The sequence below is a fragment of the Vombatus ursinus genome, unplaced genomic scaffold, assembly GCF_900497805.2.
Source record: "Vombatus ursinus unplaced genomic scaffold, bare-nosed wombat genome assembly UNPS02014830.1, whole genome shotgun sequence".
Lineage (NCBI taxonomy): Eukaryota > Metazoa > Chordata > Mammalia > Diprotodontia > Vombatidae > Vombatus > Vombatus ursinus.
In genome coordinates, this window is record NW_020954608.1 from 45,735,526 (window position 1) to 45,796,473 (window position 60,948).

A 60,948-nucleotide genomic window follows, 5' to 3' on the forward strand; every position below is an offset into this window, starting at 1 on the left:
TTGTCATCTTCCTATGTATATCTCTTCTGCCCTCTGCGGCAAAACTCCTTGAGAAGGCCATTTCACAATAGAATCCTCCAATTCCTCTCTTCTCACTGTCTTCTTCAGCTCCTACAATCTGGATTCCAACTTCATCATTCTAGAAAATTGCTTTCTCCAAAGTTACCAATGGTGTCTTAGTTGCCAAACCCAATAGCCTTTTCTCAATCCCCATTCTTGACACTATTGACCATTCCTCTTTGATACTCTTTATGTCTACATTTTTCAGGCACCACTGTCTGATTCTATCTGACCACTTCTCATTTTCCTTTACTAGAACCTTATCCAGGTCCCAACTACTAAATATTGGGGGGGTGGGAGTGCCAATATGGCTTTTTGCCCTAGAGTCACTTTCTTTCTCCCTCTTTATTGTTCCATTTAATGGACCAGCTCCTATGTATTTTAATTACCATTTCTATGATGAATTTTCCAATCTATTTATCTCTCTGACCTCTGGTTTCACATTTCCAACTGCCTTTAAGACTGAATGTCCAGTAGACATCTTGAACTTAATATGTCCAAAACTGACATATTGCCTAAACCCTTTCCCACCTCCAATTGCTTTCCAAAATCAAAGACAAAAATCCTGTTTGGCATTCAAAGCCCTTCATAATCAATCCTTCCCCTCATCTTCCAAGTCTTCTAACACTGTATACCCACAATCAACCACAAACACATACTCTTCCATCTAATAACACTAGTCTCCTTGCCCTTCCATGAACACTCACAGAACATGGGCTCCATGAACCCATCTCTCAGCTCTGGGCATTTTGCCTGGCTGTGTCCTATGGATGGAAAGCTCTCCCTCCTAGCTTCCCTCAAGGCCCAACTAAAATCCCATCTTCTATGCTATAGGAGTACTTCCCAATTACTGTTAATTTCAGAGGTTTCCTTCTGTTAATCATTTTCTATTTACATATTTGTACATATTTGTTTGCTTGTTAATTCCCCCATTAGATTGTAAGCTCCTTGAGGGCAAGGATTATCTTTTGCTTTACTTTGTATCTCCAGCACTTAGCATGTGGTAGATGCTTAATGACTGACAACCTAGCCCCATACTATCTTCACAACTTTATACACATTCCCCACTCTAGATTCTATATAATCCACTCATTCTGATCCTTTTATTCCTCACGCAACACACCATCTCCTATCAATGTGCCTTTGAATTGAGGGTCCATCATATGTTCTCCTTCCCTAAGTCTTTTGGGATGCTTGTTTTTGCATAAAACCTTTTCCTGATCACTATAAATCAGTGTTTTGTATTGCTTCATGTTTTCTACATGCCTTCCATTGCACATATATATAATATTTATATTTATATTATCTACTTATTAGTAAATAAATTCCTTGAGTAAAGTGCCTGATTGTTTGTCTTTGTATCCATAGCCCCAAGCATGTTGACTGAAACAATGTTGTATCTGCTTAGTAAATGCGTGACTGTTGCTGAACATTATTTAAGGCTAAAGCACATACCTAACAGATATGACACTGTGATACTAGGATGAACTGTTTTATACACTAATAACATTTCATACTGATAGGTGACAATGGTCTGACAAAACTCCCAACCTGAACTGTTTAAAATATTAGTGGATACGTGAGTCACCTGCATTTTTTTTTTAAACACCAATTCCAAATACAAAACTTCAAACTCTGGTAACAATGAAATGACCATTTTTCAGAACACTGATTGCAGAATCTTTAAAAAAAAAATATTCCAAGCTGGATACTTTTTTAAATGAGCTATGAATACCTGATATCAAAAGTAAACATTATTCAAACCTGAAAGCCCAGAAGTTAACACTTATTTTACTTAATCTCAACTGGGCCCTTTAATAATTGGGCAATCCTACACTTAATTCTCTAACTCTCCACAGGTCCCAAAACATACTCAAACTTCCCAAGGTGCCACAACTCACCTCATTCTTTACCCCCTGTCCCAAATTCACTATTTATTGAAAATTTACTGAAAGTTCCCTCATCCCCTTTTATCTCATAACATTCTCCACTATGTATTCCTTTACTCATCTCTAATGGAGATGTACTCCGGACAAAGGAAACTCCCTTTCAGTAGAATGACAGCACCCTACAATACTTTAATAAATCTTGCTCCATGGATCCCCAGCAGCTAATTCCTTATGTTTCCTCCCTTTTCTGGAGAAATTCCTTGAGAAAGCTGTCTCCAATCAGTGCCTCAATCTCCTTTCCTCTCACTCTTAACAACAATTTGATTTTCAACCTCATTATTCAGTTGAAAGTGCTTTATCCAAAATTACCAATGACCTCTTTATTTCCAAATTCAGCCTTTTCTCAATCCTCATGCTCAAAGACCTCTTGTAACATTGACATACTTCCACTGGACACCTTCCCCTACGTTTTTGTGACAATGATGTCATCTTCTCTTGTAGCCTTTTACCTTGTCTGGCCATTTCTCAGTCTCAGATCACTGGATCACAATCCTTGTCAAATCCAAAGAATTAGAGATTCCTAAGCCAAAACATATCTCCTTTAGTGATCTCATTAGCTTTCATTAATTAGTTCGATTTTCATCCCTATGCTGAAGCTAAGATCCTATATACCCAAATTAGTCTCTTGACCTCTAATCCTTGACCTACTGATATCTAAAGTATGGTCCATAGCCATCTCAACCCAATTCTCTTTTCTCCAATCTTCCTTCTTTCACATTTCCATTATGAATTTGGGGGGCAACACCTCCCTCCTTCTTTCCCAGGTTCAAAACCTTGGCATCAACATCTCACTCTCACTCTGATCACAGTTTATTTTGTAATTTTAGTAACCTTCTGGCCTCTCCTATATCATTGCTTCCCTTCTATTCACAGTCACCACCTAGTTCTGACTTAGGTCTTGATTGTACTGCTATAGCAGTATTGTAACAGGTCAACTGAATTGGTCTCCTTGACTTTTTCCCCCCACTCCCATCTATCCACCACAAAGCTTCATACACTATAGGTATGTACCTAGCACCCATCATGAATAAACTCCAATAGTTCAACAATGTATTGATAGGCATTTAAAGTTTTTCACAAAATAGATGACTGTTTATACTTTTTCAATCTTCTCATAGAAGAGATCTCCAATCTCCTCATCATTAAAGTCCTGCAATATATCAGACAACTTGTAGTTTCTTGCAAATGGTATCTCATCTCCTATTGCTTTATCTTTACAATGGCTACCCCCAAGGCTAGAATACTGTCCCTATCCAGCTGTGCTTTCATTAAGATTGACTTCAATTATCACTTCCTGCAAGAGACTGTTTCAGATCACTCCAGCTATTCTGTGACTATTTATTTATATGTCTCCTTCAATAGAGGCTATTAAGTGGAAAGGAGGAATGTTGAATGAGGAAATGAGGAAAGTCAGAAAGACCTGAGTATAAATCTAGCCTCTGACACTTAACTAATTAGCTGTAACTCTGGGTTACCTCAGAGTAACCCAGCTCTGCCTCAGTTTCCTTATCTGTAAAATGGGGAATAGCACCTATTTTTCTCAGGTCTGTGTCTTGAGTAAGACAAGATATTTGTTATGCACTTTGCAAGCCTTAAAGCTCTATATAAATGCTAGTTAACAGTAGTAGTGTATTTATCATTCTAAGTATACATAAAACTTGATTCTTAATGCCTAATATTTATCAACTGATTTTTCCTGACTTCTCTGATGATCAAAACTCATCTATGTGAAAACTCCTGTCAGTATCTGTCACTAGGGGTCACGCAAAAATTGTTCCTGTAGATCTCTTGATACTGATCAGGTGCATACAAGGTATTCTTCAGTTACACCCCCTACCTTTACACTGTGACTAGTCTACCTTTTGGTTCAGTCACATGACACAGACATCCTTTACGCCAGGTCTGCTGTGTAATAATTCACTGATGACACTGTTGACTGCTGATACACCACCGCCTTTTGCATAACCAACTACATTTAAGTATTCAGAAACCGGTATTTTTCTTCCATGGAGTCATAAATGGTACTTTGGGTCATAAAAAGTACTGCAAAACAATCTGTCAGAGGCCATGCAGTCTACTCTCTTCCTGGGCCCAGATCACTACTATCCATTTGCACCATCAGTCCAAACTTTATGCTATGCAAGACTAATTCTAAGAGTTGTTTATCTAACTACATGTAATCAGTTTGAACAACAGGCATTTTTCCTCCACTTGGCTCTTCCTTTTTGGATAATTATGCCAGACCCTTGAGTCACTTCGGAGCTTACTTAGAAGGTTCTGCAACATTACAGGGCTAGATGCAATTTATATACAGTATCTTTAACTTTATCCAAATTCTATTTTAACTTTTTATGAAGAAAATATTGGACAAATATTGATACATCTGAGGTACAGAATGATAAGCCATTCTTTTTATTGACCCAAATACAGATGCAAAAAAAAAAAATGGATGCTATTGGCTACATAATAAGTAGGGTAGAGCAAAATGGGGGTGGCAATATTTTGAAGTCAACATTAGAAATAACACACGAACTTGTTGATAGATATTAAAGTCAAAATAGCAATACTGAAGAATGTTAGAAATATTACACTTCATATGCCTAATTATTCGTATTTCTATTAAGTCTCTATGGTGAATTACTATTGCCAACTGGAGTAACATAAAAAAATAGATAAATCAAACACTGATTTTGATGTCTGAAATCTCTACCAATGTGCTATTCCACGTGCACTATTAGGAAGCAATAACACTTTCTTTTTGCTACTAATATTCTTTCCCTGCTTTATCTTCCAATAATGTCTTTCAGATACAGTATGAATAGGTAATAATGTGAATCAAGATCCAGCTAACACCAACAGGAGGTATGGAAATGAGGAAAAATTAAGGGAAAAGGTACATATGATTCAAATTAATCAACCTGAGAATCTTAAATGACAAATGAGATGCATCAAAAAGGATATGTACTTTAAATCTGCAATTGCCACTTTAAAATTAAATTGAAAGGTAACAACTTTCAAGCTAGATGTGATTTGCTTTGTTTTATTAGAAAAAATACTTAGGCAAGGGCTACAATCATCTGTCAATTATGAATGACTTACAAGGACATGAAGCAATAAAATAAAATACAGATACAAATTATATATCCGATTATTGGCAATTTCATAACAAATTTAAGATAACAATGGAGATTGTAGGTTACTTTATAGGTACAGAATAAAGCAGTAGATGAAGTGCTCCAGCAAAAGAACAGAAACCAAAAGAAAAATATCCAAAAAAAAAGAAAAAGGAAAAAAAAAATCACATTGCTACAGAGCTTATGTATAATATTCTTATTAAACAACCTTTCCAGAATGTCTTAACATTAGTGCTGTAATTGCACTTCTTTTAATTTCATGACTCATTATTTCTAGAGCTTTTTAACCCATTGGAACCAAGAAGGCCTCTCATGTTTATTTTTTTTTTTTAATTTTTTTAAAAAAATTATGTAAATGCAAAATGCACTGTGTTATCATGAAAATTCTCATCTTGGAACCAAAGGGTTAATTCTAAACTTTTGTCTCTTCTTTAAAAAAATTTAGTGTAAAAACTGCTGGTTTTTATATTTACTGTAGTAAAGTGAAGACTCCTCAATTAGGAGGATTTTGTGCAGTTTGACTGCACATTACAACATACTTTACAATAGGTCCTTCCAACAGTAAGGAAATAATTGATTTCACGGTCACTGTCGGAAATGAGTGCCATAATTCTATTATGGTTACTGTTCATCCCTCAAAGACTTCTGGAAGGATGTTCAATGTATTTCATTCTTACAACAGATATTAACAGTAGTACATAGTCCCTTAAGTCTCCAAAAGACATTTATTGTTAAGGAAGGTGCTTTATTAACAATTCTTCTGGCAGCACTAGTGAATTACAATATCCTTCAATATTATTTCTACCATAATATATACATTTTAACTTTCATGCCTCTAGAAAAACATCTACAGTACATTTCATAATATAAAAATATATTACAAATCTGCTGAATTATTTACAAGCAACGTTCTATTATCTCTATGCAACATTTTTGTCTCCATACAAGACTAACAAGTTACACAATTTTCTATTTCTTTAAGTTTAAAAAAAATCCATATGGCTTCTTGCTTAATAAGCAAGAAAGTGATTTATTTTATTTTCCCAAACCAACTTTGGTGCATAAAGAATTCAATTTCCAGATATGTAAAAAAAAAAAAACAATTTTTTTTCTTACATCAAAAGAAAAAAATCAATTGCTTTTCTCATGAAAAAAAATCGGTCTTAAATTGAAAACATCAAGAGTATTCAAAAATTCTGAAATATAGGTTTTTCAAAAACCGTAACAGATTCATTATGTAAGCAAATATTAACATACTGTACTCCATGAGAAAGCCCTAATCCTGAAAAGGGAGTCACCAGACATACTGCAACACTCTTAACAGTTTAAGTTTCAGCCCTAATTCGATAGATGAAATTTTTGGTTGATTGCAAATGACGTTCACTGTTTGCTTAAATACAAATTGAATACTTTTCTTATCAGAGTTCTGCAAAAGAACACAAATGGCAACCAATCACATCTATTAATCATAATTGAAAATTAAAATTATCTCCTGATAATTTTCATTGTCTTAATATCTTAATCGAGTTTAAATCAATGAACACTGTAGAAACAAACATTCTTAGAGTGCTTTTGAAATTTGTTAAGGGCACAAATTGAATAATGTTTTTCAAATATAAACTACTGGAATCACTAAAGAAAAGCAGCTTAAAGCAGCAAGCATGCAAAGCTTTTAAGAAGTTGTTCCACTAAGTTGCCAGAAGAGTGGTTGCTCAGTCTCCCACTGTACCATTCCATGAAAATGTGGATATACAGTAATATATTAATACATTCCACAGAAGCATCTACTTCATTCACAGAATGTTTACACTAAGCATAAATATTATCTAAATACTGGGGGAGGGAGGAGAAAAAAGGAAGGGGTTGACTCTAATGTGCAACTTTATTCCTAAACCCATTGTCAGTGACTAAGACTGTAGGATAGTATCCCCCGTTTGTTTGCTTTATTTATTTATTATTATTTTTACCTCTTCAACCTCTTCTGTGGCATTGTTCTAGAAAAAAGAAAAAATATGTATTTTATTATAAAGGTTTTTTAAAAACTACAAACAAGACAACTATTCATGATAAATTCTTTTATAGCAAAATATATACATGTAATATTTGTTATTTGACACTTTTCTGTGGAATTTATTTATTCAAGTTTTTAGGTTCTACTATTTACTATTAACCCTCTGCTAAAATTTCCTTGTCAGAACTTACTAGCTCACCCTATATCTGAAATTGATTCTTAAGAAGTATTAATATTTGTATTTTTTCCCAACAGGACGTTTGTCTATGAGATGACAGATGAGGAAAAGAAAAATTTAGAAGGAATTGCTTTAATGTACTTATCAATGCTAAGGCTTGTTTCATTAAACTAGTTTATCAGTTCCACTATATTCTTATCACAAGAAATTTTCTATCTAACATAAATTAGATAACTTTAAAAAAAGTTTTCCTCAATCCCTTAAAAAGGCATTCAGCTCCCTAATGTAAAACCAAAAATCAAAAAATTTTAGAGTTGGATGGAAATTTAGAAATATTTCAGTCTAACCCCTAAACACATACAGATATTGAGGCCTACACAAACTACAAAGACGGCCCACAATCCCCAACTATAACAGCCTTCCCAATCCTAATTGGAAACCCTGTGTGAAAGTAGTACTATAACTTTTCTATGGTCAAACGGCCAACCTCAGAGGAGGGCTTCCTCTTGGGAAGGGTCAAAAAGAGATGGGGTTTGGGGCTTATCAGTATGGGAAATTCCCAGTGTAGAACTCCTGTGTGCAAACTCCCTCCAAAAACGCAGATCAGGAAGTAATCTATAACTTATAATTTTTAAAGAGTTGCCTGGGGCACTTAGAGGTTATGGGACTTTCCTATAGTCATCACTTTATACATTACTGAAAGATCTTCCTGACTCAAAGGCTGGAGATCTATGATTATTCAATGCTGAACATCTCTAGGAAGATTTCAAGAGACTAAGGAAGCACCACAATTTAATTGTCACAATACATTTACAGTATCAAAACAAAGTTAATATCAGCAACTAAAGACTTTTTTCTAACCACCACATAATAATCTTGAGAAAAACCTAAATATGGGTAAAGTGATGGTCAATTTTTTCTTAAATACAGGAAATTCATGGAAGGAAGGTATCAAAAGGAGAATCAATCCAAACACAGGATACGCAGACTCTATGCTCACAGCTTTTACTTATACCTTGAGGAATATCTGTTGAATCTGAAATGCATATTTCCCCACTCTGAACTCCAAAGGTGAAAAACAAAATGCGAAATTCAGAGCAATTACTTTGTTGTATTAGGATTCAGTTGTTTTGAATAATGCTCAAAAAAATGAACAAGCAAATTGTGCTTCAAAATGCCTAAAATGAAAGTATTTCGATTTATTAAAAGCTCCACTCCTCAATTTGATCAGGAGTGAAATAGAAAATAATTCCCAATACCCATTGGCCATTATAGATTACAAATCAACTTAACAAAAACTTACGAAATTTCTAATGTACGTATGCAATGCATTATGCATTGTACTATGAACATTATTTTAGTCCTGTAGTTGTCTGCCAAAGATTAACTGGTGACATGAATAAAACTATAATTTGTTCCAAGAATTTAATTTCTTTATCAATATATCCTAAACTTCTTGCAGTATTTGAGCATTTTTTAAAAGTCTTTATTTTCATTCTGTTATTTGTATTATGGTACACCAATAGTACACCAATGCCAAAGCAGGCCAGATTGGAGGGAAAAAAAATCTATTATAAATGTGACCATTTTAATCTAATAAACTTAACCCTGTGTCACCAAAGAAACATTTTTTGAAAATCAAATTGTTTAAACTACCTAGAACACTTAATATGTACTTTCTTTCCCTCCCCCACAAAGTCTTACCAAAAAAACTGGCAGTACTTACATGAAAAGTACTGGTTTCAAAGTAATACTACATTGTATTACAAGTGAACAGTAAATACTTAAGATAAATTTGGACTTGAAAAAAATTAGCATACAAACCAGTATGTGATCTTAACAGAAGTGATCTTTCAGGATTCCACTGTATGTACTTCTTTTACTAGAATTTCTGTATACCAAGCACAAAAAAGTAAAATACACTTGGTAAATAAACACATTCCCTCTTTCTCAGTAACTAGATTTCAGTTCATGAAGGTAGATTATTTAAGAATTTCTTAAAACTTCAGAACTTGCTGGGCACTAACCAAGACTGACATTCCTGCCCTAACAATCCCTTGCATTAATTTCAACATACAATATTTTTTAAAAAGCTTAGTGAGTCTTAATGGTTATGCTCTATAAAAGTTCAAAATGAAATTACCTGTATATGTTTGGGTCCAAAAGCAAGGCAGTGTCTTTGGGTAGCTTTGATAAATGAACTACTTTAGTTTTTAGTTGATGTCGTTCACTTTCATTTACCCACACATCAGGCAAACTATGGGGAAAAATATAAAACATTTTTAAAGATCACTTCTTTCTCACCCCTAAGTTAAATGGTAAATGTACAATTAAAAACCTTCTGGCTTTAAAATATTATTACTAGAAATTATAAAAGGTGGTGCTTCTTAAGGGCATGTCTTTAATAATAAACATTCCATAGCTGTTAATGTTCTTAAGCTACTGATGCCAAGTAAATATTTCCTTTTTGAACTGAAAGATCTTAATAGTTTTGAAATTATAAGTATAAAAGCTCCATAAAAGGCCTAAAGAAGAGTAGACTAGTTTTGGATTCTTAAAGATAAGATGGCATATTCCTGCATTAAAATGTTTCAAACAATTACACAAACCAACTCAAATTCCATTACTATTGAAAAAATAGAATAAACTAAAAGTTTAATTCCACAATGATTTAACATATTTCGATTTAGCATATTTCGTCCCTGATCTTTTCAAAGCCAGCCTTCATTGGGTGCCCCTATCTCACTGTCATACTGCCTAGCCCCACCCCACCCCACCCCACAAATAATCAACTTTCTTGTCTTTCACTTTCTGACATTTACTGCTTTCCTGTGATTCATCTCACCTATACCTCTCTGCCTAGTTAAACAGGAGCCACAGAAGCCACCAAACAATGTAATATCCCATGTAGCTCAAAATCTTAGTAGAATTCTGCCTCTAAGTTTTAATTATGTCAGATGTCTTCAACTGCTCAAAATCTACTTTAGGGCTTATGTGGCCTGCTTTCTGAAGCTACAGATATTGGCCAGGCAGTCAAATATGAACATGAAGAAACAGCACCAGCTCAAGAAAACAACTACTTGTGTAATTAAAAAGTACTTGTTTGAGAAAATGAAGGTAGGAACATTTAAATCTATAACAATTATGTAGGCAAGCTATTAAAGTAAAATCATAAAATTTTAGAACTAGAAGCAATCTTCTATTCCATCTCATTCATTCTACACATGAAGAAATTAAGGGCAAAAAAAAAAAAAAAAAAGTACTAACTTCCCCCTAGTCAAAGTGTTTGCAAGTGGCAGAGTCCAAACTAGAAATCAAAAGCCTCCAGAATATAATATACTGTCTCCTCTATAATATACTGATACCATTACTTATATATCCAAGAATCTCACCTTCCTCTAGCCCCCAAAAAGGTAAAAATAATGAACACCTTAGCACATGTAAAAGAAAATTGTACAGAGGCAGCTAAGTGGCACCCTGAAGTCAGAAGAACCTGAGTTCAAAAGTGGCCTCAGACACTTGACACTTACTAGCTGTGACCCTGGGCAAGTCACAGAAGAAGAAAGAAAATTGGTATAAAAAAAAAATTTGGAGCTCTTGTATTGTTTATTGTTAACAACTGGTTAAAAGAAAACTATTTAGGAAATTGTTTACCATTATAATTCTCTAATTAAAGACCTAGATACTAACCCAACAGTAGTTCACTTCTAAAATTTCTAATACTTACATATCTTCTGGCATCCAATGAAGCAGCAGTTTTATTTTTCCAGAATCTTCTTTTCTCTTGGCTATTACCTATTAATGGTATTAAAAATGACAAAGAAATGTGGAAAATGTACATTTTAAAACAAGGAAAATTGCATGTGTTTCTCCCACTTCCTCCAGTACCAATCATTCAATATGCCACAAAGTCAATTGAATCATTTTTTTAAAATGACCTCCATATTGAATTAAAGAGGAAAAATTAAATGTAAAAACTTGAAATTATGATGTACCAAAACACTAAATACACCTCTTCCCGAAAATGCTATTAAAAGGTACTGTGAAATGTAGAATCTTTTTCAAAGTCTGTTTCAGTTTTATATCTAAAATACTATTTGAAAAGCATTTTTCAATTGACAAGTTAAAAGGCTAGTTGGTTAACTCAAAAAGGCAATTTCTTTGTTTAAGAGCTTAACTTTCATATTAATTATGTAAGTCAATGATAAACGGCCTATAAAGAATAAGAAAGTCACGATATGAAAAGCTAAGATGTCAGTACTAAAAGTCCTATGCTAATAGATGGATCAACATATGTTCTATAATTGTTGTCCTTTTTCATATTAGATTGACCAATGGTGTCTTGAATTTAATAAGATCCATACTTGAATCACATAAGAGCCAATTATTCCAAATGAAAATTGAATTATATCTAAAGAATAAAATACTTTGATTTTTTAAGAACATCCCTGGTAGACAATGTAATTTTGCACATTAGAGATTTAATATGCATAAATGTTCCCTTTAACTTTAAACTTTTAAATTACTGTAAGTCTAGTCTATCCCAAATGAAAGATTTTAACACTGGAAAAATTTAAAGGATTCTAGAAGATAAGTTAATCTTAGCCTAGTATACTAAAAATTAAAGCAAATCAAATAATAACTAACATTCTGCTGACCTCTTCTGGAGAAGACAGAAAAGCAAGTTCAAAAAGAGAAAGAGAATCAATTATTTATCATTCTTTAAAAAAAGATACCTAAAAGGCAGATGACTGAAAAGGATAGGTATTTTTGATGAAAGATCTATTCTTAAAGATTTCAAAGTTTGTAATGGCTAAAGACATTTTCAAAAAAAATTTTTTTAATTTTTCTTTGGAAATTTTTAATAAATTCACAATCACTAGAGTGATTTTTTTAAAAAAAAAAAAAATTTTTTCACCTCCTATTGGCTTCACTTGCACAATTTTTTCATCAAGAATCACAGGCCTTAGACTACCATTAGGACTGTGTTCCCACTTGCCCAGGGTCACCCAGCTATTAAGTGTCAAGTGTCTGAGGCCAGATTTGAACTCGGGTCCTCCTGACTCCAGGGCTGGTGCTCTATCCACCGCGCCACCAAGCTGCCCCAGGAACAGAATTCTTTAAAACATTATTATAAAGCAGTTCTTCCATTTGCTTGCCTTAGACTCTAAAACCAATCTCAATTCTGCTTCCCACAACAATACTTTGTTCTTAATCTTTCTATCTCCATCCCTCTGACCACTATTCTTAATCATGTACCTGAAAGAATTAAACCCCATTTAACTGGGAAGCTCCTTCAGCACACCTTTTTGGACTTTTTACTATTACTTTTCCATTGGAAACAAATTTATCTTTATTCAAAATCAACCTTCTCTCTCCTATGATGATGTCAGATTTTCTGCAGTGGTAATCTTATGGGGAACTCAATTCCCTCTTCCCTAAACTCCTTAAGAAAATGTGTATGAGGGTAGAATTAGGATAGAGAATTGCAGAAATAGTCTTTCACTATCCAATGACAAATTCCACTTTCAGTTTCCTTATCCTTTGAAACCTTTCTCCTCCCCACCCAAATAAGTTAATCTCTATTGCTTTCATGAATGGTTTTAGCGTGGTGAACACTTCTCTCTGTAATATCAATTGGGCAAATAGGATTAAGTGACTTGCCTAGGGTCACACAGCTAGTTAAGTGTCAAGTGTTTGGTCTGAGACCAGATTTGAACTGAGGTCCTCCTGATTCCAGGGCCTGTGCTCTACCCACAGTGCCAACTAGCTGCCACCTTCTATTTACTTTTTATATAAATTGCCTATACTTCTATTTCCATATAAGGTTTCCAAGAAGAATTCAGTGTCCTTGTGAATACAGAGAACTTCACTCATAAAATGCCTACCACACAACAGATATTTGATAAATCCATATTGATGGGAGATAATTTAAGGGAAAAGTTATGGCAAAATAAAATAATATACACCTTTTCTTTGTATTTAAAATTCAGGGGCATATGTATGTTTACATATATATGCAAGCAAAAAAAAAAATCTAGAATACTTACAGTACTATGAAAAACAACACTGTGTCCCTTTCCTAAACTTTCTATATGGGCTGAGAGATTAAAGCATATGGCTCGGTGTCGTATTGCATCCAGTGTCTGTGCATCAAAGAAGTCATGGGGTCGTGCTAAAAAACAGAAAAACACAAAACGGTATTTTAAAAAAATTCAACCTGTCAAACAATGTGCTCTATGCAGTTACCTTGCCCAAGAAACTTTCCCAAGAAACTTTCCCTAACAAAATGTCATGGAGAGTTTCAGTCCCTCAAATCACTTATGTCCTACTGGACATTTTACATAAAATGTCCTAGAGACATCTCAAAATCAAGATATCTAAAACTTAGTTTCATCCCCTAAAGCTTTCCCTCTTCAAAATTTCTGTCAAAGGTTAATAATAATCCCAGCATAAATCTGAACTCCTTACTCATCCTTACTTCCACTACATACAATTTGTTGTATAATTTTAACTATTTCTACCTATAAAATGTCTTGACTCTAACCCCTTTTCTCCTCTTACAGAGCTACTACCATGTTATTTTCTCTCAAGAGATTAATACAACAGGTTAATTGACTTCCTTTCCTAATGTCTCTTGCCACTCCTATCCATCCTATTATACTGATAACAAATAATTTTCATTAAGCACAGATGTGGCATTCCCCATCCCCTATGCCTAGAATTCACTCCCTCTTCACCTTTACCTCAGTGAGTCCCTTTTTTTCCCCTCCTTTTTAGGCAACTGGAGTTAAGTGACTTGCCCAGGGTCACACCACTAGTAAGTGTCAAGTGATTGGCTGAATTTGAACTCAGGTCCTCCTGACTTCAGGGACAGTGCTTTGTCCACTGCACCACCTAGCTGCCCCCTGTGAGTCCCTTTCTTAAAGATGAATTTCTGCAAGAAGATTTTGCTAACACCCCACACACATACACACAGGACCTACAATTGTTTGTGTTTATTTTGCAAGTAGATATATAAACACATCTGTCCTCTGCATTAGAATGTAAGCTCCTTAAGAGGGATCATGTTATTCATGTCCTTTGCAATTGATAGTGCTTAACACATAGAAGGAACTTAAATGCTTGACTGATTTTAAACTGTAATAATATTCTGAGATTACTGTTAATGCCTGAAGATGAAAATTAGAAATTTCTAAGTTAGATAGTTTTCATTTAAAACTATTTGAAATTGTTCAATGGATTACAAGAACATGAATATCTTTTCAGATTTCAATAAATCAACATAATAAACCATAATCCTAAAAAAAATATAAACTTTATCAAATGCCTCTCCAACAGGGCTCTTCTCAAATAGCAAATAAAGTATATGTTTAGTTACCACAGAGCTCAGATAAAACAATGTTAATTTTTTTTTTTAACCAATACTGCACTATATCAGGCAACTTTAGGAACTTATCTGAAGACAATGCAGTCAGGAAAAAGAATGCCTTAATTCATTAGTCTGACATGCCTAATGCTTAATGACATTATAGATTTATCAGCTCCCAGGACATAGCTGCTGCTATGACTATGACTAAAGGAGTTCAACAGAATCGACACTAAAAGCCTTCACGTGAACTCCAGGCCCCGTCCTTCAAAATTTGAGAGATTTCAATATTCACATTGTCATTTTTAATCCAGTTCAGCAACCTCTTCAACTTTCATGAATTTCCTCTCCAATCTGCAGTATGTGTAGAATAGTTGAATTTGGAATTATGACCAAGGTTCAAATACTAGATCTGTCACTTAATGATAACCATGTGAATCTAAGTAAGTCACTAAACTTCTCTTGGTTTCAGTTTTATTATATGTAAAATTAGAGTGTGAGACTAGATGATATCCAAGTCATTCCATGTATCATCCTGTCATTTACCAGCATCACTCTTCCCTAAAACTGTGACATTGAAGCTTCTCCCTCACTACGTCCCCACTCCCTCCCAATACTCCTCCTTATTTCCAATTTCCTAGGCATTATCAGCACAAAATAAAATCTGTACAAAACTGAATTCACCTTCTATCTTAAACCCTTCTTCCAAATTTCTATTTCTGTTGAGGGTACAACCATTCACAGTCACCCAAGTTCCTTTCTCTCATTCCTTCACGCGAACTCAAAATTCACTTCAGATCAATTCCCTTCTCTTTACTCACATAGTCATCTCTCTGCAGTTCCCTATTCCCAGTCTCTCCCTTCTCCACTTAATCCTTCAGGTACAGCTGCCAAAATTATCTTCCTAAAGCAACAAGTCTTACCAAGTCACCCATTACATCAAAAAACTGAAGTGACTCCCTACTATCTGTAGGATAAAACATGAATTCCTCCTCTATTACAGGCCCTCCACAATTTAGCACCAACATACCTTGTTGGTAAACAATCTTCATGTTGTTCTCCAAACAACATGCCTCTGTTCAAAATACATTCTACGCATTTTCAGAACCCTTCCTTCAAAGCTGAGCTCAGGTACTACCTTCTCCTTCAGGACTTCACTGACCTGCCCAATTGTTATAATATCTCCTTCTCCTCCAATTACCTTTCAATACATTTGTCTACATACATGTTGAAGCCAACCTCAAAAAAATACACAGAACAGTTGTTGTATCGACAGCATAAAGGAAAATATCTGTTGAATGAACAAAGGCTGATTTATGTTCTGTAATTGTGCATTAAGTGATGGAAAGTTCACTCTTACTAGTTGTGCAAGTACTTCGGAGCCTCTCTACAACAACTTGACAAGAAGTCAATCATTGTTAAAAGCTCTTTTCTTTGAAATACAAAACTTTTTAAAAATCTTTTTAATGCATTGTCTCTATTATTTTCCTTCCTCTCTTCTCTCCACCAAAACCTTGCCAACACTCAGATTCCTTCTCCCATTCATTTCAAAGCAACTTCCGCATCTATGTTCACCCTATTTCCTCCATTCTTAGAATGATCCTACCCAAACGCTCCTACCTATAATCAAAAAACTATCTTCTTCCTCTGTAGCAATTTGCCTTCATGTCTCCCTTCCTCACCAAGACTACAAACTCCTTGAGAGTAGGGATCATATCCTTTTCACTTGTATTCTGTTCAACTCACTGCCTTAATACTGCATAAATGACATGCTTATGACATTACTTTTATTGGTAAAAAAACAAAAGCATACTCGTTCCAGAATAAAAAAAAATTCATTATGTATGAAATTTTCCTCATAGTGTGAGGAAAAGAGCTCAGGACTCCTTAATAAGGACTTTAAATTTGAATAGAAAACACCTATAATTCCACTCAAATCAACAAATATTAACTATGAGCCTACCAGATGCATAACATGGTTCTAGTGTAATCAATTAGTTTACATTTTACCTACAACAAAATAATGCATTCTCTCATAATAGGTCTCTTATCTTTATCTATAATTTGATGGATTTTATTAAATCCCTTATTGCATTAACTAGGAACCATTCAGCCTCTCATGATAACAGGCACTAAATTGCACTGACTCTTAAAATCTGTATTTTCCTGCTACATGTACTTTATACAAGTATTAAATACTCAAATTTATTTGGGACATTTTTTATCTTTCCTTTTTTAATTTGTAAGAGAATCAAAAGATGTTATTTTAAGATCTGGTTACATAAAAAAACTTAACTTTCACATGTCGTGCAAAGTATTAACATGCTTATTTTCCATAATTTTTAAGAATATTAAAATTTCTACATTAATTCTTTCCTAGGTAAAACCCAAAAAGTAGAAATTCAAATTCTACTTGTCCAGTACTTTGAAGTAGTACAAATGAACAACGTTCTCCATAGTTACACATTTGGTTTAATTCTCATAATGAAAAAAAAAAATGTAAGAAAAAAAGCTAACTCGATGAAAAGAACCTATTAGAATAAGGAGAAAATTATACGGATAGCCACAAATGGGTTCCCAGGAATGTCTAAAGATACAAATAAATAGCTAAGATAATGAATAGTTTTCCTCTCAGGTTAAATACTTACGTAATGAGCGTCGTCTTTTATTCTTTAACTTCCTCCGCTTGTTCATTCCAGCTTTAGAAGGAGATTCCTCTTTGGCCTTTGGCTGGCTGGCAACTTTTGAAGAATTCTGCTGACTAAAGTGTGTGGGTACATGACGAGCTAGCCCTCCCTGAGATGCAAAGCTGGCATTGCAACCACCAACAACACACTAAATTAAAAGAAAAAAAACTCATAAGATATATACATATATACATATATATATATACACACATACACATAAGTGAAAGTTGAGATTCAAGAGGCTCCAAATTTATTTAGAAAAAAATCAGTTAGGCTTTCCACAACTAAAATGTTTCATTCCAAAACAAAGTTTAAGTTTATAATAAAAACAACAACAACAAAAAAATAGAAAGTGCAACTCATTCATTACCCATTTTTGTTCAATAGGGACAAACCAAGATTTTTCCATCAATTACACAAAATACTACAGGCAGCAGAAACTTTATTTACAGATTACATTCAACAGCTATCTGTACACCCTCACTGTCTGTATGGAAATTGCTAGGAAGCAGGCCAAAAAAACTGGAGGAAAAATGTTTTCTGTCATAGGCTCTCAAATTCTATTGACTGTAATTCTAGCCCTAACCGAATTAAACACATTTGAAATCTAAATTCAATTTAGTAAATACTTACTAAGCACTTTTGATGAGGTATTGTCCTTGTCCCAGATACACATGAAACTTATGAAAGAAGACACAACTTCAAAACAAATTATAATAGTATAAAAAATAGCCATTTACTATTTACTGTGTAATCCATTATACATATATTCAAAACATCTAATTTCAAAGTCCAGGAAACACCCTAAGTGTTAAGAATTAAGAACAGAACTACCAGAAAATGACTAATGACAAGTAAACGGTTGATATAAGTAGACTGTGTCTCAAGAGAGAAAGCGCCATACTTAGCTATATCCCATATATTCAATACCAAAACAGCAGTTTCTTTGTACATATTAGAAATACAGCTTCTTCTGATGTTATGGTTCATAAGTTACTCATTCAAATAGCCCTTTAAGATTTAAAAATCACTTTTGTTACAACACTATTAGTTAGTGATAATATTAAAAGCCCACTTGAGGGGCAGCTAGGTGGCACAGTGGATAGAACATCGGCCCTGAAGTCAGGAGGACCTGAGTTCAAATTCGGCCTCAGACCAAACACTTGAAACTTATTAGCTGTGTGACCCTGGGCAAGTCACTTAACCCCAACTGCCTAAAAATAAAATAATAATTTTTTTTTAAAAGCCCATTTGATGAGGCAACTAAATCTCAGGGAGCACTTGCCTGATACTATAAGCAAATTAGGGGAGTATGTTACAGTACATGTCAGATCTATGCATAAGGGAAGAATTTAGGACCAAACAAGAAACAGAGAGCACTATGAAAATTGATAGTTCTTATTATATTAAAAATGTTTTCACACTAACAAAGCCAATGCAACCAAAATTAGAAGGAAAGCAAAAATCTGGAAAAGAAATTTTACACCAAGTATCTCTGATCAAAACGCCTCATTTCTCAAATATATAGAGAGCTAAGTCAAATTTGTAATTATACAAGTCATTCCTAAACTGATAAAATGACTGACGTACATGAACAGGCAGTTGTCAGATAAAGAAATCAAAGCCATCTATAGTCACATGAAAAAATGTTCTAAATCACCACTGATTAGAGAAATGTTCATTTTAAAACAAATCTGAGCTATCAGATTGGCTAACGTGACAGAAGAAAAATGACAAATACTGGAAGGGATATGGAAAAATTGGGATACTGATCAATACACCACTGATGAGTTATGAATCAAACCAACCATTGTGAAAAGTAATTTGGAACTATGTCCAAAGTGCTATCAAACTGTGCATACCACTAATAGGCATGTATCACAGAGAGTTTTAAAAAAGGGAGGGGAGCGAGAGACACTACAGAACCTATTTGTATTTTTGTGGTGGCTAACGATTAGAAATTGAGGAGGTACTCATCAGTTGGGGAATAGCCAAACAAGTTGCAGTATATGATTTTAACAGAGTATTACTGTGGCTTAAGAAATGATCAGCATGGGGCAGCTAGGTGGTACAGTGGATAGAGCACTGGCCCTTAAGTCAGGAGGACCCAAGTTCAAATCCGGCCTCAGACCAAACACTTGACACTTACTAGCTGTGTGACCCTGGGCAAGTCACTTAACCCCAATTGCCTCACTTACAAAAAAAAAGAAAAAAAGAAATGATAAGCAGAATGATTCTGGAAAGACTTCAATGAACTGATGCAGAGAACAGAACCAGAAGAACACTATACATAGTAACAGCATACTGTACGGTGATCAACTGTGAATGACTTGGCTATTCGCAGCAATACAGTGATCCAAGACAAGGACAAATGTTTCATGTGAAATACTATCCCGCCTCCAGAGAAAAGAATTGATGGAGTATGAATACAGACTGAAGCATAGTATTCTTCACTTCTTTCACAAAATGACTGAAATTTTTTTTAAATGTTAAAAATTGGGGAAATAAAAGTATTATTATAAGTGTAAGGCATGCATTTGAAATTCTTTTCAATGTATTATGCTCCCTTAACCATGACTAATTTTGATCACAATAGTGACCAAATCTTTTCTTAGGTTGACTGTAATTAAAAATACCGGGACTACTTTGTACCGGGACTACAGTACCTACCTAGCTTCACTGAATTTAGCCTCAGTCCAAAGGTATCCACACTGTCTAGAGACCAAAACTGTCTGCCAGGATAATCATGGCCCTTGTTACTACCAATATTAAATGTCCCTAAACCTTTAAAACATAAAAGGGATTCTTTCCTATTCATCTTACTAATTCTAATCCTTGTTTCCTTTCCCTCCTTTCCAGATTTTACAGAGAGAACAGTGCAGCTGACCACTACCGAAAATGTTTATTTTAGGGGCAGCTAGGTAGTGTAGTAGATAAAGCTCAGGCCATGGAGTCAGGAGGACCTGAGCAAAATTTAAGTCAAGAAAGTGTTCAATGTAGCATGAATAGAATTTAGTAGCATTAAATATTTAATTTAATTAAACATTTAATAGCACTGAAGGTAGACCAGAATCCCAATAAAAATGCACCCAAAGCTAGTGCACAACTAAAGGGAGTATCCAGATTGAAATAAAAGATCATCTTAGGTATCTAAGTATGTAAAAAATGTGATATGAAGAATAAGTTAAAGTATAAAATATAAATAATTACTTGGTAACCCTTAGAAGGAGGAGCTATCAGTTTTCTTCTTATATGGGATATCACTATATTAAAATATGCCTTGAACACAATGGCAAGCATGGATATGTAGGATATGCTGAAGAGTAATGTTTATTTTTCTGGCTCCAGTCAAATTTAATGATCAGTAAGTAGAAATGGATAAAAAGGAAAAAATCATTTTAAGTGATTCAAAGAAACACTCTAAAATACAAAAGTGAAAAATATCAATAAAGTGTAATTATCCCAAATGGGTAGCACTGTCAATGAAATTAAAGTTTAACTGGTAATTATTATTCTTTCTGTTTAATTATACAAAATACTAGATTCTTACAGGATAAAGTTGTCAACACTGTCTATGCTGCATCAGGACCAGCAACAGAAAAGAATAAGGAGCTGATGAGAGGCTTCATGACAATGCCTAACCCTGTGGGGTTCACTCATTTAGCAGCATGGCTGAGAATGGTATACAAGTAGGGAGGCCACCTAGAGTACAACAAGCTAAGGGATACGATGTATGACACTTTTTGTACATTATTTTGGGCCAGGCCTGTCTAAGTGACTTAGAACTAGAATGCAGTGAGACATTTGTTCAGGAATATAAAAAGCAATAAAAAAAAATCTTACTTGTGAGAAGCCTGGAGTCAGAAAACCCCGAGTTCAAATCTGGATTCTGACTCTCTCAAGCTGTGTGACTCTGGGCAAGTCACTTGATCTCTGTGCCTCAGTTTACTCAACTGTAAAATGGGAATAATAGCACTTCCCTTCCAGAGTTATTGTGAGAATGACAAGATATTTTTAAAGCCACACAGTGGCTATCTTATAGTAATCAATAAACGCTTTTTAGAAATAACATTTAAAACCCAAAGTTATAAAAACAAAAGTAAAAAAAAATTGTTTTCACATGCAACTGGGAAGATATACAGGAAATGGGGTACAGAAATCTATCCTGCCCTGCAGGAAAATTGAAGGGTAAGAGAATATGAGGAGGAGAGAAATAGAAGGGAGGGCAGATTAGAAGAAGGGGAATTCAGAATGCAGGCCATCTTGGGGTGGGGGGAGGGATGAGATGGGGAGAAAATTTGGAACTCAAAAATCCTGTGGAAGTGAATGTTGAAAACTAAAAATAAATTTAAAAAAATAAAGTTATGGAGATAAAAAGAAAAAAAAAGAAATAACATTTAAGAACATAAAATTCCTAATTATAATCAACTGCTCTCTTGATCCTCCTTTTATACATTGCAGTACCCCTCATCTTCAATGGGTTGTCTTCCCTCATTACAAAGCAAACTCCTTGAGGATAGACACTTGGCTTCTATTTGTATTATTATTTGTATTGTATTTGTTAACTTTAGGAATACAAATAGAAGCCAACAAGTGCTTGACATTTAGTAAGCACTTATATTAATTTACCTCTTTCAGTCAGTAACTTTCACACCCAAATTTTCTCTCTCCAGATTCCTAATGCCATAGAATATTTTCCTCCTCTCCCTACACTGCTATCATTCCTTTACAGCTGGTCCTTATCTAATTCAGACATCTCTGGACACTATTACAGCACTCCTGAGCATAACCTCAACTGTGTCTTTACTATTGCTGGGGAAAACCCTTCCACTCAATTCTTAATTCTTCATCATTTTCCAAAATGACTATAATAATGATGTTTTCTCCTCCCCCTCCCAAATGTCACTGTATCCCCACTTTTATAGCAGATGACCTAAGATCCTACTTCCATGCATATTGTGGGTACCCATCAATACTGGCTCAGCTCCTTGCTTTCATTCTTCAAAACATGATCACTTTCTTCCTTCACTCCTTAGGAGATAATAGATATCTCCATTCTTTACTATAGCAAGTACCTCAGCAAGCTCCCTCATCTTGTAAAAAAAAAAAACAAAACAAAAAACAAACCACCCATTTCGCTTTCTTTTCTCTCCTATTTAACTAAAGTTCCATCTATTTCTCGTTATTGCTGAAGTTCCTGAGGTTTTGTTTTACCTCTATAAACTCCGTTCACTACAGCTACCTCTTCATTTCAACCCTCCTAATCAGTGGTTCAACCAACCACTGAAACATCCCCTAATGGTATCAATGCTTACAAGTCCCTCCCTTCTCCAATTCATACTCCACAGAGCTGTCAAAACAATCTAAAGTTCAAGTTTGATCATGTCAAAGTTGGTTCCCACTGCCTTTAAGAAATCCTTTATTTTGTTATTATTTTAAGGGCCCCCACAACATGGCTACCATGTATCATTTCCTGCCTCTGTAAATTAAAGCCATTTCTCCAACCTGAATGTATTACCTGCACATCCCCTCCTCACAAAGCCTTCCTTTAGGGATCAAATGAGGTACCATTTCCTCTATTAAGTTATACCTATAAGCTGCTAGTGTACTTTCCCCTCAATTTTCAATGTACTACTAATATATATAGCCCCCAGTAGAATGTAATTTTTCAATAATAAGCACCAGTTCATTTGTATCATTGTATATTTTGTACCCACAGCACCTTGCACAGAATATACACAAATTCTGTCCTCCTGATACCTTGTAAAAAACTGGCTGCTTACCTATCACATTCATTCTTGTTTCTCTCTTCCAATATCCTAATCAAATGGAACAGATCTTCACCAAGTATGATCCCAAATCTACCCAAACCTTTATGTACCATCACTTCTCTAGGAAATCACCATCAATGAGTATTTAGCACAGCTACAGGTTAGCCAAGCCAAGTACATTTAAATGCCACAAAATTTAAGTGCTGTGGTTTGCCTTATCCTTCAAGGACAATAATAACTGCAACTGCTGGTATCTGAGGATCTTGCATAATTTTTCTTGGAACACAATATGATACTTTTTCCACAGGGTACTATAAAGAAAACTTGGGTGCTTAGTACATAGCACAAAATTCTCCACACCAGAGTTATTTAACAAGTATAAGACTTTTGTAGACACTATTACTTCAATTCAAAAGGAAAACCAAAAGAATAGTGTATATATAATGCCTATGAAAATTTCTAAAAACACTAAGAAGTAACTGAATCATCTTGGTTTCAGAGTACAGAAGATCAAACATGTCTGTAAAAGAAAAAAAGTAACACCTTTTTTTTTAAATGGAAAAAAATTAAGACATCTCAAAAGTGAAATTACAAAGGGTAGTATCATCATTGTACTGTTCCTCTTCCCTGGAGCCTACCCACTGGGAGACTGACTACATGGATAAATTAATATGGATAGAACTAATCCATAAAGGACTGCTTCAAAAAATGGATAAAATATACTGCAACACAATTATGCTACATATACACGTGTATAGAATTAGCCAAAGGATTAATAATATATTTGGCATTTTTAGTGAATGAAAAATAAGAAAGGGTAAGTGACATGCCCAAACTTCCACAAATAGAATGGGGCAGTCAATTTGAACTCAGGTCTTCTGAATGCAAATCCACTTTCCTTTGTACAATGTCACACTCATTTTAGGCCACATAAACAATGAAAGATTAAGATTGGGACTCTCCTTCCCAGGTCTTCCAATGTCCTATTTAAAACTCCGGGGCAGCTAGGTGGTGCGGTGGATAGAGCACCGGCCCTGAAGTCAAGAGGACCTGAGTTCAAATCCAGCCTCAGGCCAAACACTTGACACATACTACCTGTGTAACCCTGGCCAAGTCACTTAACCCCCATTGCCTCACCATTTAAAAAAAAAATTAACTCCACAGTCTCTTTTAATTTATATTAACATGAGACTCAAAAGAAATTTCTGAAAGACTTTTAGTTAAATATTTTCATTTGGAAAACTATTCTAAGTTGGGAAGAAAATTCACCTTTTCCAATGTTTTAACCTTAAAAAATATGATCTGGTATTTTCATTTTAGTTATTATTAGTTATTTTTATTATTGTTATAGTATTTTATTATTTTTATTTTATTTTATTATAGTATTATTATCAGTTATTTTTAATAATTTACAAAATAATTGGAAATTGATTCTTCTGGGAGCCAAGATGGCAGAGTAAAGAAGTAAGTGGCTCACACCCTCCCTTAGTGACCTCTGAAAACAGAAAGAAAATATGACCCTAGACCAGCAGAAAGATGGGGTGCAGCAGTCTTGTAGTCCAGGAAGTTTGGGTGATTAACAGGAAAGGCCCCTCTCATTCTGAGGGAGGGGGAGCAGTACAGGACTGGAAGTGTTCCAGCAAACCAGCAGCAAACCCCACCTCAGCAAACCAGAGGGAGACTGTGAGCCCACCAGGTCCCCCTGAGTGCCTCAGCACAGGAAGGAGAACAGTTAAACATAAGTTCAGAAAACTACCACTTGCGGCACGTGGTTCTCCAGCAGCCAAATCTCAACTCCAGGCTTGCAGATATCCTCCCAACAATCGAGCACTTTAAAGAAGCTTCAAATGAGCAGGCGTACCTGAGATGCCAGACTCTCCACCCCACCCTGAGAGCTTCAGTGCTGCTGACCCCAGTTCAGCACCAGGTAAGCTGCCAGACACCTACAGCCTCCAGTTGCCAGCACCCAAGGCCCTGGCACACAAAGCCAGTGACCAGGTCGCAGAAAGCAGAGACAGACAATGACCAAAGATTCTATTATGGGAACGAGGAAGAGAGATTATGGCACAAATTCAGAAGAGAACAACATTGTCAATATACCCATATCCAAAACTTCAATTTGGTCTCAAGCCCAAAAAGCCTTCTTGGAAGGATTTAAAAAGTAGAAGAAAAACTGGGAAAGGAAATAAAGGTATACAAGAGAGAATCAATTGCTTGAAAAAAGGACAAAAAACTGACTGTAGAAAACAAATCCTTAAAAAATACAATTGGCCAAATGAAAAAAAGTACACTGAAGAAATCAACTCCTTAAAAAGTAAAATGGGCCAAATGGAAAACGAGGTACAAAATTATAGAAGGAAACAATTAGTTAAAAATTAAAATTGGGCAAGCGGAAGCTAATGGCTCTATGAGATAAGAAGAATCAGTCAAATAGAAACAAAAGAATAAAGAAAATAGAAGACAATGTAAAATATCTCATTAGTAAAACAAATGACCTGGAAAATAGATCCAAGAGAGACAATTTTAAAAATTATTGGTCTACCTGAAAAGCATGAAGAAGAAAAATGCCTGGACAGCATCTTTCAGGAAATCATCAAGGGCAAACTCTTTACATCCCTACAAGCTAAGACACTTGCAACTCTTTAGAACTGTATAGTTATTATGACATTTAAGAGGGACATACATAAACAGAGGGTGTGGGTTTAAGTTGACTTTGATGTGATGATAAAAAAAAATCTAATTCAGTGATGAAAAGGGATTGTTCTGGGAGAAGAGGAAGAGGATGCAGACAAGGTTAAATTACATCACATGAAAAGGCACAAAAACCTATTACAGTAGAAAGAGCAGGAGATGAGCATTGTTTGAATATTACTCACCAGATTTGGCTCAAATACAAAATAACATAATCAGTTAGTTATAGAAATCTAACTTACCATATAGGAAGTAGGAGGGGAAAGGGAAAAGAAAAGGAAGAGGGGCTAATAGAAGGGAGGGCAGACTGAGGGACACTGTGGTAGAAAGCAAAACTAGTGAGGAGGGAAAGGGAGAAAGGAGAGAGAAAAGCATAAACAGGGGAAATAGAATCAAGAGAAAGACACAGAGAGTAATCATAACTGTGAATGGGAATTGGATGACCTCCCCATACAACAGAAGCGGAAAGCAGAGTGGATTAATAACCATATTCCTACAATGCTATTTAGAAATCTGGAAAGACTGATAAGAACTGACACTGAGTGAAATAAGCAGAACCAGGAAAACACTGTACACAGTAACAACCACATTGTGCAAGGACTGACTTTGATATTTAGCTCTCCTCAGCAATGCAAGGATCTTAGACAACTCCAAAAGACTCACGATGGAAAATGCTATCCACATCCCGAAAAAGAACTTTGTGGAGTCTGAATGCAGATGGAAGCATACTATTTGCTTTGTTTTGTTTCTTCTTTCTCATGGTTCCTAATTCTTCTTCACATCATGACTAACGTGAAAATGTTTAATATGAATGTTTAAGTAAAGCCTATATCAGATTGCATGCTGTCTTGGGGAGGGAGGAGTAGGGGGAGAAAATTTAAAACTCAAAATCTTATGGAAGTGAATGTTGCAAACTAAAACAAATTACTAATGTTCTTAATCTCAAAGACAAAAAAGCTATGGAAATCCAGAGCAAATACCAGCACAAAACAATCTATTTTGTAAAATCCTACAGAAGGAGAGTGGAACATCACGAGTAGTATTACCACAAGAGAGACTGAGAAGCAAGTAAACCATTTCCATTTAAAGAAAGTTTGACAACTCAGAGATGAAAGTGGAAGGACATCAAGCAAAAATAAACAAAAATGATCCTGAGATTTTTACAACAAACTTTTAAAATATGAAATACAATGGAGCTATCACATTTGAAATCAATGATCTCAGTCCAGATGTGATGCTATAAATGAGGAAATTGAACAGAAGAAAATAAAGGCAGTTGGATTAAACTGTACATGAAGGAAGCCAGTGATGGTAGTAAAAAGTGAGAACAAAAGTGAAGGATCAATTCTCAATCTCCAAAGGAGCAAAAGTGTGGAAAAAAATCTTGGGCCTTATTATTAGCAACAAATGGTGACTTACTTTGCTATCACTACAAAATTTTTATGAGAATAATACACATATTTGTCAAGGATATCCCTGATAAACGTAATAGAACACCACAGCAGGTCAAATCAGTACATTTTTACCATCATGAAACTGAGTAAAACTTACTCAAAATAAAAGATCCAGAAATTAAGAGGATGCCCATCAATTGGGGAATGGCTGAACAAATTGTGGTATATGAATGTAATGGAATACTATTGTGCTATAAGAAATGATGAAGGGTCTGCTAGGTGGCATAATGGATAAGAGCACTGGACCTGAGTTCAAATCTGGCCTCAGTCACATAACACACATGCAGTGTGACTCTCAAGTCCTGTAACCCAGAATGCATCACCCAAAACCAAAAACAAAACAACAAAAACAAAAACAAAAAAAGAAATGATGAACAGACAGACTTCAGAAAAACTGGAAAGACTTGTATGGTCTGATGCGGAGTGAGCAGAACCAGGAGAACATTGTAGACATCTCCAAAGGCCTCGTGATGGAAAATAAAAACTATGGAAGTTTGAATGGAGATCGAAGCATACTATTTGCTATTTTTTTCTTTTTTGTTTCCTCTTTCTGGTGGTTCTTCCTATTGGTTCTAATTCTTACAACATCACTAGTGTGAAAATATGTTTAATAGGAATGTATATGTATAGCCTATATGTAAGATTCCACGCCTTGGAGAGGGAGGGGGAAGAAAAATTTAAAAGTCAAAAGCTTATGGAAGTGATTGTTGATAAATCAAAATAAATTAATTAAAAAAGGAAAATATGAGATCCCACTCATTGTTGGCTATTAGAAGCATGGTTCAGTGGAGCAAAATACCTATTTAAAATCTTTCCCTAGTAGTTTCCATGCTTTTGTCAAAAACATACAAAATTCCTTGAAAGATAAGTGAAAACTTGTTTGACCACCCTCTGATTACTACTTATCACCACTGCAGAGTCAAAGGTAAGTGGAATTAGCTAGCTAATGTCCTCCAGATGTTTTTGTCTGTGCACAACACTGTACTGATTATAAGGCCCAGGAACATTTTAGATAACTGCTTAATAAAAGGTAAGTGGAGTAGGAGGAGTAGAAGTAGTAAGAGCTAGCACTTACTTAGAGCTTTATGGTTGGCAAAGTTCTTAAAATATATCATTTGACCCTCATAGAAGCTGTGATGTACTATTATTATCATCCGCATTTTATAGAAAAAACTGTGGCAGACAGGTTAGGTGACTTCACCAAGGGTGACAGAGCTAATAAGAATGCAAGGCAAGATTTTAACTCAGGCCTTCTTGACTCCAAATCCTACGTTCTATCCACTCAGCCAACTAACTGCCTAAAAAGAAATGTGCCTAACTACTCACACTGGAAACACTAGTGAATAAACAATGTCAATTTCCCTGGGATAAGCAGTTAGAAAGACACTGGACACATTATCACAGGCAGTTAGAAAGACAACTTATCAGTATACTATCTCGAACAAATCAAAAGGTCAAGATGGGACTAGAATTGAACAAGGAGAGCAGGCTGGCTTGCCTTCAAACAATTATTGTTTGGCTTTGAACGAAACCAAACACCTCCCTAAAACAGAAGACCATCTTTTTAATAGTAATATTGTATGGGTGAGAGTCATGGAACTGACTGAAGAACTGACTGCATAAAGACCCATGGAGAGGCACAGGGTCACATGAATGGGCTGTAATACCTTAAATAAGAGGAATTACAAAGGAGAAGTTATATAAAGTATGTCAAAGAAATCTGACTCAAGAAGATGGTTGGCCATATGGCCAAGAACAAGAAATGACACATAGTCCATGTGCTCCACTGATATACTCACCATGATACTCACCATGACGAGACAGACTGAGGGGAAAAAAAAAAACATCCAGTAGATACCCTTCAGCAAACTTAGGGGAACATTCGAGTAACAGTTCCATTAGATAGTTAGGTACAAATGGCTTATAATTTGCATTTGTGCAGCAAGTACTCACACCACTAAGATCAATAAACATTCAAGAATGAAAGCACGGTACAACAAGAATGAACACTGGAATTGTGAGACCTAAATTATGCCATCGGGGCAAAAGTCACAATCTCACTAGATCTTGAGCTCCTCAGATTTTTCTCCTAACATTAAGTTGAGTCTATGAAGAAAGTAAACACAGTTCTTTTAAACTTCAGCAATCATCCTTAACAATGAAACCGTTCATTAATAAACAATACATAGGCAGCTAGGTGGCTCCGTGGATTGCACTAGCCCTGGAGTCAGGAGGAATTGAGTTCAAATCTGAAAATTGACACTTAATAGCTGTACAACCCTTGGCAAGGCACTGAACCCAGATTGCCTCACACACCCAAGACCCCACCCCTGCAAAAAAAAAAAAGTTGCAAAAGCTGTTTACCTTGAAAGGTTTGTCTCCACTATGTGTCAGCATATGTCTTTGTAACCAACTTTGACTGGTTGAAGGAGTGTTGTATACTTTACAACCTTTCCATAGGCAAACAAATACCTGTCAAAAACAAAAGTTTCATTAATTCTCCTATAAAAATTTCAATTGGCATTCTATTTCATTTCAGTTCAAAAACAATTTATTTTCCAAAACCACTTAAAAAATCTTTTGATATAAAAATTTTCAGATACCAAATTTTTCAATAATAGCGAACAATGACAAGAGCATATGGAGCAAAAGCTTTAAGCAAAGTAGTTTTAACTTCAGTATTTGTAGTAATTAGAAGACACTTTAGATGGCTTGTTTATTTATTTTTTCAAATGTACTCATCTTGAAAAAAATAAGAAATCAATAGTTAATATAAGGTCAAAGAGGTTGTTAACAAATAACAATTGGCAACTATGAAATTGATGAGCTTTTATAAGCAAATTCTCTCTAGATATAAAATAGCATGTTGACTTACTGCATATAAAACCAGCAAAATATTAATGACTATTTCAAAGAAAATATTTCTTTGTAAAATAAAATAACATTTTCTAAGGAGAAATGTTCAAACTGAAAACAAAGATAATTCCATTTAAACAGCAAGTGTTACAAATAAATTTAATCATTTCAAGCAGACAGAATAAACAAATATTTTCTTGTTTTCAAAGATGTCAGAAAGCTCTAAGAAAAGCTAGTAACTGATTAAATGTGTGGGGTTTTTTTCTATAAAACTATATTACAAGCATATAAAGAAAATCTATTCTTAGCAATCAGTAATCTTGATTGTGGACTAAAGAATAAAAAGGAAGCAAAAATTGAAACTTTAAATCTGTAAAATTCTTTTCTTTACAGTATAATGTTGAAAATACTGATTTGCAAAAGTCATTAACATGGAAAATTTTTATTTTTTGGCTATTAAACATATTTACATTCTTGGGTATAAGCAACATGGGTATGATTGGGTTTTTAATTGTCCAACAAACATCCTGTAATAGAGAAGAGCCTCACCATCCTATTTTAATCTTACACTCAGTAAAACAAAAAAATCACTATTCGTGAAACTTAAAAATCAAAGAATGCTCTTCAACATCAGCAATGAAAGTGTGATCCCATTATAATTACTACCTTCAAAGGATAATAAATAAGTACGGTTCTTTTATCTAAAAGATAAATGCAATTATTATAGAGCCACATTTCAAAACACATAAACTTCTACATCCATCTGTATATAACAGAATACAGGTAAAAAACATGGAACAAAGCATGAAAATTTCAAAGACAGATAATGCCTAACAAGCAAACTTTCAAAAATAATTATTTTTGCTCAAAACATTTACTTTGGAGAGAACTAAGAAATAACTTATGACTAACTTAAAGAAAGACTGAATTCCAATTCTGTTCAACAAATTTACTGGGTCATAAGGGACAGGTAGATAAAGAGCCCTCTATGGGTTATGTCCAATTCCCTTGAGTTTTCTAGGGTTTCTAGAAGACAAGTTTAATGGTTAGTTAAATATAAAGTACCACTAACAGAAGGGACCAATTGGTTCTAATGAAACTTCACCTACTACATATACCACTAATGGAATATTGTATTCATGCAATAATCCATACAATAATGTGTTCATTATTTCTATGTGTCTAATCCAAAGAGCAACAATGAGATATAGCCATGTACACACATTATACATTAATTTATGTGCAAGCGTGTGTGTGTGTGTGTGTGTGTGTGTGTGTATAACAGAGTGAGAGTAAGGGGGGGGGGGGGGGCATATACACATTTAAAACCAGGTCAGGAAAACAACCAACTGTTATGCTTTAACTAGTTTTTATTTTATTATGCAATAAACAATTGTATTATTATGTATAGTAATGTATTATAATACAAATGTATTATTGGTTGTAGAAATTTTGAAACCCTGTAATAATGACAGCTACAACAATAAGAGTTCTGCTCTGATTGAAGTTCTTGGCATTACCTAACAAAAGAGCAAGAAGTTTAGTCCATTCTAGACAAAAGGAGGAGACATTCTCTTACCCAATTTTTGGGAAACTCACTAGAAGAACACATAAGGAGAAAAAAAAGGAGAACTCAATGCATCTTTGTCAAGCGTAAAATTTAAAGGAACCTATTGACAATCAATTCAGTAAGTAGTAACCAGAAACCTTCAATTCTATCCACTAGTCTTTTATGGTGAAACTGAACATGATCTAACATTTTCAAATTGACTTCTTGCTTATAAATCTATTTGAAAGTAACAACTCTAAATGACATGCTATTCTACAGTACAACTATACTGTAGAAAAAAATCAACTTGGCTTAGCTACATACAGAAGAAAATATCCTCTTGATTCCTGGTCAATATTATGGCCACAAATAGTAATCTGTTTGCCCTTTGCTTCTACAAAAAAACTTGGAATAACTATGGGTAACAGTTTCTATTTACAATCTTCCCCCATTATTAAAAAAAAAATGCTAAGTGCTAAAAACACTTATAAAACCCTAACTCAAAAGTCTTTTTCTTTATGCTAAAGATTTCATACTAAATAAACAGGCTAGTAGCTTCACAACCAAGCTAATGTTTTAGAATGGATGTTTTCTCAATGTAAAGCTAATGTATATGAATTCAGTAGTACTTAATTCTGATAACAAAAACTTCCCTGAAAATATAATCAGAATTTTGCCTCTAAAATTGTATGTAGTCTTCAAAAATATTTTTAAATGAGTTTGACCTACGATCAAACTATTAAAATACAGCTAGCATTTCCCATCATGAGATCTTTTAGAATTGTCTTAGATCAAAAGACTGATGATGGAAAATGCTATCCACATCCAGAGAAAGAACTATTGAATCTGAATGCAGATCAAAGCATACTATTTTCTTTTTTGTTGTTTTCTTTCTTGTGGTTTTTCCCTTTTGTTCCGATTCTTCTTTCCCAATACAAAAGTAAATGTTGAGAACTGAAAGAAAATAAGATATATTGGGGGGGGAGAAAAACAGCTAGTATCAAAAATATTTCCCCATGAGAGGGAAATTTCATTCTTTATATTATATTTTGATAACTGTTGAAAGTTTACAAAGTACTTTCTCATATTATCACATGCGGTAACAGCTCTATGTTAAGTAAGTCAAAAAGTAGTCCCACTTTTCGGGTGATCCTCTACCTTAGTGTCTAAGTAACTCATTCTAAGAAACTCACTTGAAGATAATGATTTAGTTTCTTCCTGCTTTCCTTTCCCCTCAGGAGGACCAGGCCTTGGCTCAACCCAGAACCCAAGAGGATGTTGGTACTCCAAGGAACTGTAAGTGACATTTTCTGCCAACTACTAGGCATGATGATAAAATAAAGCTTATCAAAAGATTTTTCTTTTTCTGTGGCAAGATGAAGGATTACAGTTTAAAAATGTGTGGTTATGTATAACATGTATGTGTATATACCACTATAAATATACAGAAATAAATCTTAAGAGGATCTATGAAAAAAAGATTCAATGTAGCACAATGGTCAACAAATATTTGTTAATTGCTTAATTTACATACACCAGGCACTGTGATAAGCACTGGATATACAAAGTTTAAAAAAAAAAATAAAAGAAAGAAAAACAGTACCTGCTCTCAAGAAGGGGAAGACAACAGGTAAATAAAACAGAAAAGATACATACAGAGTAGATGGAAATTCAAGGGGGAACATACTAGTAGCTCAATGATTTATTAGAAAAAGTCTCCTGCAGAAGGTAGGATGAGTTGTATTGAAAGAAACCAAGGAAAGCAAGGGGCAGGTGATACAGTATTAAAGGAATAGTCTGCTATAGCAGCTGGATTATAGAATACATGAACAATAAAGTGTAGTAAGGCAAGAAAGGTAGGAAAGGGCCAGACTGTGAAGAGATTTAAGTGCTAGGGGACTTTGCTGTATCTGCTACTGGAGATATTAACAGAAAGCCAATGGTAGTTAAGTAACAAGGTAACACTGGCAGGTGAATGGAGAATGGTTTGGAGTGGCAAGACTTGAAGAGACATTCAGTAAAAAACTACTACTGCAAGAGTACAAGAAGGGCCTAGGAGTGCTGACCATTTAAGTAGAGAAGGCAACATATGCAAGATGCTCTGAAAACATAACCAACCAACTTTGACAATGGACTGAATGTGTGGGATGAAAGAGGAACTGAATGTGACACCACGACTGGGGTGATGATGCTATCTTCAATAGTAATAAAAATGAGACAATATGATACAGTTCGGGGGCAGGAAGATATGTTGTTTTAGATAGGCTAGGTTTAATATACCTACAGGACAACCAGTTCAAAGAAGCTTTAGAGTCTGAGTCTTTACTCCAGCACATACAAGCCTTGTGACCACATGCAAGTCATAACTTCTCACTGTCCCCAGGTAATTCTAAAAGGGTAAGTGATTATATAAGTGCCCATAATCCCTACAGCTATTAAATGAGTTTTAGCAAGTGGAAAAAAAAAAAAACTTAAATCCTGACAGCCTAATTTTATGAATGCAGACATGACAAGCGAAATGGTAATAAATAAGACATTATATCACATAAATCCAATATCAGAATGATGAGGCAGTGACACTGAAAAGAACACTAGGTTTGTTATCAGAGACCCCTGGGAAGTCACAACTTTGACATTTTACTAGCTAAATGACCTTGGGTAATACACTTAAATCTTTTTGACCTTCATATCCGTATTTCTAAAAGGATATTAATTGCTCAGTCACAAGGACACTGGGAGGAAAATGCTTTGTAAATTGTTAAGTACTATATAAATATGGGTAATTATCGAAAAGACTTTGCAAAAACAAAGTTAAGGGAAAGATAACAATCAAACAGTGAGAAAATAATCAAGCACCATGTTTATGTGATATGAAACTTTGTCCAAGAATGTTTTGTACTGGAGTCTCAGATTTATAATGCTCTCGACTATGTTATCTAGAAAGCTGTTATCTCAAAATTTAAGGGAGGGCTTTCCCTTCTTTTGGAAAATTCCAGAAAACCTTAATTTTTTTTCTTTAAGTATAGGTTTATCCTTAGTAGTACCTTACCTTGAAGGATCTTCTCCAGAATACCCAAGATGAAAAAGGCTGGTACAAAACTGGGAATGGTGGGGGGGGGGGGGCAGTCTTATTCTCCTTCACTTTGGTCAATTTCCTTGAACAAATGTACCAGTGTATTTGTTTGAAAGTGTGCATAATTTATATAGGCCTATGTGGCAGTACAGAAATATGTACCCCTCTTTCATTAACACTGCACACTAAGTATGTATGTGACATCACTATGTAGGATTTTTAATATAACCAGTGCAAAAGAATTTAATGCAACGTAACAGAGAATCTAGCCACACATCAGGAAATTGAATTAAAACTTCTAAAGCAGTAAAATTTATCCAAACAGTAATGCAAATGAAATGTACTTCAGCACAACAATTTATTCATGTGGAAAAAAACTTAATAATCCATTATTGAAGAAATTTCCTGACTACACAGCTAGATATCCATCCATTATGTTGTATTAAAGTTATGGAAGTATTACCTAAGGCCTTGGAGGCTACTTTCCTCAAGATGATTAAACCCACCATAACTATTTCTCAAAGGCAGAATTCCTATCTCACCATGGGGTGGTTGGCCTGCTTCAAGTCTTCAAATACCATCCTACAAAAAAGAAAAATAAGAAACCAACCAAAGAAGAGAGTCCAGAAAAGAATAAGTGAGAAAAGCTTAAGACAAACAAAATATCAAAAAAAGGAACCACATGGATAACTTAACAATCAAATCCCAAGAGTAAAGGACTAATGCTCCTCAAGAGTGAAAACCTGCTTGTACAGCATAAACAACTCAGGAATACATAAGTGGACAGAAGGTCCAAAACTTTTGCTACAGTATTTGAAACGCAGAAGCATGGACCCAAGAATTCAGTCGTTATAATTGTACTTAGCCTTGGTTAATAGATTTCCCTATACAGGCACTCTGAACCACTCAAATATTCTTGGTACAAGAAGGTTCATTTCTAATTTGAGGTCCCGTCCCGTCCCAAACTAGAAATTGTAGAAATTTAAATGAAAACAATATACACATCTCACTATAAATGGAAAGTAAAAAGAAACAAAACTAAATTCCTGGTGTAACTATACTGGTTACGCTGAAAAAGAACTGAAAAAATGCAATTACATCCCTTATTTGTAGGGGCAGGGTTATTATGATTGTGGAACATTAGATATACTGTCAGATTCTGTTGGCCAGTTTCAGTTAATTCTACACAACGAACCTGGTCCTTTTTTAAATGGGAACACAGAGCAGAAAGACCATACTTTAGAAAAGATGATATAAAAGCAAAGGAATAAAAAAATTTCTTAATGTAAAATTTTACAACAATCACTTTGGATTTTTGAGAGTGGTTGTACTTTCTTCCATTTACACTGTTGCAGTCATTGTGCTGTTTTCTTGGGTCTGTCCTAATTCATTCTGCATCACTAAATATATTTATCATGTCTTACAACATATTCATGTATTAGTTTGCTTAGCTATTTCCTAACTGATGGGATTCTACTTTTGCTTTTGATTCTTTGCTATCACAAAAAGAACTACTACAAAAATTCTGATGCACATAGGGACTTTCTTCTTATCAGTGATCTCCTTTTTATATAGTAGTGAAATCTCTGGGTCAAAAGATATAAACATTTTAACTTATTTGCATAAAAAACAATACACATAGTGAATGTTACAAAATTGCAACCAATCATAACTCCAAAGAAATTATGAGAAGACACCCTTATCCCACAGCTTTGCAAGTAGAGGTCAATGGGTATTGGTATACTGCACAGGTTTTCAGATTTTTTTCCAACAAACTGATAAGCTTTGCTCATTTTTTGTTCCTTTTGCTTTAAAAAAAATTTGTTATATTGATATGACTTTCTTAGTGTGAGTGAGAAGGGATGTTCAAAAAAAATTGTAGAACTTGAGTAAAGAATAAAAGAGATACAGATAGGTGGCATAGTGAAGAGAGCATTAGGTCTACAGCCAGAAAGACTCAAGTTCAAATCTAGCCTCAAAACACTAGTTGCGTGACCCTGGGCAACTTACGTATTTGCTAGGCAACTTACTTATTTGCTTTCATTTCCTCATCTGTAAACTGGGAAAAATAGAACCTACCTCCCAGGGCTGTTGAGAGGATTAAATGATACAATATTTGTAAAGACTGCTTAGCATATTATTATATAAATACTAGAACATGGGAATACATTGGGGTACAATAATGTTCTTGAATTATAGTGTAGGGATAAGTATGTAAACAATTAGAATCAAAGATCCTTTTGATTTAAGATATTCTTCATTTGGCTTTATTCATTTATTCCAGCCCATAAGCAGGAACATATCTGATGTTACTGAAAACAGAAGTCTAGTATAAGACACTTTATCAGATGACAAAATGAGACTCTCTGCTAGACATCTTCTAACACTGGATTCTCAGCACTAGCCAGCAAGCATAAACAAATTATAAAACTCAGACTGAGTTACAATATATCTAGCCATTGAGGTTGGTTTTTGCCATTATTATGTGCCAAAGATTCATTAATGGACCTCCTAGAAATACAGACATTGAAAATTTAGAATCCAATTAAAACCTAGTAATGTGTTAGATGTAAAGGACAGAGACTTTCTTGTCTTTTTTTGTATCCTCAATGTACAGAAAATGCCTGGAACATATTAAGCACCTGAAAAATATAATGACTGACTCAAAGATTCCTACAGATCCAAGAATAAAAATTCAAAGTCAATCAAGTTTTGGTTCTCTTCAAAAAAAAAAAAAACTTAAAAAGAAAATATAAATTAAAGCAGTCTTGGAAGTAATCACTAAGCAACGTGAGCAACATGAGCAACGTGACACAGCAAGCCAACTAAGCTAGCACTACTGCATCTCAAAAGAAACAACATGCAGATAAAAGAGTAGATTGGTAGTGGCAAAGGTGGAGATCATGTACAGTAAATTCAGCCTGTTTTTTAAAAGTTAGTTTTTATCCACAATATTCTTTTAAGTTTATAGTTCCTTACACTCAGTATTCAAAACAACTATTTTGACAGTACTAATATCCTCAACTCTACCTCTCCTCCCACAACCCCACGCAGATCAAAAGTGATTTAATGAAAGTACACCTACACCTGGGGTAAGGTCTAAAGACACCTAGAACAATTTTAGCTCCAAGTAACAGTTGCCATTTAGTACAAATGGCTAACATAACTACTGCTAGTAACAGGAGTCTCTAACAATCTAGGATTGTTTCTAACTCAAAGCATACACGGCTTGAATGTTTATGTTGAACTGAATTTTTATAGTGGTGATATCTTTCTTTATAAGGAAACCTTGTTACCTTGAAACTAAAAAACAACAACAACAACAACAACAACAAACCCTTCTGCTACTAAGGCACCAGGCAAACTGGCAAAGATGACAAAAAGAGTTGATAATAAATGGACTCTTGACAGGCACACACTATTGCACTGTTGGCTGAACTGTGAATAGGAACAACCATCCTGGATATTAGTGTAGAACTACTCAAGAAAAGCAACTAAATTATTCATACCCCTTGACCCAGAAATACTACTCCCTGGTACATAAAATATGAAAGTCAAATACCAAATAAATATCAAATAATCACAGCATTTCTTGCAATAGCTGATAAATGGCCAAACAGATGATGATCATTCTCAGAATGACTGAAAAACCACTATATATAGAAGATAATGATTATTTGTGTGCAGTAAAGAGTTCTCTACGAACTGACAGCATTTCTTGCAATAGCTGATAAATGGTCAAATGGATGATTGTTTGCAGAATGACTGAAAAACTACTATATGAAGATAATGATTATTTGTGTGCAAGTAAAGTTAGAAATGATAGAGCAAAATAAGTAAAATCAGATCAATATGCATAATGAGTGCAAAAATCTTAATAAAGAAATCAGAGCCAAGCTCTGAGTATCAGAACTAAAGGTAGATTCCAAGAACAGCAAAAGAGGAGATGACCAGGAGGAAATGTTTTATGTATGGTCAGATGTGATCATTATGCTGGATGTTTTAGTTTGATGGTTGTTCTTTGTCACATGGGAGGGTGTTTTTCTTTCAGAAATCACTGACAGTTTCAAGTCATCAATAAAATATATTTTACCTCTAAATAAGACTGAAAAACAAAGAGCAAAATTAAGTGGTAGAATCTTTTACTTGAAAAAGATAAAATGCAACCCACTAAGCAATAGCAACAAAAAAACTGTTGTATTCTATCGCACTTAAAATGTTCAGAGAATTTTTCCCTCTTGCTTTTAACCTATATTGATGAACTGGAGGGGGTAAAAAGATACTAGGTAACATCACAACTAAGTAAACTGGTGTTCATATAATAATACAAAATGCATTTCCACTTGAAAAGAGAAATGACATGTATAATAAAACATATTAAAAAATTGTAACATATATAACCACAAAGTAATTTAAAAGAACAGCTAGGTAGCAGTTCTAAATTACAAAATAATTTAAATAGGGTGGTGAGGATGTGAGAAAAGAAAAAAGGAATAAAACCAACCCCTCCTCGCTGACCATCTACATGTATGGAACGAATGTGATCTGCCAGATCTGGACTAGAGTTGAAGCAAGTCTGGCACTGGTCCCAACAACAGTTATAGGCAATGTTTTTGCTTGAAGAAGTAGTGCTTCCTTGTCCATTCATCATTGCAGGAGTTGAACGCCCACTGGAAATTGTGCTGTCTACATCCATTATAGTACTGCTTATGCTGTAAAAAGAAAAAAATTTTTTTAGAAATACAGACATGCTGCAAACAATTAGTTAATATTACAACTTGAATTCTATTATCTTAACCTTGACATTCTATATGAATTAAAACTTAGAAATGACAAATGTACTAAGCGCTAGGGATAAAGGCAAAAAATAAAGGCAAAAGACAGTCCCTGCTCTGTAGGAGTTTGCATGGGGGATTACCCAGAGAATCAAGGAATGGAGTTTCTTGTTTGTGGAACATAGAGGCTAGTGTCACTGGATCAAAGTATACATGGCAGATATTATGGTATAAGACTGGAAAGGTTTATAAAGGATTTTGAATGACAAAGAGGATTTTGACTTGATTATGGAGGGGACAGGGAGCCACTGGAGTTTGAGTAGGGGGGAGTAACATGATCAAAGGAAAATCACTTTAGTAGCTGAATGGAAGACGAATTAGAGTAGAGAGAGACTTATGGCAAGCTGAACCAACAGCAAACTATTAACAATAATAGTCCAGGTATAAGATGACGAGGGCCTGAACCAGTGTATTGTCAGTGTCAGGAGAGAAAGGGGCATATTTGAGAGATGTGGACCAGCCTTGGCAAGAGCTTGGATATGGGAGATGACAGTTTAAGCCTGAGGGACTGGGAGGATGGTGCTACCTTATAGAGTAATAGGAAAGGGTGGCTGAGTGGAAGAAAGTTTAGGGATAGAGTTATACTTTGGCCACATTGAGTTTAAGACAGTTTAAGATGTCTAAAAGACAGTTGAAGATGATAAAATGGAGGTCAGCATAAAAACTGAAGCAGGAGAAGTAGATTTGAGAATCATCAGCATAGAAAAACGAAGAGGCCCCAAAACAGAACCTTGAGACATCTACAATTAGAGGGCATGATTTGGAAGAGAATCCAGTAAAGGAGACAAAGAAGCATTGGTTATATAGGAAGGAAAAGTAGTGTATGAAAACCTAGAGAAAAGAGATTATATCAAGGAGGCAAGGGGGACCAATAGCATCAAAGACTGCAGGTCAAGGAGGAATGAGAAGAGGCCACTAGATTTGGCAACTAAGAGATTAGTAATTTTGGAGAGGTATGTGGTTAGAAGCCAGATTGTGAGGGGTTAGGGGTGAGAGAAGAGTAAGTGGGGGCACCTATTGCTGATGGCCTTTTTAAGAAGTTTAGCCAGAAAACGCAGAAGATTATAGTTAACAAGTATGGAAGGATCAAATGAGGGGCTTTTCAGGATAGGGAAGGCACGTAGGCAGCACAGAAAGAGCCAGTAGAAAGGGATAAAATGAAAATAAGTGAAAGAGTAAGAATGACAAGAAGGGGCAATCTAATCTCTTAGAGCAGACAGAATAAAATTGGATCACGTGAACAAGCAAAGGGGTTAGTCTTGGTAAGGAGAACAGTGGAGAGACTTCACAACAATGGCTTCAATCTTTTTCTGTAAAGTGTCTCTCATTTGAGAGTGGACAGGGAAATCATGAAAAGTTTAAGAAGGAATTAAAAGGCATGGAAAAGCCACTACTATGGAGAGTGGGATAGTGATGTTAGGCAGGTATAAATAGAATGTCTACCAGCAGTGAGGGCCCAGCTGAGGTTGTATAATAGATTTGTAATGGATGCAGTCAAAATAGTTGAAAATTCAGCAGCAGATGTATAGGAGTGAAGCTGGTAAATGATGGGAGTGATCCAAGGCTGACGACTGGCAGGACATAATAAATGGTAAAATAAGGAAACTAGGGATTCTAGAGGAGCATAGTGTAGAATTACCTGGTTCACACCAAGGGATTATGGAGGTCCAAGTAGGGATATAGAGAAAGGTTTTATAAGGGAACGCAGAGGCAGAAAGGAAAAACAAATAAGATTATTATGGTCAGATACGGTGATTCTAGAAATCTTGAATGTGGAGTTGGTACATTTGTGTGTATAGAAAGATCAAGGTGGGTGGGACAGTAAAAGTGAAGAAGAGGAATGTGTAGGTCTACAGTCTACAGCTAACAAGATTTTGAATGGGTGGTAGAGATGAATAGCATGAACCTCAGGAGAAGTTACTAAATGATAGAGGAAAGGGAAAAAAACCTAGAAATGTCAACTGAGAGCAAGGAGTATTGTAACTCCCCTGCCTCAACCAACAAGCAGAAGGGAATGAATGAAGTAGTACAGCCCATACTAGAAAGGGTGGCCAAGGATGGTGTGTCATCTGAATGGAGTAAGGTTTCAGTAGTAGCTAGATGAAAAAAAGAGTAAGAGAAGTAAAGATTTAGGATGAAGGGAAGTTTGTTGCCTATGGAATAGGCACTCTAGAGGGTACAGTGGAAGGGTTGGGTGGTGTTTGTTTGAAACTTTGAAGTGAGGTTGAAGGAGATGGGAATAAGGAATTGAGTGGAAGGGTAATGGGGTTTAGATGAACTACAGGGTATAGGACACCATTTCTCTTCCCAACTGAGGCTGGATAATGGACTAGAGGCAACAGGACGCACCAGTTTCAGATGGAAGGAGAAAGATGTAGGTGTAGGTGGTAGAGACTGGTATTTGGAATGGTAACCTATAGGGGTTCATAATCACTGGAATATTGAGGGTATGACCAAGTATAAAAATGTTCTCATGGAGTGGAGGGTGCCACTCCTCTTCCCAAAAAAGATTTGGAGGGAAGCAAATGCCTTGAGATGGGAATAACAAGAAGTTCAGATGGTTAGATAGGAAACCTTGCTTCACTACTCCTCTTCTTCCCGCAGTGAAAAGGTAGAGACATGGCAGGAAAGAATACAGCAGAAAGACATTTTATTCCCACCAATTATCCTCCTCCTCTTTCTTCTAGGGACAGGAACAACAGGAGATGGAAGGCCTGAGATCAAGGAGAGGGTTTACTCCTCTTTGCACCTGAGGTTCCTAACATTATGGTTGGGACACTGGACCTGACACTGGACCTGGAGCAGGAGTCAACTTCTGTTGCCTTGCGCTGGCACAGACAGAAGTCAATGCTTTGCGGTAGATGGTAGATATCCCAGCCCCACACCTGGCTGCCTTCCATTATGAGACATACTGTGCCCAAAAGAAAATGGAAAGCATATGGGTCACAGGAATATCTGGATTTTCTCTTCTTCCAGATTTTTAGATGTCTAACTTGGAAGCATTACCCAATAATTAAACCTGGAATACTTAATTACTTGATCTGTAGCTTATTCAAAGACCACCCCTCTACCCAAATACTGTACCATCCCACAGAGTTACTAATCAATTACATGTTCAGATACATAAACTGTAGCAGAAGTTATTTACAATTTGCCTATGATATGAAAAATAAACTGAGCTATTTATTCCTTCTTTCTCTTACCTCACAAAAATGAAATTTTTGTCTTTAAAATTCAGACCCATGAAAATTTGATTTATGTGATTATGGAGATTCACGTTCCATGGAATGTCTCCAACTTTTAATTAGTTATGCTTCTAGGTTAAGTCAATGCTTCCATATTATAAACAAAAATTAACCGGATGTTTTTTACCACTTGAGTCCTCTCCACCTTCCTCGTAGTCCTCTTTAATTACTAAGTACCTATGTCTAGATTGGTGTAGTAGTATAAAAAAAGCTGAACTGGAGAATTAGGAGACTATAGAACAGGCTCTGGTGGAGGTATAACCTATGTTTAGTTATTTAACCTCTCTAGGCCTCAGATTTTTCTATCTATAAAATGAAGGTACAGAAATAGATCAAAATGACAGTGTATGAACCTATACTTCCCCCTTAACTATTATCTACTAAACCAAATACTATATTAGTATCCTAAGAACTATACAAAGCTCCCTAAGGGACTTCCTTTGTATACCCAGTAATAAGAGCTGTTTTTTGTTTTGGCAACTTGCCAAATTGAATTGACTGTAAAAACAGATGCTACAAAACTATTTGCTTCTAGCTAGGTGGCAAAGTAGATAGAGTACTGGGCCTGGAGTCAAATATGGCCTCAGACCAGACACTTGACAGTAGCTGTGTGACCCTGGGCAAATCACTTAACTCCAACTGCCTCACAAAAAAATAAATAAATAAATGATGGCGGTGAACAAACAGTTTCCTTCAATTTTAGCAAGAATTCCTTTCAATAAGCTATGTACCAGGTACTGTACTAGACAAAGAATCAAACAAAAAAATGCAAACAGTCCCTGCTCTCAGAGAGCTTACACTCTACTAGAAGGCAAACAGATTCTAGGTGAATAGGCAATTAAATACAAAATATTTTAAAAGTAACTTGGGAGAGCAAAGAGAAACTACCAACTAGAACAGGAGTGGCTCCAGTAGAGTTTCTGCCACTGTAGCCTCATCTGATCCAGTCTTGAGCCATGTCAATGGAACAGTGTACAACAATGACCTCAGGAAGTGAAACCTCTTTCAGGTCTCTGCCACCATAATGTAGTAGTACGAAGGAGAGTTCAGGGAGCCCTGAGAAAGAACAGTAAAGGTATACTGGATTCCTTCCCAAGTGAAAGCTAACCATTCCCTACTAGTTTCAGCCTCAGAAATAGAGAAAAAAAAACATTGGGAAGGTTAATAGACCCATACTAGTTACTCTAGCAGGGGTGGGGAACCTGAGGCCTTGAGCCAACATGTGACTTTAAATTCTTTTATTAAGGGGATTTGTTCTGTGGAACTTATTCAGTCAAAGGGCCTAAACTTGAGGACCTAGAGGGTCACATGTAGCCTCAGGCAGCAGGTTACCCATCCTTAACTAGAAGAATCAGAAAAGGACTAGTGCCGAAGGTGAAGGACAGATTCCAAGAGTCAAAGATGACAAAAATTCTAGGCATTAGGGGAGAGGAGAATCAATCAGCCTAAATAAAGGCATTGTGGTGCAATGTTATGTACTGGAGAACAGCAAGTAGGCTGGTTTGGACAGAAAAGAGAGGCAAAGAGAAAAGAATGTATAATCATCCAGGAAAAATAGGCTGAGAGTCAGACTATAAAGGGATAGAAAGGTCAAAACAGAGAGGTTGTATCACAGAGTCAATAGGAAGCCACCTAAGCTTCTTACCAAAGGAATGACATGGACAGACCTGAATTTCAGGAATAAAAATTTGGCAACAGTGAAGGATAAATATGGGAGAGGGTGGAAGCTAAAGACAGGGAGAGTAATCAGGAGGATATTAAAATAGTCTAAACAAGAGGTGAATGGTTGTGGTATGATTAATTGAGAAAAAGGATGGATATGAGAGATACTGCTGAGACCTGACAAGACTTGGCAACTGCTTGGACGAGGGGTGAGAAAGAAGAGACTGACTCAAAGTTTATAAACATGGGTGACTAAAGGAATGTAGGTAGTGCCATTTCTAACAAAATAAACGGAAGTTAGGAGGAAGAGGTGGTTTAAGGAAATGATAAGGAACTATCTGAACTATTCAAATTAAATATGTTTAATTTGAGATATGTAGGAGATACCTAAGTGACAATGTCCAGAAGTACTTGGAAACTCAGAAAAGCAAATGAAGATTTTTGTATATGAATTTAAAAGTCATCTGCATAACATGGGTAGTAAAAAGTTTTGCATAAATTCACCAGCATAACTGATAAATCACTTGGTGTCTCAATGTGTGGGAGAGGGGCTAAAGGGAGAAAATTTGGAACTGAAACTTTTTTAAATGAGTGGTAAACGAATTTTTAAAAGCCATCAGTAAAAAAAGGATAGCTGAACCACCAAAGCTGATGATGACAGAGAAAAAGTAGATCCAAAACACAACCCTGGGGCATAAAGTGGACTAATAACAAAGAACTGGAAAACAAAGTAGACAAAAGTTAATTGATTGAGGAATGGCTAAACAAACCGTGGCATAAGAATGGAGTATTACCATGCTGTAAGAAATTATGTGAAGACAAAGAAGCATGGAAAGATCTCCATGAATAGTGAAATAAGTAGAACCAAGAAAACATATACAATGTCAACAATGTAAGCAGAAAGAATGATTCACAAATAATTAAAAGGAAAAGTAACAAAATTATAGATCAAGCATGACTTGATTGAATTGGACATTCCCAAACCACCCTTTTGTAGAGGTAGAAGGTCCTCGACTATTATGTTACTGGATTTTTCAATGTATTGAACAGATGTGCTATTTTCCCCCTTCTCACTTATGTCTTTAAAAAAATTTTAATTAAATATATTTTAATTCAAAAATTTTAACTTTTTTATTTATGATGACGTAAAAAACAGAACATAAAATAATAAAAATAAAAACATGTTTTTAAAAAGAGAAAGAAATAGGACAACTTTCCAACTCTTCATCTGAGTTATCATGAAGCCTCATTAATTCAAACAGAACTAGGTTGAGGTTTCTCATTTACATGAACAATTCCAAAAGTATGTTGACACTCTGTAAAAGTTTAAGAGCAACAGGTATTATTCCCATTTTTTTTGAGATGAGAAAACTAAAGCTGATAATTCAAACAACTAGGAAGTGATAGAAGTGGGACTCAACTAAGATCTTCCAACTATAAGTTCAATGCCTTATCCATGGTGCCAGAGATGCCTGGTGAGGAAGAAGTGACTACTATAAACATCTTCTAAGTTTGGTGGTATAAGATAAACAGTGAGAGCTTGATTATGTTCCCATTTATGGTGCCACAAGAATACCTGAGTGACCAAGAGATATGTAAATTGCAAATGCATGGATGGGAGTGCAGGGGGAAAGTTAGGACTAAATACAGATGTGGAAATAATTTGCATAGGCAACAACTGAAAGCATGAGCCAGGAAAAGAGAAGGTAAAAGAGAAAAGGAGAGAGTTGAGGAGATCACTGGAATGGAAAAGACAAAAAAAGAAAAGGATCATACAAACAGAAAGAAAACAATTTCTGTGTTGTTCAGTTGTTTTTCAGTTTTAATGTTTTTTAGCAAGGATATTGGAATGGTTTGGCATTTCCTTCAGCTCACTTTATAGATGAGGAAATTGAGGCAAAAAAGATTAAGTGACTTGGCCAGGGTCACCCTGTGTCTGAGACTGGATTTGAACCTAAGAGTTTTCCGATTCAGATTTCCAGCCCAGTGCTCTAACCTGTGGGCCACCTAGCTGCCCCTCATCATCTGTAAAACAGGGTTAACAAACCTGTAATACCTAAATCACAGTATTATTGAGGATCAAGGAAAATATCTAGAAAACGTTTTGGAAATCTTAAAGCATTTAACAAATGCTAGCTATAAGTAGTTGAACAGGATACAGGAGAGACCTAGATTCAAACATCCCACATTTTATAACTATGGATGTGACCAAGAACAAGTATTTTAACAGCTGAGAAGCATTCCTTGGCAATGGGGGTAGGGAGTCAGGTGAAGAAATAAAGGGAATTTCTTGCACAGCACCTCTACAGGTAGATACAGAGTGCTGCTGTTAGAGAAACTAGGGAGCTTAAAAATTCAGATGAGGCAACAACCAAGCTTTAGAACAGTCAGAACGAGAGGAAAACATAGTCTGCATTCAGATAAAATGCAAGGAAAAGAAGGGAAATTCTCTAAAGTATCATTCTCTACATCTCTACAACTAGAACAATACCAACAAAAAGGAATCTTTCCTGACCTGGAGAAGGCCATCAAAAAAACATAAACCATCTTTAAACCATCTTGATGACCTATAGTACACTGAAAATATTGTATTAGATATTAGAAAGGAAAATAAGAGGTAGGGAATTGTACTTTCAAAACTCAAAAAATTGTACTTTCAAAACTTTCAAAACCATTTAGGATTTCTTTAAAAAAAAAAAAGTTGTATCAATGAAATAGACTAGGTAAGAGAGAATCTGAAACAATGGAACTCAATACCCAATGTTCAAAAAGCCACAAAACAGAATTTATTAAAGAATTCTTTTGATTAAAAAAAAAGTGGGGGGGCAATTAGGTAGCACAGTGGGTAGAGCACCAGAGTTCAAATCAGGCCTCAGATACATAACACTTAACTAGTGGTGTAACTCTGGGCTGGGCAAGTCACTTAACCCAACTGCCTTCCCCCTCCCCCCCCCAAAAAATTTAAAAAATAAATTTTAAAGCAGGTAAAACTGGAAAGCAATATGGCAGAAATTAAGCTTAAGATCAACATCTTACATAACCACATAAGAATGTTCCAAATCAATATGAAAAAAGAAAAAAAAAACAGCCCTGAGGTTTAACCTCACACCCTGCAAAATTGGCAAAGATGACTGAAAAAATGGGAACTGCCATTGCTGGAGGTGTTGAAAGAAGATAGGAGTGCTAGTATTGTTGGTGGAGCTGCAAAGTGGTACAACCTCATTTTGGAAAGCAATTTAGTTTTGCAAATAAAGTGACTAAAATAACCATATCCTTTGACCTACCAGGGTTATACTCCAAATAGTCATTGATAAGAATTCTCCATATATACTAAACATTTATAGCCATAATTCTGATGGCAAAGTATAAGAAGCAAAGTAGATACCCATCAATTGGGAATAGCTAAGGACAATACGGTAGATGTATGTAATTACTTTGCTATGAGAATGAAATGTGACGAATATAGAAGCTTGTATGATGCAGAATGAGACAAGCAAAGCCAAGAAAACATACACAATGACTACAACAATGGTAAATGGAAAGAAACAAAATAATCAAAAGCATTTTGCAAAATTATAAAGAACAAGGATGTCTTCAAAGAGATGAGATGATACCCCCACATTCCACCCCTTTGCAGAAAAGTCCATTTATGGTGCCACAGGAATACATTATACATTTAGACTTTTTCAGTTTTACTGATCACAACTTTTCCTTTTTTTTCCCCTTTTTTATATTTAAAAATGTATTTGTTATAGTGCACAGCTCTCAGAGTGTGAAGGACACTGGGCAAAATTAAAAATGACATCAATAAAAATTTTAAAAAATATATTAGATAAGATTTCAGTCCTTGCTCTATCTAGTACCAGCTAAATTACAAGGTAATTTTTATCTACTCTCATCCAGACGGACAATTTCCTATATGAAATCACATATTAACAAATCCAGATCAGCCAAACAAGTGATTACAGTGGCACTGTGCCGGAAATACAAAGAATGGCAAAAGGCAGACAATCCCTGCCTCAAGGAGCAAACATTCTAATAGGGGATAGATATAAATATATGACTACTATGTGCCAGGCATTGTGCTAAGCACTTTCTAAGTATTATCTAATTTTAACTTTGTAACAACCCTACCAGGTATTCAGGACTAGCATCTTTGGTGTGAGGGCTTGACCCTTTCCAGGGCTACTCATCCATCTTTGGTGTCCACCTGATTCACCCAACTCTCACCTGGTAGCACCAAGAAGCTGTAGTATGTACAACAGCCACATGCAGGAAAACCTTCTTAGGAGAAGGGCTAAACCAGGACGAGGGTAACTGACAAGCCTCAATCCAGTCAATGAGTTAGGTGAATGTCTACCAACCATCACTCACGATGTCACTGATCCTCTTAGAAAATGAAGAACAATGTGAAGTAGGTGCTATTATATCAATTTTACAATTGGGAAAACTTAGGCAGTGAGTGGTTAGAGTAGTTAAGTGACTTGTCCAACATCACAGAGCAAGTGACTTCACTTACAGCACAGTAGTATTACATTCATGTACCACCCTGTCTTTAGCCATTACCCAACTAATGGATATTTATACCTTGCTTCTAATTCTGCAGCTATTATCTGAGCCCACACTGAGCCCAAATTTAAACTAAAGTCTTCCTGACTCCAGACCGAGAACTTTATCCATTGTCACCTAGCTATCAGATACAGGGTATAAACTGGAAGTAATCTCACAGAGAAAGATAACTAGCAGTAATGGGGTCTGAAAGACTTGAAGAAGACTTGGGACAAAACTTGAAGCCAGGAAATGAGACAAGGACCGAGTATAGAGATCCCAGTTGTCAGAGACACAGGCTGTGAAAAAAGCAAGAGATAGAAAGATGTAATGTCTTATTCTAGAATCAGCAAGGCCAATGTCACTAGATGTAGGGGATTCAAGTGTTAGAAAAGTGGAAAGGTAGAAAGGGGGCTAGGTTAGCACTTTTTATTTGATCATTGAGGTTAACAGGGAACCACTGCAGTTTACTGAATGAGAGTGATATGGTCAGACTGCGTTTTAAGAAGATCAATTTAAGAAGATCATCTACACTAAGGAGATGTGTTAAAAGAGTGGAGAAGAAGGGGCAGTTAGGTGGTGTAGTTGATAGAGTACTGGCCCTGAAGTCAGGAGGACCCGAGTTCAAATCCGGCCTCAGAACATTTGACACTCGCTAACTGTGTGGCCCTGGGCAAGTCAATTAACCCGAATTGCCTAAAAAAATAAAAAATAAAAAAAAATAAAGAGTAGAGGAAGAGACTTGAGACAGAGAGCAACCAGATGGCTACTGCAACAGTCTACATATAATTGTGACATGACAGAGGGCCAACACCAGGGTGATGGCTGCATGAAGAGAAATGAGGTGCTGGAAGGTAGAAAAGAAAGTGACAAACTGAATAGAGGATGAGGATGAGGAGTTAAGGATGACACCTAGGTTGTGAGCCTGGGTGAACAGGAGGATGGTAGTGTCCTCTGCAGTAACAGGTTAAGTTAGGAAGAAGGGAGGACAATGGGGGGAAAGGCTTCTTGTAGAAAGTGGGACCGGAGCTGACATTTGAAGATGGGATTTAGCAGAGAGGTCAAGAAAATTTAAAGCTGAAAAAATGAGAAAAGTTTTTATATTAAAAAGACCATTAGCAATTAGGAGAAAGCATTTTATATCAAGCGGTGCAAGTAAACATCAAAATAGTTTTGGCAACTTTCTGTGGATAGATACAAGGAATTATTCTCAGGTTCTAATATCATTCAGTAAGTTAGGCATCAGATATCTCCCCAAAACAAGCATGTTGCACTCTTATTCCCAAAGTTACATTCTGTTCAATATTAATCTGTTTCTAATTTTTATTTAAATCCCATTACTGGCACCATGCTTTTGATTTGCATTTTGAAAGTCCTGCGTAAGAGTGACAGACACCTGTTTTGACCTGGCCAATACAAGAATTTTGTTTTGATGGAGGTGGATGGGAAGAAGGTGAAAGAGAAAATAAATGCTTGTTAATTTAAAAATAATTTTTTTTAAAGTTTCTGCATGTATTCCTTATTTTTTGTAACAAAGGATTACATAAAACTGGCAACATTTCATTGTATTACCAGGACAAAATTATGGAAAATGACAAAGTTAAATTAAAAAGAAATCTTCAAGGAGTGTATTCATACTCTGAAATGGTAATAAAGTACAATGATGAGATGAAGGCAGTAATTGTTTATTAGTACATAGCAAGAATGCCAACTACTAATATAATTAGCACCTTGGACGGATATATTTTGAAGTGGTTCAACTTTAAGGAATTAATTTTAAACACTAAAAGTTCATTTTTCATTCACTTATTAGTTTAAGAATTCAATTATATACTGTATTACAAAGTGTCTTTTTTTTTTTACAAAAATCTTATGAAGTAGGTACCATAGCAGCAGCAGCAGCAATAGTTTGCATTTATGTAGCACTTTACAGACACTGTCATCTTATCCATACAACAAGCCTGAGAGGTTAATATTATTTCCATTTTACATAAGAAAATTGAGCTTTTGTACATCTATAAGAAATGAAAACTGCGGGGCAGCTAGATGGCACAGTGGATAGAGCACCAGCCCTGAAGTCAGGAGGACCTGAGTTCAAATCCGGCCTCAGACCAAACACTTGACACGTACTAGCTGTGTGACTTTGGGCAAGTCACTTAATTCTAATTGACTATAAAAAAAAAAGAGTTTTAAAAAAAGTGAAAACTGATAAATCTGAATTTATTCATTCACTTTAAAATTATAAACAAATACATGCATATCATATTCTACCATGTATTATTATTGTCTGCTCGTCCCTTCTCTACAATCCAACTCAAAGAACGGCAGAGTTGGATTCTCAAAGACTATGCCAGTAAAGCAGCTCTGACTCCCTAGTGCCCTGCGCGCGCACACATGCACACACACACACACACACACACACACACACACACACACACAGAGTCCTTAATATATAGTGGCCTTGAATACCAAACTAAAAAGTTAGGAATTAGGTGACTTAGGCAAAAAAAGGCCTTATTTAAATGCCTACTTTGTGCTAGGCATTGTGCTAACCTCTTCTGTTCTTAAATGCAATGATTGTCTAAAATGCACTAAACATATACATAAATATCTACATACTCTTCAAAAAAAATACATTTGAACATCACTGTTATGGTGGAGTCAATTTTGTCTAAGATAAATAATACTTCCATTTATAATGAGTCTTTTGCCATTGCTTCAATAGTTACAGTAAGTTATTTTAATTATAGTAATAGTTCAAAAATTCCCATTGATGGGAGGTCTCAACTAAATTACAGTTTGTACTGTAAATATTCTTTTAACAACAGCATTCATGGAATCTCGTTATGTATGATAGATCTATTTATTCCAACTGCCATAATCATCTGCTACTCCACACAGAAGCAATACATCTCAAAAAAATGAAGTACTCAATGTGAACAAAAGCTCAATATATGAACAAAGACCTGAGTGAATATTAACCTATTTTATTTTACCTATACTAGGCTTAAGAGTCTGTAGAATTGTTAATCAGAGGTAACACAGGTATTTAGGCCACTATCATCTTTTTCCTTTGTTGTCAACTTTTGATCCAAAGAGTCCAGCAGACCCTTACCTAAAGATCTATATAGTAGGATGGAGAGAATAATTTAAGCCCATTGGCTCAAGAAAAGTTTCAGTCAGGTCATGGCCTTTTTAAAAATAGGTCTAATAAATTTACAAAATCAGCCATGGAATGAATGACTTTCTACCTTTCTTTTCTCAATCTTTTGATCCCTCAACCAAAGAGGGTGCTTACTGATCTTTAAGGAGAGATCTGAGATAAAAGAGAACACCTTGCTTCCTCACCAATTACAGACACTGGAAGTGAATAAACTGTTGAAACAAGTCACAAAAGGGACCTTTGAAAGCCTACCTAGAGACTTAAAATAAGGTCTCTCCCTCCTATAAATACTTCATTACCATTCCTAAATTATGTCTGGTGTGGTCCGATGTGGTCCCTGAATTACCACAAAAATCACACTTAAAAAAAGCATTTATATGCACCTAAATGGTAAGGAAATATGAACAGGAGAAATTGAGTGGTTCCCTTTTGTAATCATGTTCTAAAGTCATGTCTTTGTTAAACAAAGTTAGTTAACCAAAAATATTCAAAATATCTTTTAAACCAAGAGTTGGCAACACTTGGTTCAATTCAGTGACTACTTGAGACTTGGAAAAGATCTTCAGGGACAGCTTGGTGGCACACTGGATAGAGCACAGGCCCTGGAGTCAGGAGGACCTGAGTTCAAATCTGGCCTCAGACACTTGACACTTAAATAGCTGTGTGACCCTGGTCAAGTCACTTAACCCCATTACCTATCCAAAAAAAGAAAAGATCCTCACAACTTCCACTGGGTTCTGTATTTTATCCCTTATTTAGGAGTCAGTGGATGTGCTTTGTTTCTGTTTATTAGTCCAACTAACCATCTAAAATTTTCTCTGCAATTCAAGATTTTCCTGTCATTTGGTTTAAGGCTATTTGACATAAGAGCAAAAAAGGGAAATAAACCATGGGCAACAACATAAACCCTGACCAGACAGCTTTCTCAATCTAAAAAACTGAACATTTTTTGTTGCCTAAGCAACAAAGGTTGTCTATCAATTTACCCCAAATACTTATGTATCAAATCAGAGCACTCAACTCAGGCCCTGCTCATGCTGCTTTGGGCAACTAGGTAATACAGTGGATAGAGTCCTGAGCCTGAAGACAGGAAGACATCCTCCTGAGTTCAAATCTAGCCTCAGATACTTATTAGCTGTGCGACCCTGGGTAAGTCACTTAACCCTGTTTGCCTCAGTTTCCTCATCTGTAAAATGAGCTGAGAAGGCAAACCCTTCCATTATCTTTGCCAAGTAAACCCCAACAACTAGACAGGACAGAATGCTACCTTCCCTACTCCTCCACAGCTAATCAAAGCTTGCCCATCTGCATCTTTCCCTACCAAATGTAAGAGAAAGAACCAAGCCTCTACTACTCTTAAGACTGTCTTATCTCCACAACCAAATTGTAAATTCCACTGTGTCAATTTCAAATAGTAGTTTTTAGTTAAGGTTGTCTCAGGTGCTATTTCATCTCTATGTTACACATTGCTGAGCTCTCTGGGTCATTATTTTTCAAGCCAACAGAAGGCAATACAGCCTACTGGAGAAGACTAGGTTTAGAGTCCAGAAATTGCGAACATGGGTTCAAGTTCAACATCTAACACATACAATCTATGGACAATACAATCATGGACAAGTTCTTTGATCTCTTAGTGTCATTCTGTAAAACTCAACAAGAGCCTATATACTTGCATACAGTTTTACATCCATTAAAGAAATATGGTAAAAAAAATTTTCTCTAAAATTAAGAAATTGCAAGCAAATGCCTTTTCTGGCTTAAGTTCCTCAGTTTACCACTTAAAGTTTTATTGCTGTTAGTAATGGTAAAAATTATCTTACTTCCTGTTTCTCAAACAGTAAAACTGTGAGTTAAGCCAATGTTAATTGATTTTGCCATCTTCAGAATGTAGTAAGCTCCTTCATGGCATTACCCTGAATACTGAAAAGAATTAAACAGAAACTGTTTCTGCGCCTATGTCAGATTGCACACTGTCTTGGGGAGGGAGGTGGGGAAGGATGGGGAGAAAATTTAAAACTCAAAAGCTTATGGAAGTGATTATTGAAAATTAAAAAATTAATTTAAAAATAAAATAAAGAAATTGTCTCTGCCCTTTATAAAGTGAGAATCTAAAACTAGAGAAAAGTCTGTAAAAAAACACAAACTGAGTGCATTCACAAAAACCCTACTCTGATGTTTTACCATCTCATAGAGGTAACAACCCTGGGTTCTATTAGATTGACAGAATCACAAGCTGAACCAAGTTTTTATGAAACAAGTTTTCATGCCACAGAATGTCTAGATAGATTACTCATAACTTAAATAAACATGGACATAATGGATTCAAGTTTGGCATGCATACCATTTTCACATGCACAACAGAAAATTTCTGTTGAAAGAACAGAAATCTCAAATGAAATAGGCAAATTCATACATCTTCTAGACTCAAAATTTATTGGGTACTGTGCCAAGGCAAAAGCATAAAATTAAGTAGTCCTATCCATTTTTTTAACTGAATCTATGATTTCATTGGTCCAGGGACCTACCAGTAAGGAACTTGTATTGAGATGGTAAACTTCTTTGCGAATTTTAGCTTTAAAAAAATTGCCTAAGCACTGAGAATTTAAGTGACTTACCCACTGGAAAAGAGTCAGTACACATCAGAGGCAAAACTTAAATCCAGTTCTCCCTAATTGAAGCTAGATTTCTATCCACTACGTCACACTGCCTCTACCTCTACCCATAAAACTTGGAATTTCTTATCTTCTATTGGAATAATTTCCTTGGTTTTCATCACTTTAAATAAAAATAAACATTTCTGAAATGTTAAATAAAATGCAAGTTAAATTTATCGCAAACAAACACAAATTGTCTTTTCTGCAATTTCAACTGAAGGGGGTAAAAATTCAGGATAAGTGAAGAAACCTCATTTTGCAGCTTTGGAGAAGAATATCTCCATCTCTTAGACCTTTTCAAGACTAAAGATAACCTTTGTCTCGTTATACTTTTGACACTTTCAAAGTAAAAAATGGCTTTTGTTCCTTTAGCTAACTTAAAAGTACCACACTATTTGCAGAAACCTTAACAGAATTGCAAGTAAATAGATCTGAAGGGGGAGGGGAAAAGGAAGGATGCTAGAAAATACAAATATTCTCCATTGCTGAGGGTTAATTCATTCAAGTAGTAAAACTGCCTAGGGGCAAGAAAATGAGGCTAGGATTTATATACCTCTGGAACCCTCGCAGGTGAGTAAAATTTAATTGGCTTATCTCTCAATTTATTTTTTTTAACGTATACAGAACTTCAAATATTTCCAATTCATCCTGCTATCTCTTAAAATTCACCCTCATCACTCCCCTATTTAAAAAAAAATCAGTGGCTCTATTACATATTCAAATCTTTAGCCTGAATTTTAGGTCTATTACAAACTGACCTCAAATTGCCTTTTAAGAAATAAACTTTAAAAACAGAAAAAAAAAAGAAATAAAACTTTATTCTGAGACAGTTGACAAAGTGCAACAAATTCAGGCAAATGACACAAAGTACAATGGGTGAAAAGTTAAGGGAAACAAAATAAAAGCCAGATTGCAACCAGTATTAACTGCACCATTAGACCTTGCTAGTTTGTTTAAAGGATGATTTTTAACTTTATGAAGTTAATATCAATGCTCAAACTATTTCAGACTTAACTCCTTCTCCAGAAGAGCCTTTCAAGACTAACCATATCAAGTCCATCCATAGCTCTAAACTAGCATGTTTGCTTGCTTCTCTTGCCAATCAATTATTTCTCCCTCTTGAATATCCAAATCTTGAAATTTTCAAGTCCCAGTTCAAGTCTCACCTCATCTATGAAAAGTATTAGATCATTCCGGGCAACTTCTACAATAAATTTCTGATGAAAAGATTCTTTGAATAGTAAGTAGAAAAAGAGAAAACAAACCTTGGCAAAAATTAAAAACAAATCATAAAAGGCTACATCTGATCAGGTTCCTTCTCAGCCTTGCCTCACCTTCTCCTCACCCTCCCCGCAAAAATTACTACTAAGTCAAACTACAAAACATATACCTTTGTTCTCCAGATTAGTGTCATACATAATAATTTAGGAGAAATATTTTCAAAATTTAGGTCACATACACAAACTTATCCAAATCAACAAAAATAATCTCAATAATCTCATAATCTCAGGGGTAGACAATAAAAACTTTTCCCAAAAAAAGGTAAACTCAATGAGTTACATTGAAATAACGTATAAAAATTATTGTGGCTTAATTTTCATGTCAAGATTTTTTTCTTTGATGTTATAAGATTGTTTTCTTCGTATAGTATGAATTTTTCAAATTCAAGTATAGCAAAAGTTCCATTTTTTGAGTGATTACATACCAGAGAATTCATAGCTTGACAGGGTAGTTTCCAAAAACTTACAATTATTGTTTAAGGTTAATTATTCTAGTCTTTAAAATGCTAGTACAGACTAGACAAAAGTTGTTCCAAAAGGTTTAACCCAAGCAAACACAGGTCGGTACTATGTGTAAGGAGTTGCAAATGTATCTGGTTTTCCATTTTACAAGATGATACCTACTTTCCTCATTTTTTGAATTCATAAATCAAAATAACAGACCAACATTAAACTATTCGAACTTTACGGTTGTGAAATACTTATCCTCATGATAATACCATGAGATAGATGTTATTTTTTGTCCCCATTTTACTGATGAAAAAACAGGTTGAGAGAAATTTCAGTGATATGCTGCAGGGGGTCACCCAACTGTTAAATGACTGAAGTAGCATTCATTCTTCCAGATTCCAAGTCCAGCACTCAGAGCACTATACCATGCTGCCCTTAGGAAGAGACCAAATAAACAAATGTTCTGATTTCTCTAACCAGGGAGTATGTGGCCCAAACTGTCTTGCAAGGTAGAACACATTCATAATAAAATTCCCCACTACTGAATTCTTCTTACTAAAGCCATACCTTGCATCCAGCAATCAATTTTCTAAGGACTACAAAATATGCTTTAGTTATAAAATGTGTCACACCCAAGTATTACTATACTACACTAATAACTAAACATTAAAAGAACTGTCAAATAAGCTTAGATGTCTTTATCAGATTACTGTAATTTTTTATCCGTAACAGAAACTATAAATAAACTTGGGCATTAAACAGAAAAATAATAATCACTAAACATTAGTAATTTTTCCCCAGGCAGTTCTACTTAATTTTAGTACATATTAATGCTACCAATCTTATTTAACCCACTCATTCTTTACTGCTTTGGCTACATCCCACCACCAATCTTATTTAAATCCTACTACAAATTAAAATCCAATTAACAGATTGTTAACCTGGAGAGCAGCATATTAGGTCAGACTTAGGAAAAGCAATCACAAGTTAACAAAAATGCTAAGTTTTCCCAAAAGCATTATCTCAAACCAGATAAAAGAGCAATGAAATCTGTACTATTTATGGCACTTAATCGTTTTCTGTGACTGGAGATACAAACATTACCAAAGAAGAAAATTCACACACAAGGCCTCTCCACCACATGGCAACAAGCCTAGTGTGCTTTATGTGTCAGCTGAAATCACGACACTTGCGTTTTAAAAGTTTAAGGAAAGATTTCATTAGTGGACTGCTGATATTGGTACAAGTCGAAAATAATCAGTTAAATTTATTCTACAGCTCTGTGGCTTCCAAGTGCAGTTAGAAACAAAATTGCAAACCATCTCCCTCCCGCTTTTTTTCCCTCCTAAAAGTATCTGAATGAGCATTATGGAATAGAAGAATCACAATTTAACTTATTTCCCGGTCACTCAACCACGAAATGTTGAGAAGTTATGTTTTTCCTACACTCCAGCAAAATATATGTAAATAAAGAAGAAAAAAAAAGGTTAGAATCTGGAGTGTTACCACGTTGTTACAAGACTGAATCAAGAAACTTCGTTCACTTGACTAAACAAAACCCAAATCTCTCCAGATTAAAAAAAAAGGGAAAGGAGTAAAGAGAGCTGAGGCTCTCGCCTAGATTAGGAAGTTGTGTGGCGGCAGCAGGCCGGCTAGACCAGCCATGTTGGAAAACACTTGTCAATTACACTTCTGACAAGTGTTCGTGAACATGGTTGAAGCTAACCTTGGGAGTGCTCGGACGGACCGCGGCCTCCCGGCAGACCGCCTCGGGCAGCCTCTGCGGCCGGTGGGTTTCCGAGTTAGGTCGGACTTTGGGTCTCTCTCGCTCCCTCTCTGGGACTGTGTGGGGGGAACGAGGAGAAAAAACGGGGCGGGGAAAGGAAAGGGAGGAAAAAAATGGTTTGAGAGTTGGCCGCCGATCGGCGGCAGCGGCGGCCGGAGGGGCGGGGTACTGCGGTCGCTGACCCATTGGAGACTTCCCTGGGAGGACCGGAGAAGTCCCCGGCCCCCGGGGAGGGGTGCGGTGTGGCACTGACCTGTCCTCCGAGTCCATGCGGCTCAGGGGCTCCCCGTCCGAGGACACCTCCAGGCTGCCTCTCCTGCCCACCGAGGTAGCGCTGCTTCCGCCTCCCCCGGTCCCGTAGCCCTCGTCCCCGGCGCTGGAGACAACGCTGCTGCTGCTGCTGCTGCCGCCGCCTCCGCCACCGCCGCTGCCGCCTCCGCCGCCGACGCCGCAGCTGCCCTGGCCGCCCCGCGGTCCCTTGGGCTCTTCCAGGCCCTCCTTGCCGTCTCCATCGCCGCTGCTGCTGCTGGCCGCGCCGGGGCTGAGGGAGCGGGTCTCGTCGCTGCTGCTGCCGCTGCCCACCAGGCTCTCGGCGCTGCTCTCCTCCTCGCCGCCCCCGCTGCTGCTGCTGCTTTCGTCCTCCTCCTCCTCTTCTTCCTCGTCCTCGTCTTCCCCGGCCTGGCTGGCGCTCTCTGGGCTCGGCTCAGACATCGTCTCCGCCTCGCCCCCGCCGCCGCCGCCGCCGCCGCCGCCCCCACCCCCGCCGTCGCCGTTCAGTAGCAGCTCTGCCACTGCTTGTGCTTCTGTCTCCTCTTCTTCCTCCTCCTCATCTTCCTCTTCTTCCTCCTCCTCCCCAGAGGGCTCGGCCCGGCTCCGCGTCGCGGGTTCGGGACTGCCGGGGGGCAGAGGACTCAGGCGGGAGAGCTCCTCCAGGTCGGCCATGTCGGTGATAGCGGCGGCCATGGCGCCTCCTCCCTCCCTCTTACCCTCCCTTCCAATCGCCCAAGCCTGGGCCGACGCTGACGCCGCCCCCGACGCCGAGGCCGCGGAGCAGGAGGAGGGACTGCGAGCGGCGTCACCAGACGCGCGCGCACACACATGCGGTCGAATAGTTGCAGGATGATGGAGCGCTTGCGCGAGAGGCGGGGCGAGGGGGGGTTAGTAAGAGGGAGACGGCTTTTATTTTTCACTCCAATCCAGTATCCCATCCTCTGTGCTTCAGTCCATTTCCCTCCCAATCCATTGCGCTCCTCAAGATTCTTGTTTCATTTTCTCAAACCCAGCCCCGCTGCCCTGGCCACAGACTTGAAAAAGAGATTGGAGGGAATTGTTCTCCCAAGCACTTAGGGCACCTGTAAGCAAAGGCAGGCAAATAAACTCCAAGGTGGGTGAATGGAACTTAGAGTAAGAAGTTTACTTATGTAAAAGAACATAAGGCCTGGAATGCCTGGCTAAGAAATTTGAATTTTATTTTGTAGCAGTATGGAGCTTTGAAGTGGCTGCAGCAGGCGGGGTTGATGCTTAGAGCCGCTATGCCTTAGAAAAAATTGCTCCTGCAAGGGGTACAGTAGGATAGGTTGGATGGGGAGATGAAGAGTGGGGAAAGGGAAGGGTGATAGTCACAAAATGCAACATTTCGACTGTAACGTAATTAATACCTAAAGCAAAAAGATATGAAAAAATTCAGAGTAGACTGGAATAAACTAACAGATGAAAAGAAAATGTTCATTTGCGGGAACTGAGGCTGAAGAGATTGAGTGCCTAATTCTAGGTCCAAGTCTCTTGTTATAGCATGAAGGAACGGGTCTTGGGGAATGCTTGGAAGTAGGTGAGGGAGGAGTCAAGTGATTGCACAGTTTGGCAATGATGAGAAATACTACTAAGGGAAACAGAAAAATCACGTTTGTTTGGTAGGCAGGATGCCAGGCGTTAGGGATAAACTATTGAAAACAATTCCTACCCCCAAGGAACTTAGTCTTAAGGGAGGAGACAAATGCATAGAATGGCACTGAGCAGTTAGTTGAATGTTTCAGAAAAGATGGGTTTTTGTTGCTCCTTAAATAAAAGGAGAGGCAGAGGTCGAAGTGAAGAGGGAGTGCAGTCCAGGCATGAGATTGCCTGTTCACCAGGGAAATGAACCGAGAGACATCTTGGGGAGGATCTCATTCTCATAGGGAGCATAAGTAACTTCCAGTGAGGCTGAGAAAGGTAGTTTGGAGTGTTAAAAAAAAGCTAAAAAATTTATTTTTCTCCTCAAGGAAGTCTGATGTGGATTGAGTAGGGAAAACAGGAGGCCAAAAATCACTTTGCAATGTAAAGGATGAACTAAAGTGGGGAGAAATTCGAGGCTGAGACAAAGAGGCAGTTACAATAATCTAAACTAAGCAGGATTTAGAGAAAGGATGATAACAGCGAGAGAATAGCCTTAAGCGAAAAAAGCATCCAGATCCAGAAAGGGGAGATTAGACCTGAATAGATAAAACACTTATTAAACTATGTGCCAAGCACAGTGCTTAATTCAAGACAAAAGGAAAGCACTAGAA

The 60,948-nt window shown here is 36.2% G+C and overlaps 1 protein-coding gene across 3 annotated transcripts; it reads right to left on the minus strand.

Moving 5' to 3' along the window:
• Positions 1 to 5,434: 5,434 nt before the first annotated feature.
• On the minus strand, positions 5,435 to 59,398 carry AEBP2 (AE binding protein 2). Of its 3 annotated transcripts, XM_027838810.1 has the most exons (10): positions 58,659 to 59,395; positions 39,287 to 39,494; positions 29,669 to 29,776; positions 17,350 to 17,536; positions 13,383 to 13,507; positions 11,060 to 11,127; positions 9,476 to 9,589; positions 9,157 to 9,223; positions 7,111 to 7,137; positions 6,513 to 6,569 (listed from the first exon to the last, which is right to left on the minus strand). In XM_027838810.1, the coding sequence occupies exons 1-8, from the start codon at positions 59,366 to 59,368 to the stop codon at positions 9,169 to 9,171; spliced, it is 1,575 nt and encodes a 524-aa protein (XP_027694611.1). In that variant the 5' UTR covers positions 59,369 to 59,395; the 3' UTR covers positions 6,513 to 6,569; positions 7,111 to 7,137; positions 9,157 to 9,168. The 3 variants fall into 3 exon arrangements, with proteins under 3 accessions (XP_027694612.1, XP_027694610.1, XP_027694611.1); XM_027838811.1 differs by lacking the exon at positions 9,157 to 9,223 and having other exon boundaries at positions 5,435 to 6,569; positions 58,659 to 59,398; XM_027838809.1 differs by having other exon boundaries at positions 5,435 to 7,137.
• Between the last annotated feature and the right edge of the window lie 1,550 nt (positions 59,399 to 60,948).

What these genes read in the sequence shown, in the direction of transcription:
- AEBP2 (XM_027838811.1), bottom strand. Translation starts at nt 59,368, where the DNA reads ATGGCCGCCGCTATCACCGACATGGCCGACCTGGAGGAGCTCTCCCGC. An exon ending in TAGATGGTCAGCGAGGAGGG is followed by an intron (nt 29,777 to 39,286) that starts GTTGGTTTTATT and finishes TGTTTTTGACAG; the next exon opens with GTATTTGTTTGCCTATGGAA. An exon ending in CCACAGAAGAGGTTGAAGAG is followed by an intron (nt 6,570 to 7,110) that starts GTAAAAATAATA and finishes GTTCTTTTGCAG; the next exon opens with AACTCTGATAAGAAAAGTAT.